We start from the raw sequence: 72,089 nt of genomic DNA on the forward strand, positions 1-72,089 counted from the left end.
TTTTTTGTTTTCAAGTACACATTTGAAATATTTTGACATTTTCTAACCTGAAATCTTTTGAGAATTTAGTGATCTCTTGGATAAATATAAGCTTATTATTACTCATATAGCTAATATTTACCTAACACATCACAAAATCTTTTTTTTTTTCAAGTACTCATTTGAAATATCTTGACATTTTCTAACCTGAAACCTTTGAGAATTTAGTGATCTCTTGGATAAATATGAGCTTATTATCACTCATATAACTAATATTTACCTAACAGATCACGAAATTTTTTTTTGTTTTTCAAGTACACATTTGAAATATTTTGACATTTTCTAACCTGAAAACTTTTGAGAATTTAGCGATCTCTTGTATAAATATAAGCTTATTATCATCACTCATATCGCTTATATTTACCTAACAGATCACAAATTTTTTTTTTTTTTCAAATACACATTTGAAATATTTTGACATTTTCTAACCTGAAATCTTTTGAGAATTTTGTGGTCTCTTGGATAAATATAAGCTTATTATCACTCATATAGCTTATATTTACCAAAGAGATCACCAAATTTTTTTTTGTTTTTCAAGTACACATTTGAAATATTTTGACATTTTCTAACCTGAAAACTTTTGAGAATTTTGTGATCTCTTGGATAAATTCAAGCTTATTATCATCACACATATAGCTTATTTTTACCTAACAGATCACAAAATTTTTTTTTTATTTTTCAAGTACACATTTGAAATATTTTGACATTTTCTAACCTGAAAACTTTTGAAAATTTAGTGTTCTCTTGGATAAATATAAGCTTATTATCACTCATATAGCTTATATTTTCCTAACAGATGACAAATTTTTTTTTCTTTTTCAAGTACACGTTTGAAATATTTTGACATTTTCTAACCTGAAAACTTTTGAGAATTTATTGATCTGTAGGATAAATATAAGCTTCTTATCACTCAGTTAACTTATCACCTTAATGACCACAAATTTTTTTTTTGTTTTTCAAGTACACATTTGAAATGTTTTGACATTTTCTAACCTGAAAACTTTTGAGAATTTAGTGATCACTTGGATAAATATAAGCTTATTATCACTCATATAGCTTATATTTACCTAACAGATCACAAAATTTTTTTTTGTTTTTCAAGTACACGTTTGAAATATTTTGACAATTTCTAACCTGAAAACTTTTGAGAATTTAGCGATCTCTTGGATTAATATAAGCTTATTATCATCAGTCATATAGCTTATATTTACCTAACAGATCACAAAATTTTTTTTTATTTTTCAAGTACACTTTTGAAATATTTTGACATTTTCTAACCTGAAAACTTTTGAGAATTTAGTGGTCTCTTGGATAAATAGAAGCTTATTATCACTCATATAGCTTACATTTATCTAACAGATCACAAAATTTTTTTTTTTTTTTCAAGTACACAGTTTGAAATATTTTGACAATTTCTAACCTGAAAACTTTTGAGAATTTAGCGATCTCTTGGATAAATATAAGCTTATTATCACTCATATAGCTTATATTTACCTAAGAGATCACAAAATTATTTTTTTTTTTTTAAATACAAATTTGAAATATTTTGACATTTTCTAACCTGAAAACTTTTGAGAATTTTGTGATCTCTTGGATAAATATAAGCTTATTATCACTCATATGGCTTCTATTTACCTAACAGATCACAAAATTTTTTTTTGTTTTTCAAGTACACATTTGAAATATTTTAGAACCTGAAAACGTTTGAGAATTTAGCGATCTCTTAGATAAATATAAGCTTATTGTCATCACTCATATAGCTTATATTTACCTAACAGATCACAAAATTTTTTTTTGTTTTTCAAGTACACATTTGAAATATTTTGACATTTTCTAACCTGAAAACTTTTGAGAATTTAGTGATCTCTTGGATAAATATAGGCTTATTATCACTCATATAGCTAATATTTACCTAAGAGATCACAAAATTATTATTTTTTTTTAAAATACAAATTTGAAATATTTTGACATTTTCTAACCTGAAAATTTTTCAGAATTTTGTGATCTCTTGGATAAATATAAGCTAGTATCACTCATATGGCTTATATTTACCTAACAGATGACAATTTTTTTTTTCTTTTTCAAGTACACATTTGAAATATTTTGAAATTTTCTAACCTGAAAACTTTTGAGAATTTAGTGGACTCTTGGATAAATATATGCTTATTATCACTCATATATCTTATATTTACCTAAGAGATCACAAAATTTTTTTTTTTCTTCAAGAACACATTTGAAATATTTTAACATTTTCTAACCTGAAAACTTTTGAGAATTTAGTGATCTCTTGGATAAATATAAGGTTATTATCACTCATATAGCTTTTATTTACCTAAAAGTTCACAAAATGTTTTTTTGTTTTTCAAGTACACATTTGATGTATTTTGACATTTTTAACCTGAAAAGTTTTGAGAAGGTAGCGATCTCTTGGATAAATATAAGCGTATTATCATCACTCATATAGCTTATATTTACCTAACAGATCACAAATTTTTTTTTATTTTTCAAGTACACATTTGAAATATTTTGACATTTTCTAACCTGAAAACTTTTCAGAATTTAGTGGTCTCTTGGATAAATATAAGCTTATTATCACTCATATAGCTTATATTTACGTAACGGTTGACAAATTCTTTTTTCTTTTTCAAGTACACATTTGAGATATTTCGACATTTTCTAACTTGAAAACTTTTGAGAATTTAGTGATCTCTTGGATAAATATAAGCTTATTATCAATCATATAGCTTATATTTACCTAACAGATCACAAATTTTTTTTTTGTTTTTCAAGTACACATTTGAAATATTTTGAGATTTTCTAACATGAAAACTTTTGAGAATTTAGTGATCTCTTGGATAAATATAAGCTTATTATCACTCATATAGCTTATATTTACCTTACAGATCACGAAATATTTTTTGTTTTTCAAGAACACATTTGAAATATTTTGACATATTCGAACCTAAAAACTATTGAGAATTTAGTGATCTCTTGGATAAATATAAGTTTATTATCACTCATATAGCTTATATTTACCTAACAGATCACAAAATTTTTTTTTGTTTTTCAAGTACACATTTGAAATATTTTGACATTTTCTAACCTGAAAACTTTTGAGAAATTAGTGATCTCTTCGATAAATATAAGCTTATTATCACTCATATAGCTTATATATACCTAGTAGATCACAAATTTTTTTTTCTTTTTAGAGTACACATTTGAAATATTTTGACATTTTCTGACCTCAAAAATCCTGAGAATTTAGTGATCTCTTGGATAAATATAAGCTTATTATCACTCATATAGTTTATCACAAGATTTCTTTTTGTACTTCAAGTACACATTTGAAATATTTTGACATTTTCTACCTAAAAACATTTGAGAATTCAGTTCTCTCTTGGATAAATATTAGATTATTATCACTCATATAACTTATATTTACCTCACAGATAACAAAATTTTTTTTGTTTTTCAAATAAACATTTGAAATATTTTGACATTTTCTGACCTGAAAACTTTTGAGAATTTAGTGATCTCTTAGATAAATATAAGCTTATTATCACTCAGTTAACTTATATTTATCTAACAGATCACAAAATTTTTTTCTGTTTTTCAAGTACACATTTGAAATATTTTGATATTTTCTAACCTGAAAACTTTTGAGAATTTAGCGATCTGTTGGATAAATATAAGCTTATTATCACTCATATAGCTTATATTTACCTAACAGATCACAAATTTTTTTTTTCTTTTTCAAGTACACATTTGAAATGTTTTGACATTTTCTAACCTGAAAACTTTTGAGAATTTAGCGATCTCTTGGATAAATATATGCTTATTATCATCACTCATATAGCTTATATTTACCTAACAGATCACAAATTTTTATTTTATTTTACAACTACATATTTGAAATATTTTGACATTTTCTAACCTGAAAACTTTTGAGAATTTAGTGGTCTCTTGGATAAATATAAGCTTATTATCACTCATATAGCTTATATTTACCTAAGAGATCACAAAATTTTTTTTTTTATTCAAGTACACATTTGAAATATTTTGACATTTTCTAACCTGAAAACTTTTGAGAATTTAGTGATCTGTTGGATAAATATAAGCTTATTATCACTTAGTCAACTTATCACCTTACAAATAACAAATTTTTTTTATTTTTCAAGTACCCATTTGAAATATTTTGACATTTTCTAACTTGAAAACTTTTGAGAATTTAACGATCTCTTGGATAAATATAAGCTTATTATCACTCATATAGCTTATATTTACCTCACAGATCACAAATTTTTTTTGGTTTTTAGTGTACAGATTTGAAATATTTTGACATTCTCTAACCTGAAAACTATTGAGAATTTAGTGATCTCTTGGATAAATATAAGCTTATTATCCCTCATATAGTTTATCACAAGACTTTTATTTGTATTTCAAGTACACATTTGAGAATTTAGTGATCTCTTCGATAAATATAAGCTTATTATCACTCATATAGCTTATATTTACCTAACAGATAACAAATTTTTTTTTTCTTTTTCAAGTACACATTTGAAATATTTTGACATTTTCTAACCTGAAAACTTTTAAGAATTTAGTGATCTCTTGGATAAATATATGCTTATTATGATTCAGTTAACTTATATTTGCCTAACAGATCACAAATTTTTTTTTTTTTCAAGTACATATTTGAAATATTTTGACATTTGAAATATTTGAAATATTTGCCTAACAGATCACAAAATTTTTTTTTTTTTTCAAGTACACATTTGAAATATTTTGACATTTTCGAACCTAAAAACTATTGAGAATTTAGTGCTCTTCGATAAATATAAGTTTATTATCACTCATATAGCTTATAAGAGATCACTGTTGTGATAAGTTAACGGAATGATAATAAGCTTATATTTATCCAAGAGATCACTAAATTTTCAAAAGTTTTCAGGTTAGAAAATGTAGAAATATTTCAAATGTGTACTTGAAAAAAAAAAAAAATTTTTTTGATCTGTTAGTCAAATATAAATTAACTGAAAGATAATAAGCTTATATTTATCCAAGAGACCACTAAATTCTCAAAGGTTTTTAGGTAAGAAAATGTCAAAATATTTCAAATATTTAGTTGTAAAATAAAAAAAAAATTTGTGATCTCTTAGGTAAATATAAGCTATATGAGTGATGATAATAAGCTTATAGTTATCCAAGAGATCGCTAAATTCTCAAAAGTTTTCAGTTTAGAAATATCAAAATATTTCAAATGTGTACTTGAATAAAAAAAAATTTTTTCTTATCTCTTAGGTAAATATAAGCTATATGAGTGATAATAAGCTTATATTTATCCAAGAGATCACTAAATTCTCAAAAGTTTTCAGGTTAGAAAATGTCAAAATATTTCAAATGTGTACCTGAAAAATAAAAAAAAAATTGTGATCTGTTAGGTAAATATAAGCTATATGAGTGATGATAATAAGCTTATATTTATCCAAGAGATCACTAAATTCTCAAAAGTTTTCATGTTAGAAAATCTCAAAATGTGTCAAATGTGTACTTGAAAAACAAAAAAAAAATTTTTGATCTGTTAGGTAAATATAAGTTATATGAGTGATAATAAGCTTATATTTATCCAAGAGATCACTAAATTCTCAAAAGTTTTCAAGTTAGAAAATGTCGAAATATTTCAAATGTGTACTTGAAAAATAGAAAAAAATTTTGTGATCTGTTATATAAATATAAGTTAGCTCTGTGAAAATAAGCTTATATTTATCCAAGAGATCACTAAATTCTGAAAAGTTTTCAGGTTAGAAAATATCAAATATTTAAAATGTGTCCTTGAAAAACAAAAAAAAATTTTGTGATGTGTTAGGTAATTATAAGTTAACTGAGTGATAATAAGCTTATATTTATCCAAGAGATCACTAAATTCTCAAAATTTTTCAGGTTAGAAAATGTCAAAATATTTCAAATGTGTACTTGAAAATCGAAAAAAACAATTGTGATCTGTTTGATAAATATAAAGTCTATTAGTGATAATAAGCTTATATTTACCCAAGAGATCACTAAATTCTCAAAAGTTTTCAGGTTAGACAATGTCAAATTATTGCACATGTGTACTTGAAAAACAAAAAAAAAATTTGTGATCTGTAAGGTAAATATAAGTTAAATGAGTGATAATAAGTTCATATTTATCTAAGAGATCACTAAATTCTCAAATATTTTAGGTTAGAAAATGTCAAAATATTTCAAATGTGTACTTGAAAAATAAAAAAAAATTTTGTGATCTGTTAGGTAAATATAAGTTAACTGACTGATAATAATCCTATATTTATCCAAGAGATCACTAAATTCTCAAAAGTTTTCAGGTTAGAAAATGGTAAAATATTTCAAATGTGTACTTGAAAATCAAAAAAAAATTTGTGATCTATTAGGTAAATATAAATTAACTGAGTGATAATAAAAAGGTAAAGACCGCCTTCGGTCATGAGTGACCATGGGTGTGCACCTAGAGATTTACCCTTTGAGGCACAAGTCTGGGCATGGTCGTTTTTTATGGAAGACCAGTAGACGCCAATGCATAACGGCCTCCCCTCTCCACGCCACCTGTGTTATCCAAGGGAAAGACAAAGGTCGATACAGCTTGGCACCTGTGACGTCGCAACTCATTTCTACAGCTGAGTGAACTGGAGCAACGTGAAATAAAGTGTCTTGCTCAAGAACACAACACGCAGCCCGGTCCAGGATTCGAGCTAACAACCTCACGATCGTAAGCTCGACGCTCTGTGATAATAAGTTTATATTTATCCAAGAGATCACTAAATTCTCAAGAGTTTTCAGGTTACAAAATGTCAAAATATTTCAAATGTGTACTTGAAAAACAAAAAAAAATTTGTGATCTGTTAGGTAAATATAAGCCATATGAGTGATAATAAGCTTATATGTATCCAAGAGATCACAAAATTCTCAAAAGTTTCCAGGTTAGAAAATGTCAAAATATTTCAAATGTGTACTTGAAAAAGAAAAAAAAATTTTGTTAATACTTAGGTATATATTAGCTATATGAGTGATAATAAGCTTATATTTATCCAAGAGATCAGTAAATTCTCAAAAGTTTTCAGGTTAGAAAATGTCAAAATATTTCAATTATGTACTTGAAAAGATAAAAAAAATTTGTGATCTGTTAGGTAAATATAAGCTATATGATTGATAATAAGCTTATATCTATCCAAGAGAGCACTAAATTCTCAAAAGTGTTCAGGTTAGAAAATGTCAAAATATTTCAAATGTGTACTTGAATAAAAAAAAAAATTTTGTGATCTCTTAGGTAATTATAAACTATATGAGTGATAATAAGCATATATTTATCCAAGAGACCACTAAATTCTCAAAAGTTTTCAGGTTAGAAAATGTCAAAATATTTCAAATGTGTACTTGTAAAAGAAAAAAAAATTTTGTCATCTGTTAGGTAAATATAAGCTATATGAGTGATAATAAGCTTATATTTATCCAAGAGATCACTAAATTCTCAAAAGTTTTCAGGTTAGAAACTGTCAAAATATTTCAAATGTGTACTTGAAAAACAAAAAAAAATTTCGCGATCTGTTAGGTAAATATAAGTTATATGAGTGATAATAAGCTCATATTTATCCAAGAGATCACTAAATTCTCAAATGTTTCAGGTAAGAAAATGTCAAGATATATTCAAATGAGTACTTGAAAAAAAAAAATTTGTGATGTGTTAGGTAAATATTAGCTATATGAGTGATAATAAGCTTATATTTATCCAAGAGATCACTAAATTCTCAAAAGATTTCAGGTTAGAAATGTCAAAATATTCAAATGTGTACTTGAAAAAAAAAAAAAAATTAGTGATCTATTAGGGAATTAAGTTAACTGAGTGATAATAGCTTATATTTATCTAAGAGATCACTAAATTCTTAAAAGTTTTCAGGTTAGAAAATGTCAAAATATTTCAAATGTGTACTTGAAAAACAAAAAAAAATTTTATGATCTGTTAGGTAAATATAAGCTATATGTGTGATAATAAGCTTATATTTATCCAAGTGATCACTAAATTCTCAAAAGTTTTCCGGTTAGAAAATGTCAAAACATTACAAATGTGTACTCGAAAAACAAAAAAAAAATTTGTGATCTGTCAGATGAATATAAGTTAACTGATTGATAATAAGCTTATATTTATCCAAGAGATCACTAAATTCTCAAAAGTTTTCAGGTTAGAAAATGTCAAAATATTTCAAATGTGTATTTTAAAAAAAAATAATATTTGTGAGCCCTTAGGTATATATAAAGTATATGAGTGATAATAAGCTTATATTTATCCAAGAGATCACTAAATTCTCAAAAGTTTTCAGGTTAGAAAATGTCAAAATATTTCAAATGTGTACTTGAAAAGAAAAAAAAATTTTGTGATCTGTTAGGTAAAATAAGCTATATGATTGATAATAAGCTTATATTATCCAAGAGATCACTAAATTCTCAAAAGTTTTCAGGTTAGAAATTGTCAAAATATTCAAATGTGTACTTGAAAACAAAAAAAATTGTGATCTGTTAGATAATATAAGTTAATGAGTGATATTAAGCTTATATTTATCAAGAGATCACTAATTCTCAAAAGTTTTCAGGTTAGAAAATGTCAAAATATTTCAAATGTGTACTGAAAAACAAAAAAAAAATTTTGTGATGTTAGGTTATATAAGCTATATGAGTGATGATAATAAACTTATATTTATCCAAGAGATCACTAATTCTAAAAAGTTTTCAGGTTAGAAAATGTCAAAATATTTCAAATGTGTACTTGAAAACAACAAAAAAAAATTTGTGAGCTGTTAGGTAAATATAAGCTATATGAGTGATAATAGCTCATATTTATAATGAGATCACTAAATTCTCAAAGGTTTCAGGTTAGAAAATGTCAAGATATTTCAAATGAGTACATGAAAATAAAAAGAATTTTTGTGATCTCTGGTAGGTAATCATTAGCTATGTATGAGTGAAATAGCTTATATTTATCCAAGAGATCACTAAATTCTCAAAGTTTTCAGTTAGGTTAGAAAATGTCAAATATTTCAAATGTGTACTTGAAAAACAAAAAACAAATTTTGTGGATGTTAGGTAAATATAAGCTATATGAGTGATGATAATAAGCTTATATTTATCCAAGATATCACTAAATTGTCAAAAGTTTTCAGGTTAGAAAATGTCAAAATATTTCAAATGTGTACTTCAAAAAAAAAAAATTTTGTAAACTCGTAGGTAAATATAATCTGTATGAGTGATAATAAGCTTATATTTATCCAAGAGATCACTAAATTCTCAAAAAGTTTTCAGGTTAGAAAATGTCAAAATATTTCAAATGTGTACTAGAAAAAACAAAAAAAAATATTTGTGATCTTTAAGGTGATAAGTTAACTGAGTGATAATAAGCTAATATTTATCCAAGAGATCACTAAATTCTCAAAAGTTTTCAGGTTAGAAAATATCAAAATATTTCAAATGTGTACTTGAAAATCAAAAAAAAATTTTGTGTTCTGTTAGGTAAATATTAGTTATATGAGTGACAATAAGCTTATATTTATTCAAGAGATCACTAAATTCTCAAAAGATTTCAGGTTAGAAAATGTCAAAATATTTCAAATGTGTACTTGAAAACAAAAAAAAAATTACGTGATCTGTTAAGTAAATATATGTTAACTGAGTGATAATAAGCTTATATTTATCTATGACATCACTAAATCTCAAAAGTTTTCAGGTTAGAAAATGTCAAAATATTTCAAATGTGTACTTGAAAACAAAAAAGATTTCGTGATCTGTTTAAGTTAATATATGTTATATGAGAGATAATATGCTTATAATTATCTAAGAGATCACTAAATTCTCAAAAGTTTTCAGGTTAGAAATGTCAAAATATTTCAAATGTGTCTACTGAAAAACAAAAGAAAATCTTTTTATCTATTAGGTAAATATAAGCTATATAAGTGATAATAAGCTTATATTTATCCAAGAGATCACTAAATTCTCAAATGTTTTCAGGTTAGAAAATGTCAAGATATGTCAAATGAGTACTTGAAAAAAAAAAAATTTTTGATCTGTTAGGTAAATATTAGCTATTTGAGTGATAATAAGCTTATATTTATCCAAGAGATCACTAAATTCTCAAAAGATTTCAGGTTAGAAAATGTCAAAATATTTCAAATGTGTACTTGAAAACAAAAAAAAATTAGTGATCTATTAGGTAATTATAAGTTAACTGAGTGATAATAAGCTTATATTTATCTAAGAGATCACTAAATTCTTAAAAGTTTTCAGGTTAGAAAATGTCAAAATATTTTAAATGTTTACTTCAAAAACAAAAAAAAATTTTGTGATCTGTGAGGTGATCAGTTAACTGAGTGATATTAAGCTTATATTTATCCAAGTGATCACTAAATTCTCAAACGTTTTCAGGTTAGAAAATGTCAAAATATTTCAAATGTGTACTTGAAAAACAGAAAAAAAATTTTTGATCTGTTAGGTAAATATATATATACTGAATTATAATAAGCTTATATTTATCCAAGAGATCACAAAATTCTCAAAATTTTTCGGGTTAGAAAATGTCAAAATATTTTAAATGTGTACTTGAATAACAAAAAAAATTTTGTGGTCTGTTAGGTATATATAAGTTAACTGAGTGATAATAAGCTTATATTTATCCAAGAGATCACTAAATTCTCAAAAGTTTTCAGGTTAGAAAATGTCAAAATATTTCAAATGTGTACTTGAAAACAAAAAAAAAATTACGTGATCTGTTAAGTAAATATAAGTTAATGAGTGTAATATGCTTATATTATCTAAGAGATCACTAAATTCTCAAAAGTTTTCAGGTTAGAAATGTCAAAATATTTCAAATGTGTACTTGAAAAAACAAAAAAATTTTGTGATCTGTTAGGTAAATATAAGCTATATGGGTGATAATAAGCTTATATTATCCAAGATATCACTAAATTATCAAAAGTTTTCTGGTTAGCTCAATTATCAAAATATTTCAAATGTTAATGAAAAAAAACAAAAAAAATTTTGTTATCTGTTAGGAATATAAGCTATATGAGTGACAATATATTAAGCTCATATTTTTCCAAGAGATCACTAATTCTCAAACGTTTTCAGGTTAGAAATTGTCAAAATATTTCAATCTGTACTTGAAAACAAAAAAAATTTTGTGATCTGTTAGGTAAATATAAGCTATATGAGTGATAATAAGCTCATATTATCCAAGAGATCACTAAATTCTCAAATGTTTTCAGGTTAGAAAATGTCAAATTATTTCAAATGTGTACTTCAAAAAAAAAAAATTTTGTGTCTCTGTAGGTAAATAAAGCTATATGAGTGATAATAAGCATATATTTATCCAAGAGATCACTAAAATCTCAAAAGTTTTCATGTTAGAAAATCTCAAAATATTTCAAATGTGTACTTGAAAAACAAAATAAAATTTTGTGATCTCGTAGGTAAATATAAGTTATATGAGTGATAATAAGCTTATATTTATCAAAGAGATCACTACATTCGCAAAAGATTTCAGGTTAGAAAATGTCAAAATATTTCAAATGTGTACTTAAAAAAAAAAAAAAATTTTGTGACATGTTAGGTAATATAAGCTATATGAGTGATAATAAGCTTATATTTATCCAAGAGATCACTAAATTCTCAAAAGTTTTCAGGTTAGAAAATGTCAAATATTTCAAATGTGTACTTGAAAAACAAAACAAAATTTCGTGGAAAACTATATGAGTGATAATAAGCTTATATTTATACAAAGATCACTAAATTCTCAAAAGTTTTCAGGTTAAAATGTCAAAATATTTCAAATGGATACTTGAAAAAAAAAAAATTTTTTTTCACCTGTTAGGTAAATATAAGTTAACTGAGAGATAATAAGCTTATATTTATCCAAGAGATAACTAAGTTCAAAAAAGTTTTCAGGTTAGAAAATGTCAAAATATTTCAAATGTGTACTTGAAAAAAAAAATTATAATTTTCTGATCCCTTAGGGAAATATAAGCTATATGAGTGATAATAAGCTTATATTTTTCCAAGAGGTCACTAAATTCTCAAAAGTTTTCAGGTCAGAAAATATCAAAATATTTCAAATGTGTACTTGAAAAACACAAAAAAATTTTATGATCTGTTATCTAGATAAACATAAGTTAACTGAGTGATAATAAGCTTATATTTATCGTAGAGATCACTAAATTCTCAAAAGTTTTCAGGTTAGAAAATGTCAAAAAATTTCAAATGTGTACTTGAAAAACAAAAAAAAAATTTGTGATCTGTAAGGTGATAAGTGAACTTAGGATAATAAGCTTAAATTTATCGAAGAGATCACTAATTCTCAAAAGTTTTCAGGTTAGAAACTGTCAAAATATTTCAAATGTTGTACTTGAAAACAAAAAAATTTTGTGATCTGTTAGGTAAATATAAGCTATTGAGTGTAATAAGCTTATATTTATCGAAGAGATCACTAAATTCTCAAAAGTTTTCAGGTTAGAAAATGTCAAAATTTTCATCAATGTGTACTGACAAAAAAAAAAAAAATTTTGTGTGATCCCTTAGGTAATTTAACCTATATGAGTGATAATAAGCTTATATTAATCCAAGAGATCACTAAATTCTCAAAAGTTTTCAGGTCAGAAAATATCGAAATGTTTCAAATGTGTCCTTGAAAAACAGAAAAAAAATTTTATGATCTTTTAGATAAACATAAGCTATATGAGTGATAATAAGCTTATATTTATCCAGAGATCGCTAAATTCTCAAAAGTTATCTTCACGTAGAAAATGTCAAAATATTTCAAATGTGTACTTGAAAAGAAAAAAAAATTTCGTGATTTGTTACGTAAATATATGTTAACTGAGTGAAAATATGTTATATTTTAGCAAGATCACTAAATTCTCAAAAGTTTTCAGGTCAGAAAATATCCAATATTTCAATGTGTACTTGAAAAACAGAAAACACTTTTATGATCTCTATCTAGTAAATAAGTTAATGAGTGATAATAAGCTTATATTATCAAAGAGATCACTAAATTCTCAAAAGTTTTCAGGTTAGAAAATGTCAAAATATTTCAAATGTGTTACTTGAAAACAAAAAAAAATTTTGTTAATCTGTGAGGTAAATATAAGTATATGAGTGATATAAGCTAATATTATCCAAGAGATCACTGAATTCTCAGATGTTTTAGGTAGAAAATGTCAAATATTTCAAATGTGTACTTGAAATACAAATAAAAAGTCTTGTGATAAACTATATTGAGGGATAATAAGCTATATTTATCCAAGAGATCACTAATTCTCAAAGTTTTCAGGTTAGAGATGTCAAAATATTTCAATCTGTACACTACCAAAAAAAATTTGTGATCTGTGAGGTTAGTAAGCTATATGAGTGATAATAACTTTAATTTATCCAAGAGATCGTTATTCTCAAAAGTTTTCAGGTTAGAAAATGTCAAAATATTTCAAATGTGTACTTGAAAAAATAAACAAAATTTGTTATTGTGTAAGGTGACAAGTTGACTGAGTGATAATAAGCATATTTATCCAAGAGATCACTAAATTCTCAAAAGTTTTCAGTTAGAAAAAGAAAATGTCAAAATATTTCAAATGTTTACTTGAATAAAAAAAAAAATTTTGTGATCTTAGGTAAATATAAGCTATATGAGTGATAATAGCTTATATTTATCCAAGAGACCACTAAATTCTCAAACGTTTTCAGGTCAGAAAATGTCAAAAATTTTAAATATGTAGTTGTAAAATAAAATAAAAATTTGTGATCTGTTAGGTAAATATAAGCTAATGAATGATGATAATAAGCTTATATTTATCCAAGAGATCACTAAATTCTCAAAAGTTTTCAGGTAGAAAATGTCAAAATATTTCAAATGTGTGCTTGAAAACAAAAAAAATTTTGTGATCCGTTAGGTAAATATAAGCTATATGAGTGATAATAAGCTTATATTTATCCAAGAGATCGCTAAATTCTCAAAATATTTCACGTTAGAAAATGTCAAAATATTTCAAAAGTGTACTTAAAAAGAAAAAAAATTTCGTGATTTGTTACGTAAATATATGTTAACAGAGTGAAAATATGCTTATATTTATCTAAGAGATCACTAAATTCTCAAAAGTTTTCAGGTTAGAAAATGTCAAATTATTTCAAATATGTACTTGAAAAACAGAAAAAAATTTTATGATCTCTTATCTAGATAAACATAAGTTAACTGAGTGATAATAAGCTTATATTTATCGAAGAGATCACTAAATTCTCAAAAGTTTTCAGGTTAGAAAATGTCAAAATTTTTCAAATGTGTACTTGAAAAACAAAAAAAAAATTTGTGATCTGTAAGGTGATAAGTTAACTTAGTGATAATAAGCTTATATTATCGAAAGATCACTAAATTCTCAAAAGTTTTCAGGTTAGAAAATGTCAAAATATTTCAAATGTGTACTTGAAAAACAAAAAAAAATTTTGTGATCTGTTAGGTAAATATAAGTTAACTGAGTGATAATAAGCTTATATTTATCCAAGAGATCACTAAATCCTCAAAAGTTTTCAGGTTACAAAATGTCAAAATATTTCAAATGTGTACTTGAAAAAAAAAAAAATTTTGTGATCTGTTAGTCAAATATTTCAAATAGTTCAAATGTCAAAATATTTCAAATGTGTACTTGAAAAATAAAAAAAAATTTTGTGATCTGTTAGGTAAATATAAGCTATATGAGTGATAATAAGATGATATTTATCAAAGAGATCACTAAATTCTCAAAAGTTTTCAGGTTAGAAGACGTCAAAATATTTCAAATGTGTTCTTGAAAAAAAAAAAAAATTTTGGTGATCCCTTAGGTAAATTTAAGCTAAAAGAGTGATAATAAGCTTATATTTATCCAAGAGATCACTAAATTCTCAAAAGTTTTCAGGTCAGAATATATCCAAATATTTCAAAAGTGTCCTTGAAAAACAGAAAAAAATTTTAAGCTCTGTTAGATAAACATAAGTTAACTGAGTGATAATAAGCTTATATTTATCGAAGAGATCACTAAATTCTCAAAAGTTTTCAGGTTAGAAAATGTCAAAATATTTCAAATGTGTACTTGAAAAACAAAAAAAAATTTTGTGTGATCCGTAGGTAAATATAGCTATATGAGTGATAATAGCTTATATTTATCCAAGAGATCGCTAAATTCTCAAAATATTTCAGGTTAGAAAATGTCAAAATATTTCAAATGTGTACTTGAAAAACAAAAAAAAAATTTCTGATCTGTAAGGTGATAAGTTAACTTAATGATAATAAGCTTATATTTATCCAAGAGATCACTAAATTCTCAAAAGCTTTCAGGTTAGAAAATGTCAAAATATTTCGAAAGTGTACTCGAAAAACAAAAAAGTTTTGTGATCTGTTAGGCAAATATTTGAAATATTTCAAATGTCAAAATATTTCAAATGTGTAGTTGAAAAAAAAAAATTTTGTGAGCTGTTAGGCAAATATAAGTTAACTGAATGATAATAAGCTTTTATTTATCCAAGAGATCACTAAATTCTTAAAAGTTTTCAGGTTAGAAAATGTCAAAATATTTCAAATGTGTACTTGAATAAGAAAAAAAAATTTTGTTACCTGTTAGGTAAATATAAGCTATATGAGTGATAATAAGCTTATATTTATCGAAGAGATCACAAAATTCTCAAACGTTTTCAGGTCAGAAAATGTCAAAATATTTCAAATATGTAGTTGTAAAATAAAATAAAAATTTGTGATCTGTTAGGTAAATATAAGCTATATGAATGATGATAATAAGCTTATATTTATCCAAGAGATCACTAAATTCTCAAAAGTTTTCAGGTTAGAAAATGTCAAAATATTTCAAATGTGTACTTGAAAAACAAAAAAAAATTTTGTGATCCGTTAGGTAAATATAAGCTATATGAGTGATAATAAGCTTATATTTATGCAAGAGATCACTAAATTCTCAAAAGTTTTCAGGTCAGAAAATATCCAAATATTTCAAATGTGTACTTGAAAAACAGAAAAAAATTTTATGATCTCTTATCTAGTTAAACATAAGTTAACTGAGTGATAATAAGCTTATATTTATCGAAGAGATCACTAAATTCTCAAAAGTTTTCAGGTTCGAAAATGTCAAAATATTTCAAATGTGTACTTGAAAAACAAAAAAAAAATTTGTGATCTGTAAGGTGATAAGTTAACTTAGTGATAATAAGCTTATATTTATCGAAGAGATCACTAAATTCTCAAAAGTTTTCAGGTTAGAAAATGTCAAAATATTTCAAATGTGTACTTGAAAAACAAAAAAAAATTTTGTGATCTGTTAGGTAAATATAAGTTAACTGAGTGATAATAAGCTTATATTTATCCAACAGATCACTAAATCCTCAAAAGTTTTCAGGTTACAAAATGTCAAAATATTTCAAATGTGTACTTGAAAAAAAAAAAATTTTGTGATCTGTTAGGTAAATATAAGCTATATGAGTGATAATAAGCTTATATTTATCGAAGAGATCACTAAATTCTCAAAAGTTTTCAGGTTAGAAAATGTCACAATATTTCAAATGTGTACTTGAAAAAAAAAAAAAAATTTCTGATCTGTAAGGTGATAAGTTAACTTAATGATAATAAGCTTATATTTATCCAAGAGATCACTGAATTCTCGAAAGCTTTCAGGTTAGAAAATGTCAAAATATTTCGAAAGTGTACTCGAAAAGCAAAAAAATTTTGTGATCTGTTAGGCAAATATTTGAAATATTTCAAATGTCAAAATATTTCAAATGTGTACTTGAAAAAAAAAAATTTTGTGATCTGTTAGGCAAATATAAGTTAACTGAATGATAATGAGCTTATATTTATCCAAGAGATCACTAAATTCTTAAAAGTTTTCAGGTTAGAAAATGTCAAAATATTTCAAATGTGTACTTGAATAAGAAAAAAAAAATTTGTTAACTGTTAGGTAAATATAAGCTATATGAGTGATAATAAGCTTATATTTATCGAAGAGATCACTAAATTCTCAAAAGTTTTCAGGTTAGAAAATGTCAAAATATTTCAAATGTGTACTTGAAAAACAAAAAAAAATTTTGTGATCTATTAGGTAAATATAAGCTATATGATTGATAATAAGCTTATATTTCTCCAAGAGATCACTAAATTCTCAAAAGTTTTCAGATTACAAAATGAAAAAATATTTCAAATGTGTACTTGAAAAACAAAAAAAAAATTTGTGATCTGTTAGATAAATATAAGCTATATGAGTGATAATAAGCTTATATTTATCTAAGAGATCACTAAATTCTCAAAAGTTTTCAGGTTAGAAAATGTCAAGATATTTCAAATGTGTACTTGAAAGACAGAAGGAAATTTTGTGATCTGTTAGATAAATATAAGTTAACTGAGTGATAATAAGCTTATATTTATCTAAGAGATCACTAAATTCTCAAAAGTTTTCAGGTCAGAAAATGTCAAAATATTTCAAAAGTTTATTTGAAACACAAAAAAATGTTTGTTATCTGTGAGTTAAATATAAGTTATATGAGTGATAATAAGCTAATATTTATCCAAGAGATCACTGAATTCTCAAATGTTTTTAGGTAGAAAATGTCAAAATATTTCAAATGTGTACTTGAAATAGAAAAGAAAATCTTGTGATAAACTATATGAGTGTAATAAGCTTATATTTATCCAAGAGATCACTATATTCTCAAGAGTTTTCAGTTAGAAAATGTCAAAATATTTCAAATGTGTACTCTAAAAACCAAAAAAAATTTCTGATCTCTTAGGTATATAAAAGCTATATGAGTGATAATAAGCTTATATTTATCCAAGCGATCACTAAATTCTCAAAAGTTTTCAGGTTAGAAAATGTGAAAATATTCAAATGTGTACTTGAAAAACAAAAAAAAATTTGTGATCTGTTAGATAAATATAAGCTATATGAGTGATAATAAGCTTATATTTATCAAGAGATCACTAAATTCTCAAAAGTTTTCAGGTTAGAAAATGTCAAGATATTTCAAATGTGTACTTGAAAGACAGAAGGAAATTTTGTGATCTGTTAGATAAATATAAGTTAACTGAGTGATAATAAGCTTATATTTATCTAAGAGATCACTAAATTCTCAAAAGTTTTCAGGTCAGAAAATGTCAAAATATTTCAAAAGTTTATTTGAAAAACAAAAAAAATGTTTGTTATCTGTGAGTTAAATATAAGTTATATGAGTGATAATAAGCTAATATTTATCCAAGAGATCACTGAATTCTCAAATGTTTTTAGGTAGAAAATGTCAAAATATTTCAAATGTGTACTTGAAATAGAAAAGAAAATCTTGTGATAAACTATATGAGTGTTAATAAGCTTATATTTATCCAAGAGATCACTATATTCTCAAGAGTTTTCAGGTTAGAAAATGTCAAAATATTTCAAATGTGTACTCTAAAAACCAAAAAAAATTTCTGATCTCTTAGGTATATAAAAGCTATATGAGTGATAATAAGCTTATATTTATCCAAGCGATCACTAAATTCTCAAAAGTTTTCAGGTTAGAAAATGTGAAAATATTTCAAATGTGTACTTGAGAAACCAAAAAAAATTTTGAGATCTGTTCGGTAATTATAAGCTATATGAGTGATAATACGCTTATATTTGTCCAAGAGATCACAAAATTCTCAAAAGTTTTCAAGTGAGAAAATGTCAAAATATTTCAAATGTGTATTTGAAAAAGAAAAAAAAATTTTGTGATCTGTTAGGTAAATATAAGCTATATGAGTGATAATAATATGCTTATATTTATCCAAGAGATCGCTAAATTCTCAAAAGTTTTCAGGTTAGAAAATGTCAAAATATTTCAAATGCGTACTTGAAAAAAAAAAAAAAATTTGTGATATGTTAGGTATATATAAGCTATATGAGTAAAAATAAGCTCATATTTATCGAAGAGATCACTAATTTCTCAAAAGTTTTCAGGTTAGAAAATGTCAAAATATTTCAAATGTGTACTTGAAAAAAAAAAAAAATTTTTTTGTTCTGTTAGGCAAATATATATTATCTGAATGATAATAAGCTTATATTTATCCAAGAGATCACTAAATTCTCAAAAGTTTTCAGGATACAAAATTTCAGAATATTTAAAATGTGTACTTGAAAAACAAAAAAAAATTTTGTGATCTTTTACGTAAATATAAGCTATATGAGTGATAATAAGCTTATATTAATCGAAGAGATCACTAAATACTCAAAATTTTTCAGGTTAGAAAATGTCAAAATATTTCAAATGTGTACTTGAAAAACAAAAAAAAATTTTGTGATCTGTTAGGTATTTTGACATTTTCTACCTAAAAACATCTGAGAATTCAGTGATCTCTTATAAGTGATAGCTTATATTTACCTAACAGATCACAAAATTTTTTTTTGTTTTTCAAGTACACATTTGAAATATTTTGACGTTTTCTAACCTGAAAACATTTGAGAATGTAGTTATCTCTTGGATAAATATAAGCTTATTATCACACATATAGCTTATATTTAAGTAACAGATCACAAAATTTTTTTTTGTTTTTCAAGTACACATCTGAAATATTTTGATATTTTCTAACCTTAAAACGTTTGAGAATTTAGTGATCTCTTGGATAAATATAAGCTTATTATCACTCAGCTAACTTATATTTATCTAAAAACATCTGAGAATTCAGTGATCTCTTATAAGTGATAGCTTATATTTACCTAACAGATCAGAAAATTTTTTTTTATTTTCAAGTACACATTTGAAATATTTTGACGTTTTCTAACCTGAAAACATTTGAGAATGTAGTTATCTCTTGGATAAATATAAGCTTATTATCACACATATAGCTTATATTTACCTAACAGATCAGAAATTTTTTTTCGTTTTTCAAGTTCACATCTGAAATATTTTGATATTTTCTAACCTGAAAACGTTTGAGAATTTAGTGATCTCTTGGATAAATATAAGCTTATTATCACTCAGCTAACTTATATTTATCTAACAGATCACAAAATTTTTTTGTATTTTTCAAGTACACATTTGAAATATTTTGACATTTTCTAAACAGACAACTTTTAAGAATTTAGTGATCTCTTGGATAAATATAAGCTTATTATCACTGAGCTAACTTATATTTATCTAACAGATCACAAAATTTTTTTTTGTTTTTCAAGTACACATTTGAAATATTTTGACATTTTCTCACCTGAAAACTTTTGAGACTTTAGTGATCAGTTGGAAAATATAAGCTTATTATCACTCATATAGTATATATTCACCTACGAGATCACAAAATTTTTTTTTTTTTCAAGTACACATTTGAAATATTTTGACAATTTCCAACCTGAATAATTTTGAGAATTTTGTGATCTCTTGGATAAATATAAGCTTATTATCATTCATATAGCTTATATTTACCTAAGAGATAACAAATTTTTTTTTTATTTTTCAAGTACACATTTGAAATATTTTGACATTTTCTAACCTGAAAACTTTTAAGAATTTAGTGGTCTCTTGGATACATATAAGCTTATTATCACTCAGTTAATTTATATTTACATAACAAATCACAAAATTTTTTTTTATTTTTGAAGTACACATGTGAAATATTTTGACATTTTCTAACCTGAAAACTTTTGAGAATTTATTGTCTCTTGGATAACTATAAGCTTATTATCACTCATATAGCTTATTCTTACCTAACGGATCACGAAATTTTTTTTTTTATTCAAGTACACATTTGGAATATTTTGACATTTTCTAACCTGAAAACTTTTGAGAATTTAGTGATATCTTGGATAAATATAAGCTTATTATCATCACTCATATAGCTTATATTTACCTAAAAGACCGCAAATTTTTTTTTTTTTTTCAAGTACACATTTGAAATATTTTGACATTTTCTAACCTGAAAACTTTTGAGAATTTAGTGGTCTCTTGGAAAAATATAAGCTTATTATCACTCATATACCTTATATTTACCTAAGAGATCATAAAATTTTATTTTGTTTTTCATGTACACATTTGAAATATTTTGAGATTTTCTAACAGGAAAAATTTTGAGAATTTAGTGATCTCTTGGATAAATATTAGCTTATTATCACTCAGTTAACTTATCACCATACAGATCACAAATTTTTTTTTAGTTTTTCTAGTACACATTTGAAATAATTTGACATTTTCTAACCTGAAAACTTTTGAGAATTTAGTGATCTCTTGGATACATATAAGCTTATTATCACTCAGCTAATCTATATTTACCTAAGAAATCACAAAATTTTTTTTTTATTATTGAAGTACACGTGTGAAACATTTTGACATTTTCTAACCTGAAAACTTTTGAGAATTTAGTGATCTCTTGGATAACTATAAGCTTATTATCACTCATATAGCTTATATTTACCTAACAGATCACAAATTTGTTTTTTTATTCAAGTACACATTTGAAATATTTTGACATTTTCTAACCTGAAAACTTTTGAGAATTTAGTGATATCTTGGATAAATATAAGCTTATTATCATCACTCATATAGCTTATATTTACCTACCAAATCACAAAATTTTTTTTTTGTGTTTCAAGTACACATTGAAATACTTAGAGATTTTCTAACCCGAAACCTTTGAGAATTTAGTGATCTCTTGGATAAATATAAGCTTATTATCATCACTCATATAGCATATTTTTACCTAAAACATCGCAAATTTTTTTTTATTTTTCAAGTAAACATTTGAAATAATTTGACATTTTCTAACCTGAAAAATTTTGAGAATTTAGTTATCTCTTGGATAAATATAAGCTTATCATCACTCATATAGCTTATATTTACCTAACACATCACAAATTTTTTTTTTGTTTTTCAAGTACACATCTGAAATATTTTGACATTTTCTAACCTGAAAACTTTTGAGAATTTAGTGATCTCTTGGACAAATATAAGCTTATTATCACTCATATAGCTTATATTTACCTAACAGATCACAAATTTTTTTTTTGTTTTTCAAGTACACATCTGAAATATTTTGATATTTTCTAACCTGAAAACTTTTCAGAATTTAGTGATCACTTGGATAAATATAAGCTTATTATCACTCAGCTAACTTATATTTATCTAACAGATCACAAAATTTTTTTGTATTTTTCAAGTACACATTTGAAATATTTTGACATTTCTAACCTGAAAACTTTTGAGAATTAGTGATCTCTTGGTCAAATATAAGCTTATTATCACTCATAATAGCTTATATTTACCTAAGAGATCACAAAATTTTTTTTTGATTTTCAAGTACACATCTGAAATATTTTGATATTTTCTAACCTGAAAACTTTTGAGAATTTAGTGATCTCTTGGATAAATATAAGCTTATTATCACTCAGCTAACTTATATTTATCTAACAGATCACAAAATTTTTTTTTGTTTTTCAAGTACACATTTGAAATAATTTGACATTTTCTCACCTGAAAACTTTTGAGACTTTAGTGATCAGTTGGAAAATATAAGCTTATTATCACTCATATAGCTTATATTTACCTACGAGATCAGAAAATTTTTTTTTTTTTTTAAGTACACATTTGAAATATTTTGACATTTTCTAACCTGAAAACTTTTGAGAATTTAGTGATCTCTTGGATACATATAAGCTTATTATCACTCATATAGCTTATATTTACCTAACCGATCACAAAATTTTTTTTTGTTTTTCAGGTACACATTTGAAATATTTTGACAATTTCCAACCTGAAAACTTTTGAGAATTTAGTGATCTCTTGGATAAATATAAGCTTATTATCACTCATATAGCTTATATTTACCTAACAGATCACAACATTTTTTTTTGTTTTTCAAGTACACATTTGAAATATTTTGACATTTTCTAACCTGAAAACTTTTGAGACTTTAGTGATCTCTTGGATAAATATAAGATTATTATCATTCAGTTAATTTATATTTACCTAACAGATCACAAATTTTTTTTCTATTTTTCAAGTACACATTTGAAATATTTTGACATTTTCTAACCTGAAAACTTTTGAGAATTTAGTGATCTCTTGGACAAATATAAGCTTATTATCACTCATATAGCTTATATTTACCTAACAGAACACAAATTTTTTTTTTGTTTTTCAAGTACACATCTGAAATATTTTGATGTTTTCTAACCTGAAAACTTTTGAGAATTTAGTGATCTCTTGGATAAATATAAGCTTATTATCACTCAGCTAACTTATATTTATCTAACAGATCACAAAATTTTTTTCTATTTTTCAAGTACACATTTGAAATATTTTGATATTTTCTAACCTGAAAAGTTTTAAGAATTTAGTGATCTCTTGGATAAATATAAGCTTATTATCACTCAGCTAATCTATATTTACCTAACAAATCACAAAATTTTTTTTTTATTATTGAAGTACACGTGTGAAACATTTTGACATTTTCTAACCTGAAAACTTTTGAGAATTTAGTGATCTCTTGGAAACTATAAGCTTATTATCACTCATATAGCTTATATTTACCTAACAGATCACAAATTTTTTTTTTTTTCAAGTACACATTGAAATAATTTGACATTTTCTAACCTGAAAACTTTTGAGAATTTAGTGATATCTTGGATAAATATAAGCTTATTATCATCACTCATATAGCTTATATTTACCTACCAAATCACAAAATTTTTTTTTGTGTTTCAAGTACACATTTGAAATACTTAGAGATTTTCTAACCCGAAAACCTTTGAGAATTTAGTGATCTCTTGGATAAATATAAGCTTATTATCATCACTCATATAGCATATTTTTACCTAAAACATCGCAAATTTTTTTTTTATGTTTCAAGTAAACATTTGAAATAATTTGACATTTTCTAACCTGAAAAATTTTGAGAATTTAGTTATCTCTTGGATAAATATAAGCATATTATCACTCATATAGCTTATATTTACCTAACACATCACAAATTTTTTTTTTGTTTTCAAGTAACATCTGAAATATTTTGACATTTTCTAACCTGAAAACTTTTGAGAATTTAGTGATCTCTTGGACAAATATAAGCTTATTATCACTCATATAGCTTATATTTACCTAACAGATCACAAATTTTTTTTTGTTTTTCAAGTACACATCTGAAATATTTTGATATTTTCTACCTGAAAACTTTTTTCAGAATTTAGTGATCACTTGGATATATAAGCTTATTATCACTCAGCAACTTATATTTATCTAACAGATCACAAAATTTTTTTGTATTTTTCAAGTACACATTTGAAATATTTTGACATTTTCTAACCTGAAAACTTTTGAGAATTTAGTGATCTCTTGGTCAAATATAAGCTTATTATCACTCATATAGCTTATATTTACCTAAGAGATCACAAAATTTTTTTTTGATTTTCAAGTACACATCTGAAATATTTTGATATTTTCTAACCTGAAAACTTTTGAGAATTTAGTGATCTCTTGGATAAATATAAGCTTATTATCACTCAGCTAACTTATATTTATCTAACAGATCACAAAATTTTTTTTTGTTTTTCAAGTACACATTTGAAATAATTTGACATTTTCTCACCTGAAAACTTCTGAGACTTTAGTGATCAGTTGGAAAATATAAGCTTATTATCACTCATATAGCTTATATTTACCTACGAGATCAGAAAATTTTTTTTTTTTTTTTCAGTACACATTTGAAATATTTTGACATTTTCTAACCTGAAAACTTTTGAGAATTTAGTGATCTCTTGGATACATATAAGCTTATTATCACTCATATAGCTTATATTTACTTCACCGATCACAAAATTTTTTTTTGTTTTTCAGGTACACATTTGAAATATTTTGACAATTTCCAACCTGAAAACTTTTGAGAATTTAGTGATCTCTTGGATAAATATAAGCTATTATCACTCATATAGCTTATATTTACCTAACAGATCACAACATTTTTTTTTGTTTTTCAAGTACACATTTGAAATATTTTGACATTTTCTAACCTGAAAACTTTTGAGACTTTAGTGATCTCTTGGAAAATATAAGATATTATCATTCAGTTAATTTATATTTACCTAACAGATCACAAATTTTTTTTCTATTTTTCAAGTACACATTTGAAATATTTTGACATTTTCTAACCTGAAAACTTTTGAGAATTTAGTGATCTCTTGGACAAATATAAGCTTATTATCACTCATATAGCTTATTTTACCTAACAGAACACAAATTTTTTTTTGTTTTTCAAGTACACATCTGAAATATTTTGATGTTTTCTAACCTGAAAACTTTTGAGAATTTAGTGATCTCTTGGATAAATATAAGCTTATTATCACTTAGCTAACTTATATTTATCTAACAGATCACAAAATTTTTTTCTATTTTTCAAGTACACATTTGAAATATTTTGATATTTTCTAACCTGAAAAGTTTTAAGAATTTAGTGATCTCTTGGATAAATATAAGCTTATTATCACTCATATAGCTTATATTTACCTAACAAATCACAAAATTTTTTTTTGTTTTTCAAGTACACATTTGAAATATTTTGACATTTTCTAACCTGGAAACTTTTGAGAATTTAGTGATCTCTTGGAAAATATAAGCTTATTATCACTCATATAGCTTATATTTACCTACGAGATTACAAAATTTTTTTTTTTTCAAATACACATTTGAAATATTTTGATAATTTCTGATCTTAAAACTTTTGAGAATTTAGTGATCTCTTGGATAAATATAAGCTTATTATCACTCAGCTAACTTATATTTATCTAACAGATCACAAAATTTTTTTTTATTTTTCAAGTACACATTTGAAATATTTTGACGTTTTCTAACCTGAAAACTTTTAAGAATTTAGTGATCTCTTGGATAAATATAAGCTTATTATCACTCAGCTAACTTATATTTATCTAACAGATCACAAAATTTTTTTTTGTTTTTCAAGTACACATTTGAAATATTTTGACATTTTCTCACCTGAAAACTTTTGAGAATTTAGTGATCAGTTGGAAAATATAAGCATATTATCACTCATTTAGCTTATATTTACCTACGAGATCACAAAATTTTTTTTTTGTTTTAAGTACACATTTGAAATATTTTGACATTTTCTAACCTGAAAACTTTTGAGAATTTAGTGATCTCTTGGATTACTATAAGCTTATTATCACTCATATAGCTTATATTTACCTAACAGATCACAAATTTGTTTTTTTATTCAAGTACACATCTGAAATATTTTGACATTTTCTAACCTGAAAACTTTTGAGAATTTAGTGATATCTTGGATAAATATAAGCTTATTATCATCACTCATATAGCTTATATTTACCTAACAAATCACAAAATTTTTTTTTGTGTTTCAAGTACACATTTGCAATACTTAGAGATTTTCTAACCCGAAAACCTTTGAGAATTTAGTGATCTCTTGGATAAATATAAGCTTATTATCATCACTCATATAGCATATTTTTACCTAAAACATCGCAAATTTTTTTTTTATTTTTCAAGTAAACATTTGAAATAATTTGACATTTTCTAACCTGAAAAATTTTCAGAATTTAGTTATCTCTTGGATAAATATAAGCTTCTTATCACTCATATAGCTTATATTTACCTAACAGATCACAAATTTTTTTTTTGTTTTTCAAGTACACATCTGAAATATTTTGACATTTTCTAACCTGAAAACTTTTGAGAATTTAGTGATCTCTTGGACAAATGTAAGCTTATTATCACTCATATAGCTTATATTTACCTAACAGATCACAAATTTTTTTTTGTTTTTCAAGTACACATCTGAAATATTTTGATATTTTCTAAACTGAAAACTTTTCAGAATTTAGTGATCTCTTGGATAAATATAAGCTTATTATCACTCAGCTAACTTATATTTATCTAACAGATCACAAAATTTTTTGTATTTTTCAAGTACACATTTGAAATATTTTGACATTTTCTAACCTGAAAACTTTTGAGAATTTAGTGATCTCTTGGTCAAATATAGCTTATTATCACTCATATAGCTTATATTTACCTAAGAGATCACAAAATTTTTTTTGATTTTCAAGTACACATCTGAAATATTGATATTTTCTAACCTGAAAACTTTTGAGAATTTAGTGATCTCTTGGATAAATATAAGCTTATTATCACTCAGCTTATATTTATCTAACAGATCACAAATTTTTTTTGTTTTTCAAATACACATTGAAATAATTTGACATTTTCTCAACCTGAAAACTCTTGAGACTTTAGTGATCAGTTGGAAAATATAAGCTTATTATCACTCATATAGCTTATATTTACCTAGGAGATCAGAAAATTTTTTTTTGTTTTTCAGTACACATTTGAAATATTTTGACATTTTCTAACCTGAAAACTTTTGAGAATTATAGTGATCTCTTGGATACATATAAGCTTATTATCACTCATATAGCTTATATTTACTTAACGATCACAAAATTTTTTTTGTTTTTCAGGTACACATTTGAAATATTTTGACAATTTCCACCTGAAAACTTTTGAGAATTTAGTGATCTCTTGGATAAATATAAGCTTATTATCACTCATATAGCTTATATTTACCTAACAGATCACAAATTTTTTTTGTTTTTCAAGTACACATTGAAATATTTTGACATTTTCTAACCTGAAAACTTTTGAGATTTAGTGATCTCTTGGATAAATATAAGCTTATTATCATTCAGTTAATTTATATTTACCTAACAGATCACAAATTTTTTTTCTATTTTTCAAGTACACATTTGAAATATTTTGACATTTTCTAACCTGAAAACTTTTGAGAATTTAGTGATCTCTTGGACAAATATAAGCTTATTATCACTCATAAAGCTTATATTTACCCAACAGAACACAAATTTTTTTTTTGTTTTTCAAGTACACATCTGAAATATTTTGATGTTTTCTAACCTGAAAACTTTTGAGAATTTAGTGATCTCTTGGATAAATATAAGCTTATTATCACTCAGCTAACTTATATTTATCTAACAGATCAAAAAATTTTTTTGTATTTTTCAAGTACACGTTTGAAATATTTTGACATTTTCTAAACTGAAAACTTTTGAGAATTTAGTGATCTCTTGGACAAATATAAGCTTATTATCACTCATATAGCTTATATTTACTAACAACAAATCACAAAATTTTTTTTTCAAGTACACATTTGAAATATTTGACATTTTCTAACTGAAAACTTTGAGATTTAGTGATCTCTTTGGATAAATATAAGCTTATTATCACTCATATAGCTATATTTACCTACGAGATTACAAATTTTTTTTTTTTTTTTTTATACACATTTGAAATATTTTGATATTTCTCTAACCTTAACTTTTGAGAATTTAGTGATCTCTTGGATAAATATAAGCTTATTATCACTCATATAGCTTATATTTATAACAGATCACAAGATTTTTTTTTGTGTTTCAAGTACACATTTGAAAATTTTGACAATTTCTCACCTGAAAACTTTTGAGAATTTAGTGATCGTTGGATAAATATAAGCTTATTATCACTCATATAGCTTATATTTACACGAGTCACAAATTTTTTTCTTTTAAGTACACATTTGAAAAATTTTGACATTTTCTAACCTGAAAACTTTTGAGAATTTAGTGATCTCTTGGATAAATATAAGCTTATTATCACTCATATAGCTTATATTTACCTAACAGATCACAAAATTTTTTTTTGTTTTCAGGTACACATTTGAAATATTTTGACATTTTCTAACCTGAAAACTTTTGAGAATTTAGTGATCTCTTGGATAAATATAGCTTATTATCACTCATATAGCTTTATATTTACTTAGACAAATCCAAAATTTTTTTCTATTTTCAAGTACACATTTGAAAATTTTGACATTTTCTAACCTGAAAATTTGAGAATTTAGTGATCTCTTGGAAAATATAAGCTTATTATCACTCATATAGCTTATATTTACCTACGAGATACAAAATTTTTTTTTTTTTCAAGTACACATTTGAAATATTTGACATTTTCTAATCTAAAACTTTTGAGAATTTAGTGATCTCTTGGATAAATATAAGCTTATTATCACTCATATAGCTTATATTACCTAACAGATCACAAATTTTTTTTGTTTTTCAAGTACACATTGAAATATTTTGACATTTTCTAACCTGAAAACGTTTGAGAATTTAGTGATCTCTTGGATAAATATAAGCTTATTTCACTCAGCTACTTATATTTATCTAACAGACCACAAAATTTTTTTTGTTTTCAAGTACACATTGAAATATTTTGACATTTTCTAACCTGAAAACTTTTGAGAATTTAGTGATTCTCTTGGAAAATATAAGCTTATTATCACTCATATAGCTTATATTTACCTAACAGATCAGATAATTTTTTTTTTTTTAAGTACACATTTGAAATATTTTGACATTTCTAACCTGAAAACTTTTGAGAATTTAGTGATTCTTGGATAAATATAAGCTTATTATCACTCATATAGCTTATATTTACCTAACGATCACAAAATTTTTTTGTTTTTCAGGTACACATTTGAAATATTTTGACAATTTCCAACCTGAAAACTTTTGAGAATTTAGTGATCTCTTGGATAAATATAAGCTTATTATCACTCATATAGCTTATATTTACCTAACAAATCACAAAATTTTTTTTTGTTTTTCAGGTACACATTTGAAATATTTTGACAATTTCCAACCTGGAAACTTTTGAGAATTTAGTGATCTTTTGGAAAATATAAGCTTATTATCACTCATATAGCTTATATTTACCTACGAGATTACAAAATTTTTTTTTTTTTTCAAATACACATTTGAAATATTTTGATATTTTCTAATCTAAAAACTTTTGAGAATTTAGTGATCTCTTGGATAAATATAAGCTTATTATCACTCAGTTAATTTATATTTACCTAACAGATCACAATTTTTTTTTTATTTTCAAGTACACATTTGAAATATTTTTACATTTTTAACCTGAAATTTTGAGAATTTAGTGATCTCTTGGATAAATATAAGCTATTATCACTCATATAGCTTATATTACCTAACAGATCACAAAATTTTTTTTTGTTTTTCAAGTACACATTTGAAATATTTTGACATTTTCTCACCTGAAAACTTTTGAGATTTAGTGATCTTGGATAAATATAAGCTTATTATCACTCATATAGCTTATATTTACCTACAGATCACAAATTTTTTTTTTTTTCAAGTACACATTTGAAATATTTGACATTTCTAACCTGAAAACTTTTAGAATTTAGTGATCTCTTGGATAAATATAAGCTTATATCTCTCACATAGCTTATATTACCCTAACCGATCACAAAATTTTTTGTTGTTTTTCAAGTACACATTTGAAATATTTTGACATTTCTAACCTGAAAACTTTTGAGAATTTAGTGATCTCTTGGATAAATATAAGCTTATTATCACTCTATATAGCTTATATTTACCTAACAGATCACAAATTTTTTTTGTTTTTCAAGTACACATTTGAAATATTTTGACATTTTCTAACCTGAAAACTTTTGAGAATTTAGTGATCTTGGAAAATATAAGCTTATTATCATCATATAGCTTATATTTACCTAACAGATCACATAATTTTTTTTTTTTTTTCAAGTACACATTTGAAATATTTTGACATTTTCTAACCTGAAAACTTTTGAGAATTTAGTGATCTCTTGGATAATATAAGCTTATTATCACTCATATAGCTTATATTTACCTAACGATTACAAAAATTTGTTTTTGTTTTCAGGTACACATTTGAAATATTTTGACATTTTCTAACCTGAAAACCTTTGAGATTTAGTGATCTCTGGATAATATAAGCTTATTATCACTCATATAGCTTTATTTTACCTAACAAATCACAAAATTTTTTTTTGTTTTTCAGGTACACATTTGAAATATTTGACATTTCAACCTGGAAAATTTGAGAATTTAGTGATCTCTTGGAAAATATAAGCTTATTATCACTCATATAGCTTATATTTACCTACGAGATACAAAATTTTTTTTTTTTTTCAAATACACATTGAAATAGTGATCTCTTGGATAAATATAAGCTTATTATCATTCAGTTAATTTATATTTACAGAACAGATCACAAAATTTTTTTCTATTTTTCAAGTACACATTTGAAATATTTTTACATTTTCTAACCTGAAAACTTTTGAGAATTTAGTTTTCTCTTGGATAAATATAAGCTTATTATCACTCGTAAAGCCTATATTTACCTAACAGATCACAAATTTTTTTTTTTTGAAGTACACATTTGAAATATTTTGACATTTTCTAACCTGAAAAACTTTGAGAATTTAGTGATCTCTTGGATAATATAAGCTTATTATCACTCAGCTAGCTTATATTATCTACAGATCACAAAAATTTTTTTGTTTTTCAAGTACACATTTGAAATATTTTGACATTTTCTAACCTGAAAACGTTGAGAATTTAGTGATCTCTTGGACAAATATAAGCTTATTATCACTCATATAGCTATATTTACCTAACAGATTACAAAATTTTTTTGTTTTTCAAGTACACATTTGAAATATTTTGACATTTTCTAACCTGAAAACTTTTGAGAATTTAGTGATCTCTTGGATAAATATAAGCTTATATATCACTCATAGCTTATATTTCTAAAGAGATCACAAAATTTTTTGTTTTTCAAGTACACATTTGAAATATTTTGACTTTTCTAACCTGAAAACTTTGAGAATTTAGTGATCTCTTGGATAAATATAAGCTTATTATCACTCATATAGCTTATATTTCCTACAGATCACAAATTTTTTTTGTTTTTCAAGTACACATTTGAAATATTTTGACATTTTCTAACCTGAAAACTTTTGAGAATTTAGTGATCTCTTGGATAAATATAAGCTTATTATCACTCAGATAGCTTATATTTACCTAACAGATCACAAATTTTTTTTGTTTTTCAAGTACACATTTGAAATATTTTGACATTTCAACCTGAAAACTTTTGAGAATTTAGTGATCTCTTGGATAAATATAAGCTTATTATCACTCATATAGCTTATTTTACCTAACAGACACAAATTTTTTTTTGTTTTTCAAGTACACATTTGAAATATTTTGACATTTTCTAACCTGAAAACTTTTGAGAATTTAGTTCTCTTGGATAAATATAAGCTTATTATCACTCATAAAGCTATATTACCTAACAGATCACAAAATTTTTTTTTATTTTGAAGTACACATTTGAAATTTTTGACATTTTCTAACCTGAAACCTTTGAGAATTTAGTGATCTCTTGGATAAATATAAGCTTATTATCACTCATATAGCTATATATTTACCTAACAGATCACAAAATTTTTTTTGTATTTTCAAGTACACATTTGAAATATTTTGACATTTCTAACTGAAAACGTTTGAGAATTTAGTGATCTCTTGGACAATATAAGCTTATTATCACTCATATAGCTTATATTTACCTAACAGATCACAAATTTTTTTTGTTTTTCAAGTACACATTTGAAATATTTTGATATTTCTAACCTGAAAACTTTGAGAATTTAGTGATCTCTTGGATAAATATAAGCTTATTATCACTCAGTATAGCTTATATTTACCTAACAGATCACAAAATTTTTTTGTTTTTGAAGTACACATTTGAAATATTTTGACATTTCTAACCTGAAAACTTTTGAGAATTTAGTGATCTCTTGGATAAAATAAGCTTATTATCACTCAGCTAACTTATATTTATCTAACAGATCACAAAATTTTTTTTCTTTTCAAAGTACATTTGAAATATTTTGACATTTTCTCCCTGAAAACTTTGAGAATTCAGTGATCTCTTGGATAAATATAAGCCTATTATCACTCAATAGCTTATATTTACTAACGAGATCAGAAATTTTTTTTTTTTTTCAAGTACACTTTGAAATATTTTGACATTTTTAACCTGAAAACTTTGAGAATTTAGTGATCTCTTGGATAAATATAAGCTTATTATCACTCATATAGCTATATTTTACCTAACGATCACAAAATTTTTTTTGTTTTTCAGGTACACATTGAAACATTTTGACATTTCCAACCTGAAAACTTTTGAGAATTTAGTGATCTCTTGGATAAATATAATTTATCACTCATATAGCTTATATTTACCTAACAAATCACAAAATTTTTTTTTGTTTTCAAGTAACACATTGAATATTTTGACATTTTCTAAACTGAAACTTTTGAGAATTTAGTGATCTCTTGGAAAATATAGCTTATTATCACTCATATAGCTTAATTACCTACGAGATCACAAATTTTTTTTTTTTTCAAATACACATTTGAAATATTTTGATATTTTCTAATCTGAAAACTTTTGAGAATTTAGTGATCTCTGGATAAGCTTATTATCACTCATTAATTATATTTACCTACAGATCACAAAATTTGTTTCTATTTTTCAAGTACAAATTTGAAATATTTTGACATTTTCTCACCTGAAATCTTTTGAGAATTTAGTGATCTCTTGGAAAATATAAGCTATATTATCACTCATATAGCTTATATTTACCTAACAGATCACAACATTTTTTTTGTTTTGAAGTACACATTTGAAATATTTTGACATTTTCTAACCTGAAAACTTGAGAATTTAGTGATCTCTTGGATAAATATAAGCTTATTATCACTCATATAACTATATTTATCTAACAGATCACAAAATTTTTTTTTTTTTTCAGTACACATTTGAAATATTTTGACATTTCTAACCTGAAAACTTTTGAGAATTTAGTGATCTCTTGGATAATATAAGCTTATTATCACTCATATAGCTTATATTTACCTAACAGATCACAAAATTTTTTTTTGTGTTTTCAAGTACACATTTGAAATATTTTGACAATTTCTAACCTGGAAACTTTTGAGAATTTAGTGATCTCTTGGATAAATATAAGCTTATTATCACTCATATAGCTATATATTACTATGAGATTACAAATTTTTGTTTTTCAAATACACATTGAAATATTTTGACATTTTCTAACCTGAAAACTTTTAAGAATTTAGTGATCTCTTGGATAAATATAAGCTTATTATCACTCAGCTAACTTATATTATCTAACAGATCACAAAATTTTTTTTGTTTTTCAAGTACACATTTGAAATATTTTGACATTTTCTCACCTGAAAACTTTTGAGATTTAGTGATCATTGGAAAATATAAGCTTATTATCACTCATATAGCTTATATTTACCTAAAGATCACAAAAATTTTTTTTTTTTCAAGTACATATTTGAAATATTTTGACAATTCTGAACCTGAAAACTTTTGAGAATTCGTGATCTGTTGGATAAATATAAGCTTATTTTCACTCATATAGCTTATATTTACCTAACAGATCACAAAATTTTTTTTGTTTTCAAGTACACATTTGAAATATTTTGACATTTTTATCCTGAAAACTTTTGAGAATTTAGTGATCTCTTGGATAAATATAAGCTATTATCACTCATATAGCTTATATTTACCTAACAAGATCACAAATTTTTTTTGTTTTCAAGTACACATTTGAAAATTTTGACATTTTCTAACCTGGAAACTTTTGAGAATTTAGTGATCTCTTGGATAAATATAAGCTTATTATCACTCATATAGCTTATATTTCCTACGAGATTACAAAATTTTTTTTTTTTTTCAAGTACACATTTGAATATTTTGACATTTTCTAACCTGAAACTTTTGAGAATTTAGTGATCTCTTGGATAAATATAAGCTTATTATCACTCAGTATAATTTATATTTACCTAAGAGATCACAAAATTTTTTTCTATTTTTCAAGTACACATGAAATATTTTGACATTTTCTAACTGAAAACTTTTGAGAATTTAGTGATATCTTGGACAAATATAAGCTTATTATCACTCATATAGCTTTATATTTACCTAACAGATCACAAAATTTTTTTTGTTTTTCAAGTACACATCTGAAATTATTTGATATTTTCTAACCTGAAAACTTTGAGAATTTAGTGATCTTGGATAATATAAGCCTATATCACTCAGCTAATTATATTACTAACAGATCACAAAAATTTTTTTATATTTTTCAAGTACACATTTGCAATATTTTGACATTTTCTAACCTGAAAAACTTGAGAATTTAGTGATCTCTTGGATAAATATAAGCTTATTATCACTCAGTAACTATATATTTATCTAACAGATCACAAAATTTTTTTTGTTTTCAAGTACACAATTGAAATATTTTGACATTTCTCACCTGAAAATTTTGAGACTTTAGTGATCAGTTGGAAAAATATAAGCATTATCATCATATAGCTTATATTTACATACGAGATCAGAAATTTTTTTTTTTTTAAGTACACATTTGAAGTATTTGACATTTTCTAACCTGAAAACTTTTGAGAATAGTGATCTCTTGGATACATATAAGCTTATTATCACTCAAAGCTTATAGTTACCTAACACGAACAAAAAGTTTTTTTGTTTTTCAGGTACAATTTGAAATATTTTGACAATTTCCAACCTGAAAACTTTTGAGAATTTAGTGATCTCTTGGATAAATATAAGCTTATTACACTCATATAGCTTATATTTACCTAAGAAATCACAAAATTTTTTTTTTGTTTTTCAAAGTACACATTTGAAATATTTTGACATTTTCTAACCTGAAACTTTTGAGAATTTAGTGATCTTTGGAAAATATAAGCTATTATCACTCATATAGCTTATAATTCCCTACGAGATTGCAAATTTTTTTTTTTTTCAAATACACATTTGAAATATTTTGATATTTTCTAACTTAAAAATTTGAGAATTACTGATCTCTTGGATAAATAGAAGCTTATTATATTCAGTTAATTTATATTTAACTAACAGATCACAAAATTTGTTTCTATTTTTCAAGTACACATTTGAAATATTTTGACATTTTCTAACCTGAAATCTTTTGAGAATTTAGTGATCTCTTGGACAAATATAAGCTTATTATCACTCATATAGCTTATATTTACCTAACAGATCACAAAATTTTTTTTTATTTTTCAAGTACACATTTGAAATATTTTGACATTTTCTAACCTGAAAACTTTTAAGAATTTAGTGATCTCTTGGATAAATATAAGCTTATTATCACTCAGCTAACTTATATTTATCTAACAGATCACAAATTTTTTTGTTTTTCAAGTACACATTTGAAAATGTTGACATTTCTCACCTGAAAACTTTTGAGACTTTAGTGATCTTGGCAAATATAAGCTATTATCACTCATATAGCTTATATTTACCTACGAGATCAGAAAATTTTTTTTTTTTTTAAGTACACATTGAAATATTTTGACATTTTCTACCTGAAATCTTTTGAGAATTTAGTGAACTCTTGGTCAAATATAAGCTTATTATCACTCATATAGCTTATATTTACCTAACAGAACACAAAATTTTTTTTTATTTTTCAAGTACACATCAAAATATTTTGACATTTTCTAACCTGAAAACTTTTGAGAATTTAGTGATCTCTTGGATAAATATAAGCTTATTATCACTCAGCTAACTTATATTTATCTAACAGATCACAAAATTTTTTTTTGTTTTTCAAGTACACATTTGAAATATTTTGACATTTTCTCACCTGAAAACTTTTGAGACTTTAGTGATCAGTTGGAAAATATAAGCTTATTATCATTCATATAGCTTATATTTACCTACGAGATCAGAAATTTTTTTTTTTTTTTTAAGAACACATTTGAAATATTTGACATTTCTAACCTGAAAACTTTTGAGAATTTAGTGATCTCTTGGATACATATAAGCTTATTATCACTCATATAGCTTATATTTACCTAAACCGACACAAAATTTTTTTTGTTTTTCAGGCACACATTTGAAACATTTTGACAATTTCCAACCTGAAAACTTTTGAGAATTTAGTGATCTCTTGGATAAATATAAGCTTATTATCACTCATATAGCTTATATTTCATAGAGATTACAAATTTTTTTTTTTCAATTACACATTTGAAATATTTTGATATTTTCTCATCTTAAAAACTTTTGAGAATTAGTGATCTCTTGGATAAATATAAGTTATTATCATTCAGTAAATTATATTTACCTAACAGATCACAAAATTTTTTTCTATTTTTCAAGTACACATTTGAAATATTTTGACATTTCTAACCTGAAATCTTTGAGAATTTAGTGATCTCTTGGACAAATATAAGCTTATTATCATTCATATAGCTTATATTTACCTAACAGATCACAAAATTATTTTGTTTTTCAAGTACACATCTGAAATATTTTGATATTTTCTAACCTGAAAACTTTTGAGAATTTAGTGATCTCTTGGATAAATATAAGCTTATTAGCACTCATATAGCTTATAATTACCTATGAGATTACAAAATTTTTTTTTTTTTCAAATACACATTTGAAATATTTTGACATTTTCTAACCTGAAAACTTTTAAGAATTTAGTGATCTCTTGGATAAATATAAGCTTATTATCACTCAGCTAACTTATATTTATCTAACAGATCACAAAATTTTTTTTTGTTTTTCAAGTACACATTTGAAATATTTTGACATTTTCTCACCTGAAAACTTTTGAGACTTTAGTGATCAGTTGGAAAATATAAGCTTATTATCACTCATATAGCTTATATTTACCTAACAGATCACAAAATTTTTTTTTTTTTTGCAAGTACATATTTGAAATATTTTGACACTTTCTGACCTGAAAACTTTTGAGAATTTCGTGATCTGTTGGATACATATAAGTTTATTTTCACTCATATAGCTTATATTTACCTAACAGATCACAAAATTTTTTTTTGTTTTTCAAGTAGAGATTTGAAATATTTTGACATTTTTTATCCTGAAAACTTTTGAGAATTTAGTTATCTCTTGGATAAATATAAGCTTATTATCACTCTTATAGCTTATATTTACCTAACAAATCACAAAATTTTTTTTTGTTTTTCAAGTACACATTTGAAATATTTGACATTTTCTAACCTGGAACTTTGAGAATTTAGTGATCTCTTGGAAAATATAAGCTTATTATCACTCATATAGCTTATATTTTCCTACGAGATTAAAATTTTTTTTTGTTTTCAAATACACATTTGAAATATTTTGACATTTTCTAACCTGAAAACTTTTGAGAATTTAGTGATCTCTTGGATAAATATAAGCTTATTATCATTCACTTAATTTATATTTACCTAAGAGATCACAAAATTTTTTTTCTATTTTTCAAGTACACATTTGAAATATTTTGACATTTTCTAACCTGAAAACTTTTGAGAATTTAGTGATATCTTGGACAAATATAAGCTTATTATCACTCATATAGCTTATACTTACCTAACAGATCACAAATTTTTGGTTTTCAAGTACACATCTGAAATATTTTGATTATTTTCTAACCTGAAAACTTTGAGAATTAGTGATCTCTGGATCAATATAAGCCTATTATCACTCAGCTAATTTATATTATCTAACAGATCACAAAATTTTTTCTATTTTTCAAGTACACATTTGCAATATTTTGATATTTTCTAACCTGAAACTTTTAAGAATTAGTGATCTCTTGGATAATATAAGCTTATTATCACTCAGCTAACTTATATTTATCTAACAGATCACAAAATTTTTTGTTTTCAAGTACACAATTGAATATTTTGACATTTTCTCACCTGAAAACTTTTGAGACTTTAGTGATCAGTGGAAAATATAAGCTTATTATCACTCATATAGCTTATATTTACATACGAGATCAGAAAAATTTGAAATATTTTGAGAATTTACTGATCTCTTGGATAAATAGAAGCTTATTATCATTCAGTTAATTTATATTTAACTAACAGATCACAAATTTTTTTCTATTTTTCGAGTACACATTTGAAATATTTTGACATTTACTAACCTGAAATCTTTGAGAATTTAGTGATCTCTTGGACAAAATATAAGCTTATTATCACTCATATAGCTTATATTTACCTAACAGATCACAAAATTTTTTTTATTTTTCAAGTACACGTTTGAAATATTTTGGACATTTTCTAACCTGAAAACTTTTAAGAATTTAGTGATCTCTTGGATAAATATAAGCTTCTATCACTCAGCTAACTTATATTTATCTAACAGATCACAAATTTTTTTTGTTTTTTCAAGTACACATTTGAAATAGTTGACATTCTCACCTGAAAACTTTTGAGACTTTAGTGATCAGTTGGCAAATATAGCTTATTATCACTCATATAGCTTATATTTACCTACGAGATCAGAAAATTTTTTTTTTTTTTTAAGTACACATTTGAAATATTTTGACATTTTCTAACCTGAAATCTTTTGAGAATTTAGTGAACTCTTGGTCAAATATAAGCTTATTATCACTCATAAAGCTTATATTTACCTAACAGATCACAAAATTTTTTTTTATTTTTCAAGTACACATCAAATATTTTGACATTTTCTACCTGAAAACTTTTGAGAATTTAGTGATCTCTTGGATAAATATAAGCTTATTATCACTCAGCTAACTTATATTTATCTAACAGATCACAAAATTTTTTTTGTTTTTCAAGTACACATTTGAAATATTTGACATTTTCACCTGAAAACTTTTGAGACTTTAGTGATCAGTTGGAAAATATAAGCTTTATCATTCATAGCTTATATTTACCTACGAGATCAGAAAATTTTTTTTTTTAAGAACACATTTGAAATTTTTGACATTTCTAACCTGAAAACTTTTGAGAATTTAGTGATCTCTTGGATACATATAAGCTTATTATCACTCATATAGCTTATATTTTAAAAACCGACACAATTTTTTTTTGTTTTTCAGGTACACATTTGAAACATTTTGACAATTTCCAACCTGAAAACTTTTGAGAATTTAATGATCTCTTGGATAAATATAAGCTTATTATCACTCATATAGCTTATATTTACCTACGAGATTACAAAATTTTTTTTTTTCAATACACATTTGAAATTTTTGTTTGATATTTCTAATCTAAAACTTTTGAGAATTTAGTGATCTCTTGGATAAATATAAGTTTATTATCATTCAGTAAATTTATATTTACCTAACAGATCACAAAATTTTTTTTCATTTTTCAAGTACACATTGAATATTTGACACATTTCTAACCTGAAATCTTTTGAGAATTTAGTGATCTCTTGGACAAATATAAGCTTATTATCACATCATATAGCTTATATTTACCTAACAGATCACAAAATTTATTTTTTTGTTTTTCAAGTACACATCTGAAATATTTTTGATATTTCTAACCTGAAAAACTTTTGAGAATTTAGTGATCTCTTGGATAAATATAAGCTTATTATCATTCATATAGCTTATATTTACCTAACAGATCACAAAATTTTTTTTTGTTTTTCAAGTAGACATTTGAAATATTTTGATATTTTCTAACCTGAAAACATTTGAGAATTTAGTTATCTCTTGGATAAATATAAGCTTATTAGCACTCATATAGCTTATATTTACCTAACAGATCACAACATTTTTTTTTGTTTTTCAAGTACACATTTGAAATATTTTGACATTTTGTAACCTGAAAACTTTCGAGAATTTAGTGATCTCTTGGATAAATATAAGCTTATTATCATTCAGTTAATTTATATTTACCTAACAGATCACAAAATTTTTTTTCTATTTTTCAAGTACACATTTGAAATATTTTAATATTTTCTAACCTGAAAACTTTTGAGAATTTAGTGATCTCTTGGACAAATATAAGCTTATTATCACTCATATAGCTTATATTTACCTAACAGATCACAAAATTTTTTTTCGTTTTTCAAGTACACATCTGAAATATTTTCATATTTTCTAACCTGAAAACTTTTGAGAATTTAGTGATCTCTTGGATTAATATAAGCCTATTATCACTCAGCTAACTTATATTTATCTAACAGATTAGAAAATTTTTTTATATTTTTCAAGTACACCTTTGAAATATTTTGATATTTTCTAACCTGAAAACTTTTAAGAATTTAGTTATCTCTTGTATAAATATAAGCTTATTATCACACAGCTAACTTATATTTATCTAATAGATCCCAAAATATTTTTTTGTTTTTCAAGTACACATTTGAAATATTTTGACATTTTGTAACCTGAAAACTTTTGAGAATTTAGTGATCTCTTGGATAAATATAAGCTTATTATCACTCATATAGCTTATATTTACCTAACAAATCACAAAATTTTTTTTTTGTTTTTCAAGTACACATTTGAAATATTTTGACATTTTCTAACCTGGAAACTTTTGAGAATTTAGTGATCTCTTGGAAAATATAAGCTTATTATCACTCATATAGCTTATATTTTCCTACGAGATTACAAAATTTTTTTTTTTTTTCAAATTCACATTTGAAATATTTTGATATTTTCTAATCTTAAAACTTTTGAGAATTTACTGATCTCTTGGATAAATATAAGCTTATTATCACTCAGCTAACTTATATTTATCTAACAGATCACAAATTTTTTTTTGTTTTTCAAGTACACATTTGAAATATTTTGACATTTTCTCACCTGAAAACTTTGAGACTTTTAGTGATCAGTTGGAAAATATAAGCTTATTATCATCATATAGCTTATATTTACCTAGGAGATCAGAAAAATTTTTTTTTTTTTAAGTACACATTTGAAATATTTTGACATTTTCTAACCTGAAACTTTTGAGATTTTAGTGATCTCTTGGATACTATAAGCTTATTATCACTCATATAGCTTATATTACCTAACAAATCACAAAATTTTTTTTTGTTTTTCAAGTTCACATTTGAAATATTTTGACATTTTCTAACTGGAAACTTTGAGAATTTAGTGATCTCTTGGAAAATATAAGCCTATTATGACTCATATAGCTTATATTACCTACGAAGATTACAAAATTTTTTTTTTTCAAATACACATTCGAAATTTTGATATTTCTAATCTTAAAACTTTTGAGAATTTTGTGATCTCTTGGATAAATATAAGCTTATTATCATTCAGTTAATTATATTTACCTAACAGATCACAAATTTATTTCTATTTTTTCAAGTACACATTTGAAATATTTTGACATTTTCTAACCTGAAATCTTTTGAGAATTTAGTGATCTCTTGGATAAATATAAGCTTATTATCATTCAGTTAATTTATATTTACCTAACAGATCACAAAATTTTTTTTTATTTTTCAAGTACACATCTAAATATTTTGACATTTTCTAACCTGAAAAACTTTGAAGAATTAGTGATCTCTTGGATAAATATAAGCTTTTCATCATCAGCTAACTTATATTTATCTAACAGATCACAAAATTTTTTTTTGTTTTCAAGTACCCATTTGAATATTTTGACATTTCTCACCTGAAAACTTTTGAGACTTTAGTGATCAGTTGGAAAATATAAGCTTATTATCATTCATATAGCTTATATTACCTACAGAGATCAGAAAATTTTTTTTTTTTTTTCAAGTACACATTTGAAAATATTTTGATTTTTCTAACCTGAAAACTTTTGAGAATTTAGTGATCTCTTGGATACATATAAGCTTATTCACTCATATAGCTTATATTTCCTACCGATTCAACAATTTTTTTTGTTTTTCAAGCGCACATTTGAAATATTTGACTTGCAAACCTGAAACTTTTGAGATTTAGTGCGTCTCTTGGCTTCATCTAGTCTCTCTTGGATTTATATACCCATATTAACATCAGCTACTTAAATTTACTAACAGATAAAAAATTTTTTTATATTTCTCGCAAGTACACATTTGAAATATTTTGATATTTTCTAACCTGAAAACTTTTAAGAATTTAGTGATCTCTTGTTAATATAAGCTTATATCACTCAGCTAACTATTATTATCTAATAGATCACAAATATTTTTGTTTTTCAAGTACACATTTGAAATATTTTGACATTTTCTAACCTGAAAACTTTTGAGAATTTAGTGATCTCTGGATAAAATATAAGCTTATATCACTCATATAGCTTATATTTACCTACAAATCACAAAATTTTTTTTGTTTTTCAAGTACACATTTGAACTATTTGACGTTTTCTAACCTGGACCTTTGAGAATTTAGTGATCTCTTGGATAATATAAGCTTATTATCACTCATATAGCTTATATTTACCTACGAGATTACAAAATTTTTTTTTTTTCAAATACACATTTGAAATATTTTGATATTTTCTAATCTTAAACTTTTGAGAATTTAGTGATCTCTTGGATAAATATAAGTTTATTATCATTCATAAATTTATATTACCTAACAGATCACAAATCTTTTTCTATTTTTCAAGTACACATTTGAAATATTTTGATATTTTCTAACCTGAAAACTTTTGAGAATTTAGTGATCTCTTGGATACATATAAGCTTATTATCACTCATATAGCTTATATTTACCTAACCGATCACAAAATTTTTTTTTGTTTTTCAAGCGCACATTTGAAATATTTTGACAAGTTGCAACCTGAAAACTTTTGAGAATTTAGTGATCTCTTGGACAAATATAAGCTTATTATCACTCATATAGCTTATATTTACCTAACAGATCACAAAATTTTTTTTCGTTTTTCAAGTACACATCTGAAATATTTTGATATTTTCTAACCTAAAAACTTTTGAGAATTTAGTGATCTCTTGGATTAATATAAGCCTATTATCACTCAGCTAACTTATATTTATCTAACAGATGAGAAAATTTTTTTATATTTTTCAAGTACACCTTTGAAATATTTTGATATTTTCTAACCTGAAAACTTTTAAGAATTTAGTGATCTCTTGTATAAATATAAGCTTATTTTGCACTCAGCTAACTTATATTTATCTAATAGATCACAAACTATTTTTTTGTTTTTCAAGTACACATTTGAAATATTTTGACATTTTCTAACCTGAAAACTTTTGAGAATTTAGTGATCTCTTGGATAAATATAAGCTTATTATCACTCATATAGCTTATATTTACCTAACAAATCACAAAATTTTTTTTTGTTTTTCAAGTACACATTTGAAATATTTTGGACATTTTCTAACCTGGAAATTGAGAATTTAGTGATGTCTTGGAAAATATAAGCTTATTATCACTATATAGCTTATATTTACCTACGAGATTGCAAAATTTTTTTTTTTTCAAATACACATTTGAAATATTTTGATATTTTCTAATCTTAAAAACTTTTGAGAATTTAGTGATCTCTTGGATAAATATAAGCTTATTATCATTCAGTTATTTATATTTACCTAACAGATCACGAAATTTTTTATATTTTTCAAATACATATTTGAAATATTTGACATTTTCTAACCTGAAATTTTTTGAGAATTTAGTGATGTCTTGGACAAATATAAGAACTTATTATCACTCATATAGCTTTATTATTACCTAACAGATCACAAAAATTTTTTTTTATTTTTCAAGTACACATTGAAATATTTTGACATTTTCTAACCTGGAAACTTTTGAGAATTTAGTGATCTTTGGAAAATATAAGCCTTATTGACACATATAGCTTATATTTCCTACGAGATTACAAAATTTTTTTTTTTTCAAATACACATTTGAAATATTTGATATTTTCTAATCTTAAAACTTTTGAGAATTTAGTGATCTCTTGGATAAATATAAGCTTATTATCATTCAGTTAATTTATATTTACCTAACAGATCACAAAATTTTTTTCTATTTACAAGTACACATTTGAAAATATGTGACATTTTCTAACCTGAATCTTTTGAGAATTTAGTGATCTTCGTGGTAAATATTAAGCTTATTATCATTTCAGTTAATTTATATTTACCTAACAGATCACAAATTTTTTTTTTTTTTCAAGTACACATTTGAAATATTTTGACATTTTCTCACCTGAAAACTTTTGAGACTTTAGTGATCAGTGGAAAATATAAGCTTATTATCATTCATATAGCTTATATTTACCTACGAGATCTGAAAAATTTTTTTTTTTTTCAGTACACATTGAAATATTTTGACATTTTCTAACCTGAAAACTTTTGAGAATTAGTGATCTCTTGGATACATATAAGCTTATTATCACTATATAGCTTATATTTACCTAACCGATCACAAAATTTTTTTTGTTTTTCAGGTAACACATTTGAAACATTTGACAATTTCCAACCTGAAAACTTTTGAGAATTTAGTGATCTCTTCGATAAATATAAGCTTATTATCAACATATAGCTTATATTGCCTACGAGATTACAAATTTTTTTTTCAAATACACATTTGAAATATTTTGATATTTCTAATCTTAAAACTTTTGAGAATTTAGTGATCTCTTGGATAAATATAAGTTTTATCATTCAGGAATTTATATTTACCTAACAGATCACAAAATTTTTTTCTATTTTTCAAGTACAGATTTGAAATATTTTGACATTTTAACTGAAATCTTTTGAGAATTTAGTGATCTCTTGGACAAGTATAAGCTTATTATCACTCATACGCTTATATTTACCTAACAGTCACAAAATTTTTTTTTTTTCAAGTACACATCTGAAATATTTTGATATTTTCTAACCTGAAAACTTTGAGAATTTGATATTGGATAAATAAGCTTCTTATCACTCAGCTAACTATATTTTCTAACAGATCACAAAATTTTTTTTATTTTTCAAGTACACATTTGAAATAATTGACATTTTCTAACCTGAAAACTTTTAAGAATTTAGTGATCTCTTGATAAAATATAAGTTATTATCACTCAGCTAACTGATATTTACCTAACAGATCACAAAATTTTTTTTTGTTTTTCAAGTACACATTTGAAATATTTTGACATTTTCTCACCTGAAAACTTTTGAGACTTTAGTGATCAGTTGGAAAATATAAGCTTATTATCATTCATATAGCTTATATTTACCTACGAGATCAGAAAATTTTTTTTTTTTTTTAAGTACACATTTGAAATATTTTGACATTTTCTAACCTGAAAACTTTTGAGAATTTAGTGATCTCTTGGATAATATAAGCTTATTATCCACTCATATAACTTATATTTACCTAACCGATCACAAAATTTTTTGTTTTTCAAGCGACACATTTGAAAATTTTGGACAATTTCCACCTGAAAACTTTGAGAATTTAGTGATCTCTTGGATAAATATAAGCTTATTATCACTATATAGCTTATATTTACCTAACAATCACAAAAATTTTTTTTTGTTTCAAGTAGACTTGAAATATTTTGACATTTTGTAACCTGAAAACTTTTGAGAATTTAGTGATCTCTTGGATAAATATAAGCTTTTTATCACTCAGCTAACTTATATTTATCTAATAGATCACAAAATATTTTTTTGGTTTTCAAGTACACATTTGAAATATTTTGACATTTTAACCTGAAAAACTTTGAGAATTTAGTGGTCTCTTGGATACATATAAGCTTATTATCACTCATATAGCTTATATTTACCTAACCGATCACAAAATTTTTTTTGTTTTTCAGTTACACATTTGAAATATTTTGACAATTTCCAACCTGAAAACTTTTGAGAATTTAGTGATCTCTTGGATAAATATAAGCTTATATCACTCATATAGCTTATATTTACCTAACAAATCACAAATTTTTTTTTGTTTTCAAGTACACATTTGAAATATTTTGACATTTTCTAACTGGAAACTTTTGAGAATTTAGTGATCTCTTGGAAAATATAAGCTTATTATCACTCATATAGCTTATATTTTCCTACGTGATTACAAAATTTTTTTTTTTTTTCAAATACACATTGAAATATTTTGATATTTCTAATCTTAAAACTATTGAGAATTTACTGATCTCTTGGATAAATAGAAGCTTATTATCATTTGTTAATTTATATTAACTAAACAGATCACAAAATTTTTTTCTTTTTTGAAGTACACATTTGAAATATTTTGACATTTTCTAACTGAAATACTTGAGAATTTAGTGATCTCTTGGACAAATATAAGCTTATTATCATCATATAGCTTATATTACCTAACAGATCACAAATTTCTTTTATTTTCAAGTACACATTTGAAATATTTTGACATTTTTCTAACCTGAAAACTTTCAAGAATTTAGTGATCTCTTGGATAAATATAAGCTTTTATCACTCAGCTAACTTATATTTATCTAACAGATCACAAAATTTTTTTGTTTTCAAGTACACATTTGAAATATTTTGACATTTTCTCACCTGAAAACTTTTGAGACTTTAGTGATCAGTTGGAAATATAAGCTCTTATCACTCATATAGCTTATATTAAACCTACGAGATCAGAAAATTTTTTTTTTTTTTTTAAGTACACATTTGAAATATTTTGACATTTTCTAACCTGAAAACTTTTGAGAATTAGTGATCTCTTGGATACATATAAGCTTTTATCACTTCATATAGCTTATATTTACCTAACAAATCACAAAATTTTTTTTTGTATTTCAAGTACACATTTGAAATATTTTGACATTTTCTCACCTGGAAACTTTTGAGAATTTAGTGATCTCTTGGAAATAATAAGCTATTATGACTCATATAGCTTATATTTACCTACGAGATTACAAAAATTTTTTTTTTTCAATACACATTTGAAATATTTTGACATTTCTAACCTGAAAAACTTTTGAGAATTTGGTGATCTCTTGGATAATATAAGCTTATTATCATTCAGTTAATTTATATTTACTAGACAGATCACAAAATTTTTTTTCTATTTTTCAGTACACATTTGAAATATTTTGACATTTTCTAACCTGAAATCTTTTGAGAAATTAGTGATCTCTGGATAAATATAAGCTTACTATATTCAGTTACTTTATATTACCTAACAGATCACAAAATTTTTTTTTTTTTTTTCAATTACACATCTAATATTTTGACATTTCTAACCTGAAAACTTTTAAGAATTTAGTGATCTCTTGGATAAATATAAGCTTATTATCACTCAGCTAAGTGCTATTTATCTAACAGATCACAAAATTTTTTTTGTTTTTCAAGTCACATTTGAAATAATTTGACATTTTCTAACCTGAAAACTTTTGAGACTTTAGTGATCAGTTGGAAAATATAAGCTTATTAACATTCATATAGCTTATATTTACCTACGAGATCAGAAAATTTTTTTTTTTTTAAGTACACATTTGAAAATATTTTGACATTTCTAACTGAAAACTTTTGAGAATTTAGTGATCTCTTGGATACATATAAGCTTATTATCACTCATATTATATATAAACCGATCACAAAAATTTTTTTTTGTTTTCAGGTACACATTTGAAACATTTTGACAATTTCAACCTGAAAACTTTTGAGAATTTAGTGATCTCTTGGATAAATATAAGCTTATTATCACTCATATAGCTTATATTTACCTACGAGATTACAAAATTTTTTTTTTTCAAATACACATTTGAAAATATTTGATATTTTCTAATCTTAAAACTTTTGAGAATTTAGTGATCTCTTGGATAAATATAAGTTTTTATTTACCAGTCATATTTATATTTACCTAACAGATCACAAAATTTTTTTTTTTCAATTACACATCTATATATTTGACATTTTCAACCTGAAAACTTTTAAGAATTTAGTGATCTCTTGGATAAATATAAGCTTATTATCACTCATATAGCTTATATTTACCTAACAGATCACAAAATTTTTTTTCGTTTTTCAAGTACACATCTGAAACATTTTGATATTTTCTAACCTGAAAACTTTTAAGAATTTAGTGATCTCTTGGATAAATATAAGCTTATTATCACTCAGCTAACTTATATTTTTCTAACAGATCACAAAATTTTTTTTTATTTTTCAAGTACACATTTGAAATACTTTGACATTTTCTAACCTAAAAAATTTTAAGAATTTAGTGATCTCTTGGATAAATATAAGCTTATTATCACTCAGCTAACTTATATTTATCTAAAGATCACAAAATTTTGTTTTTGTTTTCAAGTACACATTTGAAATATTTTGACATTTTCTCACCTGAAAACTTTTGAGACTTTAGTGATCAGTTGGAAAATATAAGCTTATTATCACCCTATATAGTATATTTACCTACGGGATCACAAATTTTTTTTTTTTCAAGTACACATTTGAAATATTTTGACACTTTCTAACCTGAAAACTTTTGAGAATTTAGTGATCTCTTGTAAACATAAAGCTTATTATCACTCATATAGCCTATATTTACCTAACCGATCACAAAATTTTTTTTTGTTTTTGAAGCGCACATTTGAATATTTTGACAATTTCCAACTGAAAACTTTTGAGAATTTAGTGATCTCTTGGACAATATAAGCTTATTATCACTCATATAGCTTATATTTACCTAACAGATCACAAAATTTTTTCGTTTGTTCAAGTACCACATCTTGAAATATTTTGATATTTTCTAACCTGAAAACTTTGAGAATTAAGTGATCTCTTGGATAATATAAGCCTTTATCCTCAGCTAACTTATATTATCTAACAGATCAGAAATTTTTTTTATATTTTCAAGTACACCTTTGAAATATTTGATATTTTCTAACCTGAAAACTTTTAAGAATTTAGTGATCTCTTGTATAAATATAACCTTATTATCACTCAGCTCATATATTTATCTAATAGATCACACAAAATTTTTTGTTTTTTCAAGTACACATTTGATATTTTTGACCTTTCTAACCTGAAAACTTTTGAGAATTTAGTGATCTCTTGGATACATATAAGCTTATTATCACTCATATAGCTTATATTACCTAACCGATCACAAAATTTTTTTTTGTTTTCAGGTACACATTTGAAATATTTTGACACTTTCCAACCTGAAAACTTTTGCGAATTTAGTGATCTCTTGGATAAATATAAGCTTATTATCACTCATATAGCTTAATTTACCTAACAAATCACAAAATTTTTTTTTGATTTTCAAGTACACATTGAAATATTTTGACATTTTCTACCTGGAACCTTTTGAGAATTAGTGATCTTTGGGCAAATATAAGCTTATTATCACTATATAGCTATATTTACCTACGAGATTACAAAATTTTTTTTTTTTTTCAAAACACATTTGGAATATTTTGATATTTTCTAACTTAAAACTTTTGAGAATTTAGTGATCTCTTGGATAAATATAAGCTTATTATCATTCAGTTAATTTATATTTACCTAACAGATCACAAAATTTCTTTATATTTTTCAAGTACACATTGAAATATTTTGACATTTTTAACCTGAAATTTTGAGAATTTAGTGATCTCTTGGACAAGTATAAGCTTATTATCACTCATATAGTTATATTACCTAACAGATCACAAAATTTTTTTTTATTTTTCAAGTACACATTTGAAATATTTTGACATTTTCTAACCTGAAAACTTTTAGAATTTAGTGATCTCTTGGATAAAATAAGCTTATATCACTCATATAGCTTATATTAACCTAACAAAACACAAAATTTTTTTTTGTTTTTCAAGTACACATTTGAAATATTGACATTTTCTAACCTGGAACCTTTTGAGAATTTAGTGATCAGTTGGAAAACATAAGCTTATTATCACTCATATAGCTTATATTACCTACGAAATCAGAAAATTTTTTTTTTTTTTAAGTACACATTTTAAATATCTTAACATTTTCTAACCTGAAAACTTTTGAGAATTTAGTGATCTCTTGGATACATAAAGCTTATTATCACTTCATATAGCTTATATTTACCTAACCGATCACAAAATTTTTTTTTCTTTTTCAGGTACACATTTGAAAATATTTGACAATTTTCCAACCTGTAAACTTTGAGAATTTAGTGATCTCTGGATAAATATAAGCTTATTATCACTCATATACTTATATTTATCTACGAGATTACAAAATTTTTTTTTTTTCAAATACACATTTGAAATATTTTGATACTTTTCTAATCTTAAAACTTTTGAGAATTTAGTGATCTCTTGGATAAATATAAGCTTATTATCATTCAGTAAATTTATATTTACCTAACAGATCACAAAATTTTTTTATTTTTCAAGTACATTTGAAATATTTTCACATTTTTCTAACCTGAAATCTTTTGAGAATTTAGTGATTCTTGGACAAATATAAGCTTATTATCACTCATATAGCTTATATTTACCTAACAGATCACAAAATTTTTTGTTTTTCAAGTACACATCTGAAATATTTGATATTTTCTAACCTGAAAACTTTTGAGAATTTAGTGATCTCTTGGATAAATATAAGCTTATTATCACTCAGCTAATTTATACTTTTCTAACAGAACACAAAATTTTTTTTTATTTTTCAAGTACACATTTGAAATATTTTCACATTTTCTAACCTGAAAACTTTTAAGAATTTAGTGATCCCTTGGATAAACATAAGCTTATTATCACTCAGCTAACTTATATTTATCTAACAGATCACAAAATTTTTTTTTGTTTTTCAAGTACACATTTGAGATATTTTGTCATTTTCTCACCTGAAAACGTTTGAGACTTTAGTGATCAGTTGGAAAATATAAGCTTCATATCACTCATATAGCTTATATTTACCTACGGGATCACAAATTTTTTTTTTTTTTCAAGTACACATTGAAATATTTTGACACTTTCTAACCTGATAAACTTTGAGAATTTAGTGCTCTCTTGGATACATATAGCTTATTATCACTCATATAGCTTATATATTACCTAACGATCACAAAATTTTTTTTGTTTTTCAAGCACAATTTGAAATATTTTGACAATTTCAACCTGAAAACTTTTGAGAATTTAGTGATCTCTGGATAAAAGTATAAGCTTATTATCACTCATATAGCTTATATTTACCTAACAGATCACAAAATTTTTTTTGTTTTTCAAGTAGACATTTGAAATATTTTGACATTTTCTAACCTGAAAACTTTTGAGAATTTAGTGATCTCTTGGATAAATATAAGCTTATTCATTCAGTTAATTATATCTATACTAAACAGATCACAAAATTTTTTTTCTATTTTTCAAGTACACATTTGAAATATTTTGACATTTTCTAACCTGAAAACTTTTGATAATTTAGTGATCTCTTGGACAAATATAAGCTTATTATCACTCATATAGCTTATATTTACCTAACAGATCACAAAATTTTTTTTCGTTTTTCAAGTACACATCTGAAATATTTTGATATTTTCTAACCTGAAAACTTTTGAGAATTTAGTGATCTCTTGGATTAATATAAGCCTATTATCACTCAGCTAACTTATATTTATCTAACAGATCAGAAAATTTTTTTATATTTTTCAAGTACACCTTTGAAATATTTTGATATTTTCTAACCTGGAACCTTTTGAGAATTTAGTGATCTCTGTTGAAATATAAGTTTACTATCACTCATATAGCTTATATTTACCTACGAGATTGCAAAATTTTTTTTTTTTCAAATACACATTTGAAATATTTTGATATTTTGTAATCTAAAATGTTGAGAAATTTAGTGATCTCTTGGATAAATATAAGCTTATTATCACAGTTAATTTATATTTACCTAACAGATTACAAAAATTTTTTTATATTTTCAAGTAACATTTAAAATATTTTGACATTTTCTAACTGAAATTTTTGAGAATTTAGTGATGTCTTGGACAAATATAAGCTATTATCACTCATATAGCTTATATTTACCTAACAGATCACAAAATTTTTTTGTTTTTCAAGTACACATTTGAAATATTTTGACATTTTCTAACCTGGAAACGTTGAGAATTTAGTGATCTCTGGGAAAATATAAGCCTATTATGACTCATATAGCTTATATTTACCTACGAATTAGTATCTCTGGATAAATAAAGCTTCTTATCATTCAGTTAATTTATATTTACCTAACAGATCACAAAATTTTTTTATTTCGAGTACACATTTGAAATATTTGACATTACCACACATTTCTCACCTGAAAACTTTTGAGACTTAGTGATCAGTTGGAAAATATAAGCTTATTACATTCATATAGCTTTATTTACCTACGAGATCAGAAAATTTTTTTTTTTTTTAAGTACACATTTGAAATATTTTGACATTTTCTAACCTGAAAACTTTGAGAATTAGTGATCTCTTGGATAAATATAAGTTTATATCATTCATAAAATTTATATTTACCTAACAGATCACAAAATTTTTTTTGTTTTTCAAGTACAATTTGAAATATTTTACATTTCTAACCTGAAATTTTTGAGAATTTAGTGATGTCTGGACGAATATAAGCTTATTATCACTCATATAGCTTATCTTTACCTAACAGATCACAAAATTTTTTTTATTTTTCAAGTACACTTTGAAATATTTTGACATTTTCTAACCTAGAAACTTTGAGAATTTAGTGATCTCTTGGAAAATATAGCCTATATGACTCATATAGTTATATTTACCTACGAATTTAGTGATCTCTGGATAAATATAAGTTATTATCATTCAGTTAATTCTATATTACCTAAAGATCACAAAATTTTTTTTATTTTTCGAGTACACATTTGAAATATTTGACATTTCTCAACCTGAAAACTTTTGAGACTTTAGTGATCAGTTGGAAAATATAAGCTTATTAACATTCATATAGCTTATATTTACCTACAGAGATCAGAAAATTTTTTTTTTTTTTAAGTACACATTTGAAATATTTTGACATTTTTAACCTGAAAACTTTTGAGAATTTAGTGATCTCTTGGATAAATATAAGTTATTATCATTCAGTAAATTTATATTTACCTAACAGATCACAAATTTTTTTCGTATTTTCAAGTACCATTTGAAATATTTTCACATTTTCTACCTGAAATTTTTGAGAATTAGTGATCTCTTGGACAAATATAAGCTTATTATCACTCATATAGCTTATATTTACCTAACAGATCACAAAATTTTTTTTGTTTTTCAAGTAGACATTTGAAATATTTTGACACTTTTCTAACCTGAAAACCTTTGAGAATTTAGTGATCTCTTAGTTAAATATAAGCATATTATCACTCAGTTAACATATATTTACCTAACAGATCACAAAATGTTTTCAAGTACACATTGAAATATTTTGACATTTTCTAACCTGAAAACTTTTGAGAATTTAGTTATCTCTTGGATAACTATAAGCTTATTATCACTCATATAGCTTATATTTACCTAACAGATCACAACATTTTTTTTTGTATTTCAAGGCACATTTGAAATATTTTGACATTTTCACCTGAAAACTTTTGAGAATTTAGTGATCTCTGGATAAATATAAGCTTATTATCACTCAGCTATACTTATATTTATCTAAGAGATCACCAAATTTTTTTTATTTTTCAGTACAACATTTGAGAAATATTTTGACATTTTTAACCTGAAAACTTTGAGAATTAAGTGATCTCTTGGATTAATATAAGCCTATTATCACTCAGCTAACTTATACTTATCTAACAGATCAGAAAATTTTTTTATATTTTTCAAGTACACCTTTCAAATATTTTGATATTTTCTAACCTGAAAACTTTTAAGAATTTAGTGATCTCTTGTATAAATATAACCTTATTATCACTCAGCTAACTTATATTTATCTAATAGATCACAAAATATTTTTTTGTTTTTCAAGTACACATTTGAAATATTTTGACATTTTCTAACCTGAAAACTTTTGAGAATTTAGTGATCTCTTGGATACATAATAGCTTATTATCACTCATATAGCTTATATTTACCTAACCGTTCACAAAATTTTTTTTTGTTTTTCAGGTACACATTTGAAATATTTTGACAATTTCCAACCTGAAAACTTTTGAGAATTTAGTGATCTCTTGGATAAATATAAGCTTATTATAACTCATATAGCTTATATTTACCTAATAAATCACAAAATTTTTTTTTGTTTTTCAAGTACACATTTGAAATATTTTGACATTTTCTAACCTGGAACTTTTGAGAATTTAGTGATCTCTTGGAAAATATAAGCTTATTATCACTCATATAGCTTATATTTACCTACGAGACTACAAAATTTTTTTTTTTTTCAAATACACATTTGAAATATTTTGATATTTTCTAATCTTAAAACTTTTGAGAATTTAGTGATCTCTTGGATAAATATAAGCTTATTATCATTCAGTTAATTTATATTTACCTAACAGATCACAAAATTTCTTTATATTTTTCAAGTACACATTTGAAATATTTTGACATTTTCTAACCTGAAAACTTTTAAGAATTTAGTGATCTCTTGGATAAATATAAGCTTATTATCACTCATATAGCTTATATTTACCTAACAAATCACAAAATTTTTTTTTTTTTTCAAGTACACATTTGAAATATTTTGATATTTTCTAATCTTAAAACTTTTGAGAATTTAGTGATCTCTTGGATAAATATAAGCTTATTATCATTCAGTAAATTTATATTTACCTAACAGATCACAAAATTTTTTTCTATTTTTCAAGTACACATTTGAAATATTTTGACATTTTCTAACCTGAAATCTTTTGAGAATTTAGTGATCTCTTGGACAAATATAAGCTTATTATCACTCATATAGCTTATATTTACCTAACAGATCACAAAATTTTTTTTTGTTTTTCAAGTACTCATCTGAAATATTTTGATATTTTCTAACCTGAAAACTTTTGAGTATTTAGTGATCTCTTGGATAAACATAAGCTTATTATCACTCAGCTAACTTATATTTATCTAACAGATCACAAAATTTTTTTTTGTTTTTCAAGTACACATTTGAAATATTTTGTCATTTTCTCACCTGAAAACTTTTGAGACTTTAGTGATCAGTTGGAAAATATAAGCTTAATATCACTCATATAGCTTATATTTACCTACGGGATCACAAATTTTTTTTTTTTTTTCAAGTACACATTTGAAATATTTTGACACTTTCTAACCTGATAACTTTTGAGAATTTAGTGATCTCTTGGATACATATAAGCTTATTATCACTCATATAGCTTATATTTACCTAACCGATCACAAAATTTTTTTTTCCTTTTTCAAGCACACATTTGAAATATTTTGACAATTTCCAACCTGAAAACTTTTGAGAATTTAGTGATCTCTTGGATAAATATAAGCTTATTATCACTCATATAGCTTATATTTACCTAACAGATCACAAAATTTTTTTTTGTTTTTCAAGTACACATTTGAAATATTTTGACATTTTCTAACCTGAAAACTTTTGAGAATTTAGTTATCTCTTGGATAAATATAAGCTTATTATCACTCATATAGCTTATATTTACCTAACAGTTCACAACATTTTTTTTTGTATTTCAAGTACACATTTGAAATATTTTGACATTTTCTAACCTGAAAACTTTTGAGAATTTAGTGATCTCTTGGATAAATATAAGCTTATTAACACTCAGCTAACTTATATTTATCTAAGAGATCACAAAATTTTTTTTTATTTTTCAAGTACACATTTGAAATATTTTGACATTTTCTAACCTGAAAACTTTTAAGAATTTAGTGATCTCTTAGAGAAATATAAGCTTATTATCACTCAGCTAACTTATATTTATCTAACAGTTCACAAAATTTTTTTTTGTTTTTCAAGTACACATTTGAAATATTTTGACATTTTCTCACCTGAAAACTTTTGAGACTTTAGTGATCAGTTGGAAAATATAAGCTTATTATCACTCATATAGCTTATATTTACCTATGGGATCACAATTTTTTTTTTTTTTTCAAGTACACATTGGAAATATTTTGACATTTTCTAACCTGAAAACTTTTGAGAATTTAGTGATCTCTTGGATACATATAAGCTTATTATCACTCATATAGCTTATATTTACCTAACCGATCACAAAATTTTTTTTTGTTTTTCAAGCACACATTTGAATTATTTTGACAAGTTCCAACCTGAAAACTTTTGAGAATTTAGTGAACTCTTAGATAAATATAAGCATATTATCACTCATATATCTTATATTTACCTAACAGATCACAATATTTTTTATTGTTTTTCAAGTACACATTTGAAATATTTTGACATTTTCTAACCTGAAAACTTTTGAGAATTTAGTTATCTCTTGGATGAATATAAGCTTATTATCATTCAGCTAACTTATATTTATCTAACAGATCACAAAATTTTTTTCTATTTTTCAAGTACACATTTGAAATATTTTGACATTTTCTAACCTGAAAACTTTTAAGAATTTAGTGATCTCTTGGATAAATATAAGCTTATTATCACTCAGCTAACTTATATCTATCTAACAGATCACAAAAGTTTTGTTTGTTTTTCAAGTACACATTTGAAATATTTTGACATTTTCTCAACTGAAAACTTTTGAGACTTTAGTGATCAGTTGCAAAATATAAGCTTATTATCACTCATATAGCTTATATTTACCTAAAAGATCACAAAATTTTTTTTTTTTTTTTAAGTACACATTTGAAATATTTTGACATTTTCTAACCTGAAAACTTTTGAGAATTTAGTGAGCTCTTGGATAAATATAAGCTTATTATCACTCATATAGCTCATATTTACCTAACAGATCACAAAATTTTTTTTTGTTTTTCAAGTACACATTTGAAATATTTTGACATTTTCTAACCTGAAAACTTTTGAGAATTTAGTTATCTCTTGGATAAATATAAGCTTATTCACTCATATAGCTTATATTTACCGAACAGATCACAAAATTTTTTTGTTTTTCAAGTACACATTTGAAATTTTTAACATTTTCTAACTGAAAACTTTTGAGAATTTTGTGATCCTTTGATAATATAAGCTTATTATCATTCATATAGCTTATATTACCTAACAGATCACAAATTTTTTTTGTTTTTCAAGTACATATTGAAATATTTTGACATTTTCTAACCTGAAAATTTTGAGAACTTAGTTATCTCTTGGATAAATATAAGCTTATTATCACTCATATAGCTTATATTTACCTCGCAGATCACAAATTTTTTTTGGTTTTTCAAGTACAAATTTGAAATATTTTGACATTTCTAACCTAAAAACTCCTGAGAATTTAGTGATCTCTTGGATAAATATAAGCTTATTATCACTCATATAGTTTATCACAAGATTTGTTCTTATATTTCAAGTACACATTTGAAATATTTTGACATTTTCTACCTAAAAACATTTGAGAATTCAGTGATCTCTTGGATAAATATATGCTTATTATCACTCAGTTAACTTCAATTTACCTAATAGATCACAAAATTATTTTTTGTTTTTCAAGTACACATCTGAAATATTTTGACATTTTCTAACCTGAAAACTTTTGACGATTTAGTGATCTCTTGGATAAATATAAGCTTATTATCACTTAGTTAACTTATATTTATCTAACAGATCAGAACATTTTTTTTTTGTTTTTCAAGTATACATTTGAAATATTTTGACATTTTCTAACCTGAAAACTTTTGAGAATTTAGTGATATCTTGGAAAATATAAGCTTATTATCACTCATATAGCTTATATTTACCTAACCGATCAGAAAATTTTTTTTTGTTTTTCAAGTACACATTTGAAATATTTTGACATTTTCTAACCTGAAAACTTTTGAGAATTTAGTGATCTCTTGGAAAAATATAAGCTTATTATCACTCATATAGCTTATATTTACCTAACCGATCACAAAATTTTTTTTCGTTTTTCAAGGACACATTTGAAATATTTTGACATTTTGTCACCTGAAAACTTTTGAGAATTTAGTGATCTCTTGGAAAATATAAGCTTATTATCACTCATATAGCTTATATTTACCTACGAGATTACAAAATTTTTTTTTTTTTTCAAATATTCATTTGAAATAATTTGACATTTTCTAACCTGAAAACGTTTGAGAATTTAGTGATCTCTTGGATAAATATAAGCTTATTATCACTCATATAGCTTATATTTACCTACGAGATTACAAAATTTTTTTTGTTTTTCAAGTACACATATGAAATATTTTGACATTTTCTAACCTCAAATGTTTTCACAATTTAGTGAACTCTTGGATAAATATAAGCTCATTATCAATCATATAGCTTATATTTACCTAACAGCTCACAAAATATTTTTTTGTTTTTCAAGTACACATTTGAAGTATTTTGACATTTTCTAACCTGAAAACTTTTGAGAATTTAGTGATCTCTTGGATAAATATTAGCTTATTATCTTTATATAGCTTATATTCTCCTAAGAGACAACGAAATTTTTTTTTTTTTTCAAGTACACATTTGAAATATTTTGACATTTTCTAACATGAAAACTTTTGAGAATTTAGTGATCTCTTGGATAAAATTAAGCTTCTTGTCACTCATATAGCTTATATTTACCTAACAGATCACAAAATGTTTTTTTTTTCAAGTACACATTTGAAATATTATGACATGTTCTAACCTGAAAACTTTTGAGAATTAATGATTTCTTGGATAAATATAAGCTTATTATCACTCATATAGCTTATATTTTTTTAAGAGGCAACGAAAAGTTTTTTTTTTTTTCAAGTACACATTTGAAATATTTTGACATTTTCTAACCTGAAAACCTTTGAGAATTTAGTGATCTCTTAGTTAAATATAAGCATATTATCACTCAGTTAACATATATTTACTCAACAGATCACGAAATTTCTTTCTGTTTTCAAGTACACATTTGAAATATTTTGACATTTTCTAACCTGAAATCTTTTGAGAATTTAGTGATCTCTTGGATAAATATAAGCTATATGAGTGATAGTAAACTTATATTTATCCAAGAGATCACTAAATTAGCTTATGTTTACCTAAGAGATCACAAAATTTATTTTTGTTTTTCAAGTACACATTTGAAATATTTTGACATTTTGTATTCTGAAAACTTTTGACAATTTAGTGATCTCTTGTATAAATATAAGCTTATTATCACTCATAAAGCTTATAACAGATGACAAAATTTTTTTTTTGTTTTTCAAGTACACATTTGAAATATTTTGACATATTCTAACCTGAACACTGTTGAGAATTTAGTGATTTCTTTGATAAATATAAGCTTATTATCACTCATGTAACTTATATTTAACTAACACATCAAAAATTTTTTTTTGTTGTTCAAGTACGCATTTGAAATAATTTGACATTTTCTAACCTGAAAACTTTTGAGAACTTAGTGATCTCTTGGATAAAAATAAGCTTATTGTCACTCATATAGCTTATATTTACCTTCCAGATCACGAAATTTTTTTTTTTTTTTTTGAAGTACATATTTGAAATATTTTGACATTTTCTAACCTGAAAACATTTGAGAATTTAGTAATCTCTTGGATAAATATAAGCTTAATATCACTCGTATAGCTTATATTTACCAAACAGATCACAAATTTTTTTTTTTTATTCATGTACACATTTGAAATATTTTGAAATTTTCTAACCTGAAAACTTTTGAGAATTTTGTGGTCTCTTTGATAAATATAAGCTTATCCTCACTCATAGAGCTTATATTTACCTAAAGATCACAAATTTTTTTTTTCTTTTTCAAGTACACATGTGAAATATTTTGACATTTCATAACCTATAATCTTTTGAGAATTTAGTGATCTCTTGGATAAATATAAGCTTATTATCACTCATATAGCTTATATTTACCTAACAGAATACAAAATTTTTCTTTGTTTTTCAAATACACATTTGAAATATTTTGACATTTTCTAACCTGAAAACTTTTGAGAATTCATTGATCTCTTTGATAAATATCAGCTTATTATCACTCATATAGCTTATATTTACCTAACAGATCACCAAATTCTTTTTTTTTTTTTCAAGTACACATTTGAAATATTTTGACATTTTCTAACCTCAAATGTTTCACAATTTAGTGAACTCTTGGATAAATATAAGCTCATTATCAATCATATAGCTTATTTACCTAACAGCTCACAAAAATTATTTTTTGTTTTTCAAGTACACATTTGAAGTATTTGACATTTTCTAACCTGAAAACTTTTGAGAATTTAGTGATCTCTTGGATAAATATAGCTTATTATCTTTATATAGCTTATATTCTCCTAAGAGACCACGAATTTTTTTTTTTTTTTCAATACACTTTCAAATATTTTGACATTTTCTAACATGAAACCTTTGAGAATTTAGTGATCTCTTGGATAAAATTAAGCTTCTTGTCACTCATATAGCTTATATTTACCTAACAGATCACAAAATGTTTTTTTTTTCAAGTACACATTTGAAATATTATGACATGTTCTAACCTGAAAACTTTTGAGAATTAATGATTTCTTGGATAAATATAAGCTTATTATCACTCATATAGCTTATATTTTCCTAAGAGGCAACGAAATGTTTTTTTTTTTTCAAGTACACATTTGAAATATTTTGACATTTTCTAACCTGAAAACCTTTGAGAATTTAGTGATCTCTTAGTTAAATATAAGCATATTATCACTCAGTTAACATATACTTACTCAACAGATCACGATATTTCTTTCTGTTTTCAAGTACAAATTTGAAATATTTTGACATTTTCTAACCTGAAATCTTTTGAGAATTTAGTGATCTCTTGGATAAATATAAGCTTATTATCACTCATAAAGCTTATGTTTACCTAAGAGATCAAAAAATTTATTTTTGTTTTTCAAGTACACATTTGAAATATTTTGACATTTTCTAATCTGAAAACTTTTGAGAATTTAGTGATCTCTTGTATAAATATAAGCTTATTATCATTCATAAAGCTTATATTTACATAACAGATCACAAAATTTTTTTTTGTTTTTCAAGTACACATTTGAAATATTTTGACATTTTCTAACAGGAAAACTTTTGAGAATTTAGTGATCTCTTGGATAAATATAAGTTTACTATCACTCATATAGCTTATATTTACCTAACAGATCACAAAATTTTTTTTTGTTTTTCAAGTACACATTTGAAATAATTTGACATTTTCTAACCTGAAAACTTTTGAGAATTTGGTGATCAGTTGGAAAATATAAGCTTATTATCACTCATATAGCTTATATTTACCTTATAGATCACAAAATTTTTTTTTTTTTCAAGTACACTTTTGAAATATTTTGACATTTTCTAACCTGAAAACCTTTGAGAATTTAGTGATTTCTTTGATAAATAAAAGCTTATTATCACTCATATAGCTTATACTTACCTAATAGATCAGAAATTTTTTTTTTGTTTATCAAGTACACATTTGAAATATTTTGACATTTTCTAACGTGAAATCTTTTGAGAATTTAGTGATCTCTTGGATAAATATAAGCTTCTTATCACTCATATAGCTTATAATTACCTAACAGACAACAACATTTTCTTTTGTTTTTCAAGTACACATTTGAAATATTTTGACATTATCTAACAGGAAAACTTTTGAAAATTTAGTGATCTCTTGGATAAATATAAGCTTATTATCACTTATATAGCTTATATTTTCCTAAGAGACAAGGCAATTTTTTTTTGGTTTTGAAGTACACATTTGAAATATTTTGACAGTTTCTAACCTGAAAATTTTGAGAATTTAGTGATCTCTTGGAAAAATATAAGCTTATTATCTTTATATAGCTTATATTCTCATAAGAGACAACGAAATATTTTGACATTTTCTAACATGAAAACTTTTGAGAATTTAGTGATCTCTTGGATAAATATAAGCATATTTTCACTTAGATAGCTTATATTTTCCTAAGAGACAACGAATTTGTTTTTGTTTTTCCAGTACACATTTGAAATATTTTGACATTTTCTAACCTGAAAACTTTTGAGAATTTAGTGATCTCTTGGACAAGAGATCACAAAAAAAATATTTTGACATTTTCTAACCTGAAAACTTTTGAGAATTTGGTGATCTTTTGGATAAATATAAGCTTATTATCTCTCATATAGCTTATATTTACGTAACAGATCACAAAATTGTTTTTTGTTTTTAAGTACACATTTGAAATATTGTGGCATTTTCTAACCTGAAAACTTTTGAGAATTTAGTGATCTCTTGGATAAATATAAGCTTATTATCACTCATAGAGCTTATTCTTACCTAACAGATCATCAAATTTTTTTTTGTTTTTCAAGTACACATTTGAAATATTTTGACAATTTCTAACATGAAAACTTTTGAGAATTTAGTGATCTCTTGGATAAACATAAGCTTATTATCAATCATATAGCTTATATTTACCTCACAGATCACTAAATTTTTGTTTTCGTTTTTCAAGTACACATTTGAAATATTTTGAATTTTCTAACCTGAAAACTTTTGAGAATTTAGTGATCTCTTGGATAAATGTAAGCTTATTATCAGTCATATAGCTTATATTTACCTAACAGATCACTAAATTTTTTTTTTCGTTTTTCAAATACACATTCGAAATATTTTGACATTTTCTAACCTGAAAAGTTTTGAGAATTTGGTGATCTCTTGGATAAATATAAGCTTATTATCACTCATATAGCTTATTCTTACCTAACAGATCACAAATTTTTTTTTTGTTTTTCAAGTACACATTTGAAATATTTTGAAATTTTCTAACCTGAAAAGTTTTGAGAATTTGGTGATCTCTTGGATAAATATAAGCTTATTATCACTCATATAGCTTATTCTTACCGAACAGATCACAAAATTTTTTTTTGTTTTTCAAGTACACATTTGAAATATTTTGACATTTTCTAACAGGCAAACGTTTGAGAATTTAGTGATCTCTTGGATAAATATAAGCTTATTATCACTCATATAGCTTATATTTTCCTAAGAGACAAAAAATATTTGTGATCTGTTAGGTAACTATAAGCTATATGAGTGATAATAAGCTTATATTTATCCAAGAGATCACTAAATTCTCAAAAGTTTTCAGGTTAGAAAATGTCAAAATATTTCAAATGTGTACTTGAAAAACAAAAAAAAATTTCGTTGTCTCTTAGGAAAATATAAGCTATATGAGTGATAATAAGCTTATATTTATCCAAGAGATCACTAAATTCTCAAAAGTTTTCAGGTTAGAAAATGTCAAAATATTTCAAATGTGTACTTGAAAAACAAAAAAAAATTTTGTTGTCTGTTAGGTAATTATAAGCTATATGAGTGATAATAAGCTTATATTTATCCAAGAGATCACTAAATTCTCAAACGTTTTCAGGTTAGAAAATGTCAAAATATTTCAAATGTGTACTTGAAAAACAAAAAAAAATTTCGTTGACTCTTAGGAAAATATAAGCTATATGAGTGATAATAAGCTTATATTTATCCAAGAGATCACTAAATTCTCAAAAGTTTTCAGGTTAGAAAATGTCAAAATATTTCAAATGTGTACTTGAAAAACAAAAAAAAATTTTGTTGTCTGTTAGGTAAATATGAGCTATATGAGAGATAATAAGCTTATATTTATCCAAGAGATACCTAAATTCTCAAAAGTTTTCAGTTTAGAAAATGTCAAAATATTTAAAATTTGTACTTGAAAAACAAAAAAAAATTTTGTTGTCTGTTAGCTAAATATAATCTAGATGAGTGATAATAAGCTTATATTTATCCAAGAGATCACCAAATTCTCAAAACTTTTCAGGTTAGAAAATTTCAAAATATTTCAAATGTGTACTTGAAAAACAAAAAAAAATTTTGTGATCTGTTAGGTAAATATAAGCTATATGAGTGATAATAAGCTTATATTTATCCAAGAGATCACTAAATTCTCAAAAGTTTTCAGGTTAGAAAATGTCAAAATATTTCAAATGTGTACTTGAAAAACAAAAAACAATTTTGTGATCTGTTAGGTAAATATAAGCTATATGAGAGATAATAAGCTTATATTTATCCAAGAGATCACCAAATTCTCAAAAGTTTTCAGGTTAGAAAATGTCAAAATATTTCAAATGTGTACTTGAAAAATAAAAAAAAATTTCGTTGTCTCTTAGGAAAATATAAGCTATATAAGTGATAATAAGCTTATATTTATCCAAGAGATCACTAAATTCTCAAAAGTTATCAGGTTAGAAAATGTCAAAATATTTCAAATGTGTACTTGAAAAACAAAAAAAATTTTGTTGTCTCTTAGGTTATTATAAGCTATATGAGTGATGATAAGCTTATATTTATCCTAGAGATCACCAAATTCTCAAACGTTTTCAGGTTAGAAAATGTCAAAATATTTCAAAAGTGTACTTGAAATACAAAAAACAATTTTGAGATCTGTAAGATAAATATAAGTTAACTGAGTAAATATAAGCTATATGAGTGATAATAAGCTTATATTTATCCAAGAGATCACTAAATTCTCAAAAGTTTTCAGGTTACAAGATGTCAAAATATTTCAAAAGTGTACTTGAAAAACAAAAAAAAATTTTGTGATCTGTTAGGTAAATATATGCTATATGAGTGATAGTAAGCTTATATTTAGCCAAGAGATCACTAAATTCTCAAAAGTTTTCAGGTTAGAAAATGTCAAAATATTTCAAATGTGTACCTGAAAAACAAAAAACAATTTTGTGATGTCTTAGGAAAATATAAGCTATTTGAGTGATAATAAGCTTACATTTATCCAAGAGATCACTAAATTCTCAAAAGTTTTCAGGTTAGAAAATTCAAAATATTTCAAATGTGTACTTGAAAAACAAAAAAAAATTTGGGGACTGTTATGTAAATATAAGCTGTATGAGTGATAATAAGCGTATATTTACCCAAGAGATCACTAAATTCTCAAACGTTTTCATGTTAGAAAATGTCAAAATATTTGAAATGTGTACTTGACAAACAAAAAACAATTTTGTGATCTGTTAGTTAAATATAAGCTATATGAGAGATAATAAGCTTATATTTATCGATGAGATCACTAAATTCTCAAAAGTTTTCTAACCTGAAGACGTTTCAGAATTTAGTGATCTCTTGGATAAATATACGCTTATTATCACTCATATAGCTTATATTTACCTAAGAATCACAGAATTGTTTTTTGTTTTTCAAGTACACATTTGAAATATTTTGACATTCTCTAAACTGAAAACTTTTGAGAATTTAGTGATCTCTTGGATAAATATAAGCTTATTATCACTCATATAGCTTATATTTACCTAACAGACCACTAAATTTTTTTTTTCATTTTTCAAGTACACATTTGAAATATTTTGAATTTTGTAACCTGAAAACTTTTGAGAATTTAGTGATCTGTTGGATAAATATAAGCTTATTATCACTCATATACCTTATATTTTCCTAAGAGATCAAAAAATTTTTTTTTGTCTTTTTAGTACACATTTGAAATATTTTGATATTTTCTAGCCCGAAAACTTTTGAGAATTTTGTGATCTCTGGGATAAATATAAGCTTATTATCATTCATATAGCTTATATTTTCCTAAGAGACAACGAAATTTTTTTTTGTTTTTCAAGTACACATTTGAAATATTTGACATTTTCTAACCTGAAAACTTTTGAGAATTTAGTGATCTCTTGGATAAATATAAGCTTATTATCACTCATATAGCTTATATTTACCTATCAGATCACAAAATTTTTTTTTGTTTTTCAAGTACACATTTCAAATATTTTGACATTTTCTAACCTGAAAACTTTTGAGAATTTAGGGAACTCTTGGATAAATATAAGCTTATTATCACTCATATAGCTTATATTTACCTATCAGATCACAAAATTTTTTTTTGTTTTTCAAGTACACATTTGAAATATTTTGACATTTTCTAACCTGAAAACTTTTCAGAATTTAGTCATCTCTTGGAAAAATATAAGCTTATTATCATTTAGTTAACTTATATTTATCTAACAGATCACAAAATTTTTTTTATTTTTTCAAGTACACATTAGAAATGTTTTGACATTTTCTAACCTGAAAACTTTTGAGAATTTAGTGATCTCTTGGATAAATATAAGCTTATTATCAATCATATAGCTTATATTTACCTAACAGATCACAAAATTTTTTTTTGTTTTTCAAGTATACATTTGAAATATTTTGACAATTTCTAACCTGAAAACATTTTAGAATTTAGTGATCTCTTGGGTAAATATAAGCTTATTGTCACTCAGCTAACTTATATTTACTTTGTTGTTTTTCAAGTACACATTTGAAATATTTTGAGATTTTCTAACCTGAAAACTTTTGAGAATTTAGTGATCTCTTGGATAAATATTAGCTTATTATCACTCATATAGCTTATATTTACCTAACAGACAACAAATTTTTTTTTTTTCCAAGTACACATATGAAATATTTTGACATTTTGTAACCTGAAATCTTTTGAGAATTTAGTGATCTCTTGGATAAATATAAGCTTATTATCACTCATATAGCTTATATTTACCTAACAGATCACAAAATATTTTTTTGTTTTTCAAGTACACATTTGAAATATTTTCAGATTTTCTAACCTGAAAACTTTTGAGAATTTAGTGATCTCTTGGATAAATATTAGCTTATTATCACTCATATAGCTTATATTTACCTCAGAGATCACAAAATTGTTTTTTGTTTTTCAAGTACACATTTGAAATACTTTGACAATTTCTAACCAGAAAACTTTTCAGAATTTAGTGATCTCTTGGATAAATATAAGCTTATTATCACTCATATAGCTTATATTTACCTAACAGATCACAAATTTCTTTTTTGTTTTTCAAGTACTCATTTGAAATATTTTCACAATTTCTAACATGAAAACTTTTGAGAATTTAGTGATCTCTTGGGTAAATATAAGCTTCCTATCACTCAGGTAACTTATATTTATCTAACAGATCACAAAATTTTTTTTTGTTTTTCAAGTACACATTCGAAATATTTTGACATTTTCTAACCTGAAAAATTTTGAGAATTAAGTGATCTCTTGGATAAATATAAGATTATTATCACTCATATAGCTTATATTTACCTAACAGATCACAAAATTTTTTTTTGTTTTTCAAGTACACATTTGAAATATTTTGACAACTTCTAAACCTGAAATCTTTTGAGAATTTAGAGATCTCTTGAATAAATAATAGCATATTATCACACATATAGCTTATATTTACCTAATAGATCATAAAATTTTTTTTTTTTGTTTTTCAAGTACTATGAAATATTTTGACATTTTCTAACCTGAAAACTTTTGAGAAATAGTGATCTCTTGGATAAGTATTAGCTTATTATCACTTATATTTACTAACAGACAACAAATTTTTTTTTTTTTTTCAAGTACAAACACATTTGAGATAATTTGACATTTTCTAACCACTAAGAAAAACTTTTGAGAATTAAGTGATCTCTCGGATAATATAAGCTTATTATCACTCTCATAAGCTGATATTTACTTAAAAAATCACAAAATTTTTTTTTTTTTTTCAAGTACACATTTGAAATATTTTGACATTTTCTAACCTGAAAACTTTTGAGAATTGAGTGATCTCTTGGATAAAATTACTTATTATCACTCATAGCTTTATTTTACCTAACAGACAACACAAATTTTTTTTTTTTTTTTTCAGTACAACATTTGAAATATTTTGACATTTTCTAACCTGAAAACTTTTGAGAATTTAGTGATCTCTCTCTGGATAATATAAGCTTATTATCACTCATATAGCTTATATTTACCTAAAAGATCACAAATTTTTTTTTTGTTTTTCAAGTACACATTTGTAATATTTTGACTTTTTTTCACCTGAAAACTTTTGAGAATTTAGTGATCTCTTGGATAAATATAAGCTTATTATCACTCACATAGCATATATTTACCTAACAGACAAATAATTTTTTTTTTGTTTTTCAAGAACACATTTGAAATATTTTGACATTTTCTAACCTGAAAACTTTTGAGAATTTAGGGAACTCTTGGATAAATATAAGCTTATTATCACTCATATAGCTTATATTTACCTATCAGATCACAATATTTTTTTTTTTTTTCAAGTACACATTTGAAATATTTTGACATTTTCTAACCTGAAAACCTTTGAGAATTTATTGAACTCTTGGATAAATATAAGCTTCTAATCACTCATATAGCTTATATTTACCTAACAGATCACAAAATTTGGTTTTCTTTTTCAAGTACACATTGAAATATATTGACTTTTCTAACCTGAAAACTTTTGAGAATTTAGTGATCTCTTGGATAAATATAAGCTTATATCACTCATATAGCTTATATTACCTAACAGATCACAAAATTTTTATTTGTTTTTCAAGTACACATTTGAAATATTTTGACAATATCTAACCTGAAAACGTTTGAGAATTTATTGATCTCTTGGATAAATATAAGCTTATTATCAATCATATAGCTTATATTTACCTAACAGATCACAAAATTTTTTTTTGTTTTTCAAGTACACATTTGAAATAATTTGACATTTTCTAACCTGAAAACTCTTGAGAATTTAGTGATCTCTTGGATAAATATAAGCTTATTATCACTCATATAGCTTATATTTACCTAACAGATCACAAAATTTTTTTTTGTTTTTCAAGTACATATTTGAAATATTTTGACAATTTCTAATCTGACAACTTTTCAGAATTTAGTGATCTCTTGGATAAATATAAGCTTATTATCACTCATATAGCTTAAATTTACCTAACAGATCACAAAATTTTTTTTGTTTTTCAAGTACACATTTGAAATAATTTGACATATTCTAACCTGAAAACTTTTGAGAATTTAGTGATCTCTTCGATAAATATAAGCTTATTATCACTCATATAGCTTAAACTTACCTAACAGATCACAAATTTCTTTTTTGTTTTTCAAGTACTCATTTGAAATATTTTCACAATTTCTAACCTGAAAACTTTTGAGAATTTAGTGATCTCTTGGGTAAATATAAGCTTCTTATCACTCAGGTAACTTATATTTATCTGACAGATCACAAAATTTTTTTTTGTTTTTCAAGTACACAATTCGAAATATTTTGGACATTTTTCTAACCTGAAAATTTTGAGAATTTAAAGAATCTCTTGAATAAATATAAGCATATTATCACACATATAGCTTATATTTACCTAATAGATCACAAAATTTTTTTTTGTTTTTCAAGTACACATATGAAATATTTTGACATTTTCTAACCTGAAAACTTTTGAGAATATAGTGATCTCTTGGATAAGTATTAGCTTATTATCACTCATATAGCTTATATTTACCTAACAGACAACAAATTTTTTTTTTTTTTTCAAGTACACATTTGAGATATTTTGACATTTTCTAACCTGAAAACTTTTGAGAATTAAGTGATCTCTCGGATAAATATAAGCTTATTATCACTCATATAGCTTATATTTACCTAAAAAATCACAAAATTTTTTTTTGTTTTTCAAGTACACATTTGAATTATTTTGACATTTTCTAACCTGAAAACTTTTGAGAATTGAGTGATCTCTTGGATAAATATTAGCTTATTATCACTCATATAGCTTATATTTACCTAACAGACAACAAATTTTTTTTTTTCTCATACAACATTCAAATATTTTGACATTTTCTAACCTGAAAACTTTTGAGAATTTAGTGATCTCTCGGATAAATATAAGCTTATTATCACTCCTATAGCTTATATATACCTAAAAGAACAGAATTTTTTTTTTTTTTTTTCAAGTAAACATTTGAAATATTTTGACATTTTCTAACCTGAAAACCTTTGAGAATTTAGTGATCTCTTGGATAAATATAAGCTTATAATCACTCATATAGCTTATATTTACCTAACAGATCACAAAATTTGTTTTTGTTTTTCAAGTACACATTTGAAATATATTGACATTTTCTAACCTGAAAACTTTTGAGAATTTAGTGATCTCTTGGATAAATATAAGCTTATTATCACTCATATAGCTTATATTTACCTAACAGATCACAAAATTTTTATTTGTTTTTCAAGTACACATTTGAAATATTTTGACATTTTCTAACCTGAAAACTTTTGAGAATTTAGTGATCTCTTGGATAAATATAAGCTTATTATCACTCATATAGCTAATATTTACCTAACAGATCACAAATTTCTTTTTTGTTTTTCAAGTACTTATTTGAAATATTTTCACATTTTCTAACCTGAAAACTTTTGAGAATTTAGTGATCTCTTGGGTAAAAATAAGCTTATTATAACTCAGTTAACTTATGTTTATCTAACAGATCACAAAATCTTTTTTGTTTTTCAAGTACACATTTGAAATATTTTGACATTTTCTAACCTGAAAACTTTTGAGAATTTAGTGATCTCTTGGATAAATATAAGCTTATTATCACTCATATAGCATATATTTACCTAACAGATCACAAAATATTTTTTTGGTTTTCAAGTACACATTTGAAATATTTTGACAAATTCTAACCAGAAAACTTTTGAGAATTTAGTGATCTCTTGGATAAATATAAGCTTATTATCACTCATATAGTTTATATTTACCTAACAGATCACAATATTTTTTTTTGTTTTTCAAGTACACATTTGAAATATTTTGACATTTTATAACCTGAAAACTTTTGAGAATTTAGTGATCTCTTGGATAAATATTAGCTTATTATCACTCATATAGCTTATATTTACCTAACAGATCACAATTTTTTTTTTGTTTTTCAAGTACACATTTGAAATATTTTGACAATTTCTAACCTGAAAACTTTTGAGAATTTAGTGATCTCTTGAATAAATATAAGCTTATTATCACTCATATAGCTTATATTTACCTAACAGATCACAAAATTTTTTTTTGTTTTTCAAGTACACATTTGAAATATTTTGAGATTTTCTAACCTGAAAACTGTTGAGAATTGAGTGATCTCTTGGATAAATATTAGCTTATTATCACTCATATAGCTTATATTTACCTAACAGACAACAAATTTTTTTTTTTTTTCAAGTACACATTTGAAATATTTTGACATTTTCTAACCTGAAAACCTTTGAGAATTTAGTGATCTCTTGGATAAATATAAGCTTATAATCACTCATATAGCTTATATTTACCTAACAGATCACAAAATTTGTTT

Source organism: Octopus sinensis, linkage group LG29, assembly GCF_006345805.1.
Source record: "Octopus sinensis linkage group LG29, ASM634580v1, whole genome shotgun sequence".
Taxonomy (NCBI): domain Eukaryota; kingdom Metazoa; phylum Mollusca; class Cephalopoda; order Octopoda; family Octopodidae; genus Octopus; species Octopus sinensis.